Source organism: Pituophis catenifer, unplaced genomic scaffold (assembly GCF_029215685.1).
Source record: "Pituophis catenifer annectens isolate HBS135680 unplaced genomic scaffold, rPitCat1.0.hap2 SCAF_3, whole genome shotgun sequence".
In the NCBI taxonomy this organism is placed as follows: Eukaryota; Metazoa; Chordata; class Lepidosauria; order Squamata; family Colubridae; genus Pituophis; species Pituophis catenifer.
The window spans coordinates 8,813,215-8,885,303 of record NW_027256883.1 but is presented as its reverse complement, the minus strand read 5'-3'; the positions used below and the strand labels follow the sequence as shown (position 1 = coordinate 8,885,303).

Below are 72,089 nucleotides of genomic sequence, written 5' to 3'. Positions count from 1 at the left end.
TATTTATTTTATTTCTATACTGCCCTTCTCCCGGAGGACTCAGGGCGGTGTACAGCCTGATTAAAAGTACAAAGACAGACAGAAATTTAAAATAATTAAAATTATTAAATGATAGGCTCAATTTAAAACCCCAAATTTAAAATCCCATATTTTAAAACCCAATTAAAATCTTTACCTTGATAGTCCAGCCTGGCGGAACAACAAGGTTTTGAGGGCACAGCGAAATACACGGAGATCAGAGATTTTACGAATTTCTGGGGGCAGCTCATTCCAAAGGGCAGGGGCTCCACAGAGAAGACCCTCCCCCTGGGTGTTGCCAGCCAAGGATTAAGTGAAGTATGGCATATTTTTCCAAGTGTCTCATCACATGTCCAAAATATCCTAACTTTCGTTGTTTAATGGTTTCGTTGATTTCCCTTTGCTTTCCCAGGCGGCTTATCACGTCTTTATTTCTGATTTCATGAACCCAGCTTGTATGTAACAGCTGTCTGTAAATCCACATTTCAAATGCTCATTTTCAATGCCCTTTCGAATTCTCCAACTATGCTATAACTTTATCAACCTGCAGCATTTTCACTACCTAATTTCTTTAAAAAAAAAAAAAATCCTCCCATTGTAATGATGCAGGAGAATGGCCTTGAGTTGCTAAGAAATGATCAGATAACAGTGTGAGGAGCCCTCATCTGCTTAATGGTCAGAGAAAGAAATTTAGGAAGGACCTGATCCTAAATTGGTCGGTTGGTTATCTAACAAAATGAAATTCAATGGTGAAAAAAGCAAGGTTCTACATTTAGGGAAGAAAAAATAAATACACAGGTACCGTATATGTGGTAACTTCCTCAATAGTGGCGACTCTGAGAGGGATCTTGGAGTCGTAATAGACAACTATTTAAATATGAGCCAGCAGTGTGCAGCAGCTCCCAAAAAAGCCAACACAGTTCTGGGCTACATAAACAGAGGGATAGAATCAAGATCACGTGAAGTGTTAATACCAGTTTATAATGCCTTGGTAAGGCCACACTTGGAATACTGCATTCAGTTTTGGTTGCCACAATGTAAAAAAAGATGTGGAGACTCTAGAAAGAGTGCAGAGAAGCATAACGAAGACGATTAGGGGACTGGAGGCTAAAACATATGAAGAACGGTTGCAGGAACTGGGTATGTCTAGTTTAATGAAAAGAAGGACTAAGGGAGACAGGATAGCAGTGTTCCAATATCTCAGGGGCTGCCACAAAGAAGAGGGAGTCAAACTATTCTCTAAAGCACCTGAGGGCAGGACAAGAAGCAATGGGTGGAAACTAATCAAGGAGAGAAGCAACTTAGAGCTGAGGAGAAATTTCCTGACAGTTAGAACAATTAATCAGTGGAACAACTTGCCTCCAGAAGTTGTGAATGCTCCAACACTGGAAGTTTTTAAGGAGATGTTGGATAACCATTTGTCTGAAGTGGTGTAAGGTCTCCTGCCTAAGCAGGGGGTTGGGCTAGAAGATCTCCAAGGTCCCTTCCAACTCTGTTATTCTATTCTATTCTATTCTATTCTATTCTATTCTATTCTATTCTATTCTATTCTATTCTATTCTATTCTATTCTATTCAGATGAAATAATTATATTGTACTGTAAGTCTACATTACAGAAACGTAAAGGTCTGGAAATACAAATCTCCCACTGCCTCTTTTTTACAGCCTGATATTGGAATAATTCCAGGTTTAATGGAAGTGTGGGAAGAGGGGAAAGAAACAGGTGCCTGAAGACTGTCCACTTAAAGATTGCGCTGACACTCTTCTTTGAATCTTACAAATGAATATGTAGAAAGCCACGTTTTTCCACTCATGAGAATTCTGTGTGTGTGCGTGTGTGTGTGTGTGTAAGTTTTGAAGTAAGTTTTAAAATGTGTGCAGAAGAGTATAAACCACAGGCCTAGGAATGTGTTTGAGGCCACTGGCCTATAGCTGATCCTTGCTTACCCAGCTATGTGAGTGAACCTCATTGCAATGGCTTATTACTGTCAGTTGTGTTATTTAGTTGTGTTATGATAGTTGTTTATGTTCCAAATCATTAGCAAAATCAACCTCTGGGTCTCAAAGTAAGAATTGTTGTTTTGTGTTGCTGCCTTTTGTTTCTTTCATTGGGTTTTTTTCCACGACAATCTTTAGGATGTTCCTTTCCAACAAATGTTGCAATTTCATAGACACTTTGCTCAATTCTGACTGATTTTCTCCCACAGAGGGCCAGTGTGTGGTCTTCATTCTGCGTCTGTCTGCTTGTCATTTTCCTTGCTGCATATAGCATAGGACCAAGTAAGTGAATGAAATGCAAGTTTTGGGAAGAGATGGGGATGTGGGGGGGGGGAATCGTGATCAATGGGAAAGGACATTCCGTGACTTACATCTTTTTCTCTCTACCAAGATGTAATTTCAGTAATAATTTCACTGGAGTTGTTCCTTCAGTCATCACGAGCATCAGCTTTTGCAATTGCAGGATCCGTATACTGCCTAGCCAATATTTTCCTAACATTGCTGCAAGGCAAAATGAAGGTGAGTGACTCTGAAGCTTAGTGGAAATGGTGTGGTTTATTAAGCAGAGTTTATTAGGATAGGCTGAAGGTACAAAAGGATCTTGACAGACTTGAACACTGGGTGCTATCTAACACAATGAAATTCAATGGTGAAAAAAGTAAGGTTCTACATTTAGGCAAGAAAAACAAAGTGCAAAGGTACAGTATAGGTGGTACCTTGCTCAATAGTAGTAGCTGTGAGAGGGATCTTGGAGTCCTAATGGACAACCATTTAAATATGAGCCAGCAGTGTGCAGCAGCTGCCAAAAAAGCCAACACAGTTCTAGGCTGCATAAACAGAGGGATAGAATCAAGATCACGTGAAGTGTTAATACTGTCAGGTTTTGATGTCGTCTTAAATAAAATAAATTGCATTTCCAAACAAGTAATCTTTGAAGAAATCAACACTGACTTCCTGACCCAAAACCTTCCCTTTCCGTTCCCCAATTCTCGGCATCTCATTGGCCCTCTTCCAAATCACTCTCCCCATATCTAGTACTTCAGCTCCCAGGAATGTCCCCCCTCCCATCTCATCTCCTAGGGGACATTATCTTCAGGGAAAATAAGTAGGCTCTTCTCCTTCTTATGTCAGCACTAGAGTAAATGCAGGTTGAAGTGCTGACAAATACCACTTTATAATGCCTTGGTAAGGCCACACTTGGAATACTGCATCCAATTTTGGTCGCCACAATGTAAAAAAGATGTAACACTAGAGGGGAATGGGCATGTGTAGCAGAGGTGGGTTTCAGCAGGTTCTGACCAGTTCTGGAGAACCGGTAGCGGAAATTTTGAGTAGTTCGGAGAACCGGTAGTAAAAATTCTGACTGGCCCCGCCCCAGAGGTGAAATCTAAAATTTGTTACTACCGGTTCTGTGGCTTGGTGGGGGTGGGGGTAATGTGACTGGATGGGCGTGGCCAACTTTTTTTTTTTTTAACTTTTAAAAGCATTATTTTTACAGAAAAAAATGCTTTTGGAAGCCTCTGACGATCAGGCAACTCAGCTGGGATTGCCAGAGGCTTTTAAAGGCATTTTTTTTCTACAGCCTCTTCAGCCGAAGAGGTTGTAGAAAAAACGCTTTTAAAAGCCTCTGATGATTCCAGCTGAGCTGTGCAATCATCAGAGGCTTTTTAAAAAACTTTTAAAAGCATTATTTTGGCCGAAGAGGTTGTAGAAAAAATGCTTTTAAAAGTTAAAAAAAACAGCCTTTGATGATCGTGCTTCTCAGCTGGGCATGGGGGGGGGGGAGCACAGGGATTTTTGCTACCAGTTCTTCCAACCACTCGCTACTTATCAAGCGATCCGGTCCAAACCAGGAGCATTTCAGCCCTGCCCCACCCCCATCTATTCCCTGCCTCCCAAGTCCCAGCTGATCAGGTGGAAATGGGGATTTTGCAGTATCCTTCCCCCCGAGTGGGTGGTAATGGCATTTTTATAGTATCCTTCCCCTGCCATGCCCACCAAGCCATGCCCACCAAGCTATGTCACACCCACCAAGCTACGCCCACAGAACCGGTAGTAAAAAAATTTGAAACCCACCACTGATGTCTAGGTATGTCTCATCTGTGAAATTTATTATGGTGAACATGTAGTTCTTTTAGGAGACAGTTTTAATTAAATCTACTTATGTTTTCAGACCTTCTCCTTTGATGTGTGGATTGAGTCTGGGTAACTTATTTGGGGGTTCAAGGAAGTTTGAGTAAAATATTTTCCCCTCCTCCCATTTGCTATTTTTACTTGATTAACTTAGTTACTGCCAATTAAGTAGCGGAGACACTGCTTCTCACTGTGGATTCTGCTGATGTTTAAGGGAATGGAGAAATTATAAGGAACAAAATGTATTTTGACATAAAGCATCCCACAACCATTTCTCTCTCTCCCCCCCCCCAAATATCCTTTTATGTCTATAGAAGGAACTTGGATCGTACTCCTTACTCATCTTCAGTCCATTCTGTGTGGCACTCTTTATTTTCTTCTACCTGTATATCCCAGAGACCAAAAATCAGACTTTAAAGGATATCAGAAAAATGATGGCGAGACAGAAAAGCGGGAAGGTCCACGTCAAGACAGATGAGGCACGAAAGGAGCCTGGCATTATCTCCTGAACTAATTTTGTGCCCCTTGTGTTTATTTATGCATTTTCTTTGAAATCAGAATTAAAAACGGAATCTTGTTTTTCTTCAACTGTCCAGTGTGATTGATTTATGGAGTATTCCTTCTGGTTCAGAACCAGCAAGTTAGCTGAGATTTAGACTAATATTTTAGCAAAGTACTGTATTTGTCACTCCATAAGATGCACCTGAGGATAAGACACACTCCCGTTTTTGGCCTCCACGAATCCTGTTTTCGGCCTCTACACACACCATTTTCAGCCTCCACGAAAGTCCTGCATGGAGGCCAAAAACGGGGTGAGTGGATGCTGAAAATGGGGTGCACGGAGGCTGAAAATGGGACATGTGGAGGCCAAAAATGGGACACATGGAGGCCAAAAATGGGGTGCGTGGAGGCCAAAAACTGGGCATGCAGAGGCCAAAAACGGGACACACGGATGTCAAAAACTGCTGAAGGGTAGGGGTCGTCGGGTGGGTGAGGCTTCGGCAATATTCACTCCATAAGACATTTCTATCCACTTTTGGGAGACAAAAAAGTGTGTCTTACGGAGCGAAAAATATGGTATACCCTCCAATTTCCCCAGAATTGACTTCCATTGCAAATATGGCTTGCATTTTTTCTGTTTCTCATTCTCAGGGAACTGTTAGGTTTTCAGATTTAGGAGAGAGAGTCTTTGCACGTTCAAGACTTCTAGACTTTAACACTGGGCCCCATCCAACAACATACAATTCAGTGGTGAGAAAAGTTAAGTTTTACACTTAGGCAAGAAAAAAAAACCCAATGCACTGGTATAGAATAGGTGGAACCTGACCCAATAGCAGTAACTGAGGAGAATGTAGATGTCCTAATGGGAAACCGCTGAAATATGAGCCAGCAGCTGCCCAAAAAAGTTAATGCAGTCCTAGGCTGTGTCAACAGAGGGATAGTATGAATATCATGTGAAGTATTAATACTGATTTATATTGCTTTTTAAGTCCACGCTAGGAATATTGCATCCAGTTTTGGTAACCACGATGCCCCCCAAAAAACCCACCACATATTGAAGCTCTAGAAACTGCAGCTTCATCATACTGGCACAGCTGGCATCCTGCCACTCATGGCTGTGCCAATATGTCGAACCTCGTGGCAGTAATGATGTTCGTTCATGCAATGGTACAACAAGCCTTGTAGAGTCCTGCTCCAAGAGGCAGGCGGCGGGACATGTCAGGGCAGTGCCAGCCAGCTGCTCATCAGCAAGCCACTCTCCTGGCTGGATCTGGCCACAAGCAGCACTGGCATGGCCATTTCTGTTGTTTTCAAAGGCTTCTTGTGCTTACCCTACTTATGGGTTAACATTAGTTAACAATTATTAGTTAACAATTAGTGGCAGTGGCACGATAAGTCTCACAAAGACTCATTTCCGGCATCATCTGTGTTGCAATATTTTCAGGATCAGACTCAATAAAGATAATAAGAATTAGAGATTTAAATATATTTCTCTTTAATAATAATAGGCATTCTATATTCGCTGAATATTCAAGATAGAAGCAAAGAAAATGGTGAGGGTGGCTCCTTATATATACAAGGGGTGGAGCCAGGAATGGGAGTGGTAAATTATGAATACATTAAAATCCAAAGAATAAGTTAACCCCTGATGTCCCATATATACATTATTTACACAATAGAGAATAAGGCATTTACATCTGACAAATCCCCCTCTAAATGCCGGTTCGCTATACAACACCAATTACATTCAGATTCAGGACAATATAATACATACAATTTAGAAGTTAAATATTTGTGCTGTTTAGAAGGTAAAGGCTTCGTTAATATGTCAGCTAATTGTTCAGAAGTATCACAATGTATTGCTTTGATGAACCCATCTTGAGATAATTGTCTCACGTGCTTAAATTTTATATCAATATGCCTGGACCTTTGTCCAATGGCATCGGATCTGGATATTTCAATGGCTGCTTTATTATCTTCATGCACAACAAAAGGTAATGCAGGTTTTTTCCAAACATCTGAGATCAAGTCATTGAACCATACAAGGTTATTTGCAGCTTTGGATAAACAAACATATTCCGCTTCTGTGGTTGAAGTGGCTACCAGTTCTTGTTTACCAGTGTACCAGTAAACTGGACAATCATTCAATAGAAAAATATAACCAGAAGTACTCTTTCTGCATGATGTATCACCAGCCCAATCTGCATCCGCATAACAGGTAATTTTTGGTTCTTTGTCATTATTAGGTTCTAATACTAAACAAAAATCTAATGTACTTTTCAAATATCTTAGAATTCTTTTGACAGCTTCCCAATGATACATGGTTGGTTTGCTAACATATCTTGACAATAAATTGAGAGGTAATGCAATATCTGGTCTGGTCCAATTAGATATATAAAGGAGTGAGCCTATAACTGATCTGTAAAATGTATTATCTTTAAATTCAGGGGAAGACTCATCAGTGTTTCTAAGGAAATCAGTTTGCATAGGAGTGTCACAGGTTTTGGCATTGTTTAAATTACATTTGTTTAGAAGTTCAATGATCTTATCTTTCTGAGTAAGTTTGAATCCCCTTCTAGTTTTGTTAATTTGTACACCAAGGTATTTATTCACTTTACCTAGAGATTTCAACGAGAAATGTTCGTTTAACTTATTTACAAAGATTTCTCTGCTCTCTTTGTGTTTTCCTATATATAAAATATCATCCACATAAATTAATACAAATTCAATGTGATCATCACTCTTTTTTACAAAGAAACAGTTATCAGCAGTGGTAGCGTTGAAATCCATGGTCTTTAGTACTTTTACCAAGCAATCGTACCATCTCTTGCCAGATTGCTTTAATCCGTATAGACTCTTATTTAATAACCAAATTTCATTCTTATTAGTGTATTGACTATGTGGTGCTCTTACATATATTTCCTTATCTAGTTTTGCGTGTAAATACGCAGTCTGTATGTCATATTGAAATACGTCCAGATTGAGTGCAGATGCTACTACTAGAGCTGTTTTAACACTCTCTGTCCTCACCGTGGGGGAGTATGTGTCAGTATAGTCTTCTGGATATTTTTGTGCATAACCTTGTGCAACTAGTCTAGCCTTGTATAAAGTATTGCCTCCTTCTAGGTTCTTAATTTTATAAATCCACCTGGTACCTATAATTGTTTTATCTTTAGGTGCGATCGCAGGAGTGAATACATTTAATCCTTGCAAACTTTCCATCTCTTTTTTCATAGCTAGTTCCCATTTTTCTCTTTCTTCACGAGGGAGTTTTAATACTTCCTCATATGTATTAGGTGTTATTTGTTCTCCATTCATATGCATTATGTAATCTTTGTATTTACTTGGTATTTGATTTCTATTGTTTCTAATAGCTCTTTCAGGTTTGCTATGGTTGTCGTGCAAATATCTAGCTTCTTTTTTTGTTAATGTGTCTGTCTTTATTTTATGCTGACTATTTGTCCAAGTTTTGGTTTTGTTCTTATTTTTGTTAATGTTTTGATTTTCTATTGTCCCTTCCTCGCAAGATATCGCATCTTTGCATTTATTTGGAAATATTTCATTAAGGTGCAGTTTAGACCAATTGGCCTGCTCATGGAACACAGCTGTTCTGGAGACTATAAATTTGTTATTATTATCAATGAATCTGTACCCTTTGGTTCCAGTTTCATATCCCATAAATCTTAATCTTCTGGATACGTTTTCTCCCTTTCTCCTCAACTGCTTAGGTATGTGCACATCTGCAGTGACTCCAAATATGTGCATGTGTGCTAATTTAGGTTTCCTATTGTACATCACCTCATACGGTGTCTTATTCACAATACTGGACCAGGTTCTATTTTGAGTGTAATTTGAATAATGTAGGGCTTCTGACCAGAATTGTTTGCCTAAACCAGCATCCTCTAATGTGCATCTAATCATGGTTTGTAGTGTGGAATTCTTTCTCTCTGCAATCCCGTTTTGAAACGCAGAAAATGGATTGGACGTGAAATGTAGCATTCCCCTATCCTTTAACCATTGGGAGAATTCTTTAGACATGAATTCACATCCCCTATCTGTCATAATTTGTTTTATTTTGATATTATGTTGTGTTTCTATGCGTTTGTAGAATTCCTTAAATTTCTGAAAGGTTTCATCCTTGTGCTTTAATGTGTAAACAAAACCATAGCGACTATAATCATCCACTATTGTTAGAAAGTAACGTTTCCTATAGGTAATTGATGGAGTTAATGGACCAACTAAATCCATATGTACTAAGTCAAAAATATTGTTAGTTGATCTGTTAGATTTTTTTGGTCTGGGACTGGTTTTTAGTTTGGTGGATTTACATACTGAGCATTCCAAATAATTATCACAATTTTTTATTTTGACACCTTCTGCGTGTTCAGTCATTTTTTGAACTACAGGAAAGCTTGCATGTCCTAACTTCCTATGTAAGATGTGAGCACACTCATCATGAATTGGTTTGCCTATTTTTGGTTTCTTCTCATTGTGTGTATTTTTGTGATCATGAGGTATTTTACATTCATCATTGTCACTGTTACTAACATTTTCATCATCTGCTTCAATACAATCTTCCATATTTGAATCAATGTTATGTAACCATCTTTCTTTTGTTATCAGATAGGGTAGACCTCCTTTTATCATCACAGTGCCTATATTTGTTTTGTCCTTCTCTAAAGTTGCTTTCCCCTTTGAGAAAACTATATTGATGTCAGAATCTCTGCTTAGTTTTATAGCACTTAGTATGTTATGAGGTATTTCTGGGATTAATAATACCCCCTCTATTTTACCTAAACCAGGCAAGGTCACATTTCCTCTGCCTAATACTTGAACCTTTTCTTGATTAGCTACCTTTATCACAAACTTATCTTCTGTAAATGAAGATAATATACTTTTGTTGTTAGTGGTGTGATTGGTTGCACCAGAATCAATAAGCCAATTATTGTTCTCATTTTGTTGTGTTTTGGTGCTTTCTTGTTTGTTTAGTCCATTTAGTGACCCAGATTTTCTCTCTTTTGAATTTTCTCTACCCCCTCTACTTTCTCTGTAATTTGGTGGGCTTCTATATTTGTGTCTATCTGTGGAAGACTGTCTATAATTGTATTTGCTCCTATATTCTGGCCTATGTCTCTCCCTTGAGACTTTGGGACAGTCTCTTCTACTGTGTTCCCTGGATCCACAATTGTGGCATCTAAAGGCTTCATTATATTTTTCTTGGAAAGCTACTTTCCTAAAAGATTTGTGTTCTGTTTGATTACTGGAACGATTTTTTCTTGAATTGTCTTCTGCTATCAATTTGTTAGATAGACTTTCTATGGTTAAATATCCTAAATTAATAGTATCTAAGTGTGACATAAAGCTATCCCATGATGAATCAAGTGAATTGATAATAACACTTTTCATTGTTTGATCTGAAATCACTTCCCCCCTCAATTGCAGCTCAGCTCTTATTTTGTTTAGAGATATCAAATGCTCACTTATAGAAACCCCTGGTTTCACTCTAGAAGAAAAGAAATCCTTAGACATTCTTGTAGTTGTAGCTACGCTATCGCTGTGAAATAGATTAAACATGCATTGGATTATTTCTGACACAGTTAGGTTTGATTTGATGCTATGATACATTGCAGGAGACACGCTAGATATTATTATGAAAAATGCTCTATGATGTAAACAATCTATTTTTAAAGTCCAAGGTCTTCTTGGAGGACTAGTTATAAAGAATAGTAAATTTTCTTTCATAAAGACAACCTGAAGTTGTTGATACCACTCTTGTAAATTAATGCCATCAATTCTAAGTTTTGGGAAGTCACTGGGTAAGTTCCCCACATTATTTTGTCCATTACTTACAACCTGAGGCAGTCCGTGGTCTCGCAAGTGCAGGAAATTACAGAACGGCATGGGGATGCTCGCAACGAGTCTGCGCGGTTCTCTGGCCAGTTCAAGTCTTTCGGGGCCGTCTACGTAGCTTTGCACATGCGCGTTGCTCATTTCTTCCTTGGCGTCGTCGTGGAAGGTTCTCTCCATTTCAGCTCTCTCGTTCCGCTCCTCTTCAGATGAGTCGGTCTCTGGTTCGGTTTTAGGGGTTCTGGTGGTGGCGACAGCTCTTCTCTTTCTTTCGTGTGCGTTGGCACTTGATCCGGTCTGCGGTGTAGGACGGAATCGGCATGGCTCTCTGGGCTCAGGTGTCGTCGCCTTCGAAGTCAGGATGGGAGCGTGCAGGTCTCGAGTTGTCGGTTTGATCTCTTGCTTCTTCGTTGGTGCCTTGGAAATTTTCAATCTTGGCCCAAAAGCAGCAAAAAGCGTTTTCATTGCTGACTTTACTTGAGACTTTGTTAAATCGTCTTCACTTTCTGATTCTGGTTCTTCTGAAGAGTTTGAGTCTTCTTTTTCACTTTTGTCGTCTGATAGCGTTTTTCGCGCCAGAAATTTTGAACTGAGCGTTTTGATTGGCTCTGCTTCACTCTCTTTTGAAGTTCGTTGAAACCAAGATGGCTGCCATTCAAAATTTCGCGCGGGATCACATCTTTTCTTTTTCACAACGACTTTCTCAGTATTCATTTCACTCACAGTTTTTTGATCTTTGGGTTTTTCTTTAACGACGTTTTTCTCTCTCGCTGCTCCGTTGTTCTTCAGCATTTCTTGGAGGTTCGCGATGAGGCTTTCATCGTTCTTCTGGCTTTTTAGTATCTTCAATATCTCTGACCTGAGTTCGTTATTTTCTATTTCGATTTCTTCCTGGTCATTATTTTCATTTATCAGTTCTTCTTCTTCAGTGGTGTATTCTTCGGATTCTCTCGAAATCGCGTTAGTGGATTCGTTGATCATCTCTTGTTCAGTTTCTATTTCCTTGCTGTAGGCCCTGGTGTTGGGCCTATCTTTCTTAGACATTTTTAATTATTTATTGAGTCAATTAACCATCCTCTGCTACCAGCTTGTTGCAATATTTTCAGGATCAGACTCAATAAAGATAATAAGAATTAGAGATTTAAATATATTTCTCTTTAATAATAATAGGCATTCTATATTCGCTGAATATTCAAGATAGAAGCAAAGAAAATGGTGAGGGTGGCTCCTTATATATACAAGGGGTGGAGCCAGGAATGGGAGTGGTAAATTATGAATACATTAAAATCCAAAGAATAAGTTAACCCCTGATGTCCCATATATACATTATTTACACAATAGAGAATAAGGCATTTACATCTGACAATCTGCACTTTCACACAAGCAACCTGTTGCTCTTCGCACCGCACCACTACCTGCAACTGGGGCAACCAAAGGTGGGAATCTCCCTGGCACTCTTGGTGCTAGCTTGCCTGCCTCCCATCCATCCACCCATCCACCCATCCACCCATCCACCCACCCACCCATCCATCCATCCATCCATCATCCATCATCCATCATCCATCATCCATCATCCATCATCCATCATCCATCTATCATCAATCCATCCATCCATCCATCCATCCATCTATGCATGCATCCATCCATCCCCTCACCTATAAACTCCCTGCCCGCTCCTGCCTCTCCACCAGGCAACCCTCAGCAGCCCCAGATGCCCCGTGCATTGCCCTCCAGACTTGCTGCACTCGAGGAACAGCGCAAACCCAACGCCCTTCCCCTCACCCCCCACCCTTTTTCCTCCCAGGCATCGTTGTGGTGCGGGCCCAAAGCCTACTCCTGCCCGACTCCCTTTTCCACAGCACTCACTTTGTTCCTCGTACAACTTCCACCAATTTTCCCTGTCCACACCTGTGTCTTTATTGAGGGGGGGGGGTGGCAGGTGGGGAGGGGGAGAAGTGAGATGCATGTCTTACCTGACTTCCAGCTCTGTCACATTTCTTGCCATTGTATGCAGGGAAACAAGTTGTATGGTTAAAAAAAAAACTTCTCACGAGTCCATTTAGTCCGACTTCCTCGAACTCTCGAGAAGTTTTTTTTTTTTTTTACCATACAACTTGTTTCCCTGCACACAACAGGCAATGAAGCTGGAAGTCAGGTAAGATGGCAAGAGGAACCCCATCTTGCTCCACATGCCCCAATTGCAACAGCAGTCTGGCTGCTTCCCTTCCCCGCCGTCTCTTTATCAAGGAGGGTGGCAAGTGGAGCGGGGGAAAATCCCCCTATTGGCAATTCAATTCTCTCTGGCAATTCATCTAAACTATTTCAAGAAGATCTTGCTGTCATAATCTCTTTCCTGGACAAGCCATTTAAGGCTCCTTTCTACTTACAACTGTCAACAGTAATTCCCGGAATTTTGTCACTGCTCTTGTCTGATTGGCTCCTGAGCAAATGTTAGAATCCTCGCCTTTTGTTTCAAAGAAAATCCTAGGGTGTATCTGAACTTGTCTCCCAGTCAATAGCACAAGGAAGGGAGGTAAGTCTAGGTCTTTGGCCTATTCATTTTGGTGTGCTTCTCTGGAAGAGCAATTTAGAGGGTTGCCTTAAGATTAATTCCTTGGGCTTTAGGTCATTGTGTGTGTTATTTATTTACATGTCTATTGAGATCCTCAGTCATGCAGGTCATGGTTGTCCCAAAGGTGGTGATTATTTTTTTCAAGAGGCAACTGGACTTTCTGTTTTTTCTTTGAAGAGTTTTCTTGGATGAGAAGCAAAATGTCTTCAAAGAAAAACCAGAAAGTCCAGTTGCCTCTTGTAAAAACAGCAGCTTTGGGATTATTTATTTACAATATTTATAAAACCACGAGATTCAGCTTAGGCTATAATTAATAGATAAGATAAGATAAGATAAGATAAGATAAGATAAGATAAGATAAGATAAGATAAGATAGAAGAAGGGAAGGGAAGGGAAGGGAAGGGAAGGGAAGGGAAGGGAAGGGAAGGGAAGGGAAGAGAAGAGAAGAGAAGAGAAGAGAAGAGAAGAGAAGAGAAGAGAAGAGAAGAGAAGAGAAGAGAAGAGAAGAGAAGAGAAGAGAAGATAGGGCTCGCAACTTGGGTGTCCTCCTGGATGCACGGCTGTCTTTAGAAGAGCATATGACAGCTGTGGCCAGGGGGGCTTTTTATCAGGTTCTCTTGATCCGCCAGTTGTGTCACTTTCTGGATCGGGATGCCTTACGCACGGTCACTCATGCTCTCGTCACCTCCCGCCTGGACTACTGTAATGCTCTCTACATGGGGCTCCCCTTGAGGAGCACCCGGAGGCTCCAGCTGGTCCAGAATGCGGCCGCGCGGGTGGTTATGGGGGCGACTCGGTGCTCCCATGTAACACCTCTCCTGCGTGAGCTGCACTGGCTCCCGGTGGTCTTCCGGGTGCGCTTCAAGGTATTGGTTACCACCTTTAGAGCGCTCCATGGCTTAGGAACCGGGTATTTACGAGACCTCCTTCTGCCACCAATAGCCTCCCACCGACCAGTACGCTTCCACAGAGAGGGGCTCCTAAGGGTGCTGTCGATCAAACAATGTCGACTGGTGGCTCCCAGGGGGAGAGCCTTCTCTGTGGGGGCACTCACCCTCTGGAATGAGCTCCCCCCAGAGATATGGCAAATCCCGGATCTTCGCACCTTTCGTCGTTCCCTAAAGACCTTTTTATTCCAGCAAGCCGGGCTGGCCTAACTCTTTTAATTTGTTTTAATTCTTAAATTGTTAATTATCGGTTTTAATATAGGGGTGTTTTAATTTTGGGCCAAATTAAATTAATTGGATTTTAATACTGTTTTAAATTTTGTATTTCTTGTGTTTTATCTGTTGGCTGTTCACCCTCCCCGAGTCCTTCAGGAGAAGGGTGGTATATAAATATAAACAAATAAATAAATAGATAAGATAAGATGAGATGAGATGAGATGAGATGAGATGAGATGAGATGAGATGAGATGAGATGAGATGAGATGAGATAAGATAAGATAAGATAAGATAAGATAAGATAAGATAAGATAAGATAAGATAAGATAATGAATAAAATTAATAATAAAATAAAAATAACAGAGTAGAGCATAAGAACCAACATGGACAGCTAGGGGCCTGGAGAGTAAAACATATGAAGGACGGTTGCAGGAATTGGGTATGGCTAGTCTAGAGAAAACAAGGACTAGGGGTGACATGATAGCAGTATTCTAGTATTTGAGGGGCTGCCACAAAGAGAAGGGGGAGGGGTCAACTTATTTTCCAAAGCACTAGAAGTCAAGACAAGAAACAATGGATGGGAACTAATCAAGCAACCTAGAATTAAGGAGGAACTTCCTAACAGTGAGAACAATTAACCAGTTGTGGGAGCTTCATCACTGGAGGTTTTTAAGAATAGACTGGACAGCCACTTGTCTGAAATGGTCTAGGGTCTTCTGCTCGAGCAGGGGGTTGGACTAGAAGACCTCCAAGGTCTTTTCCAGCTCTATCCTGATTGATTGAAAGCTCACAACCATTCAATTATGGCCAAAGTGACAGTGGATACTTAACTGTCTTGGTACATTTGGGGAAGAATTACTTCAGAAGCAACAGCTTTTGACCTCCTCTCAGTTTCTGCCTTCAATAAAATATTCATGGGTAATCTGACTCTACCATGAATTAAAAGATTACCGGGAGATAAAAAAGGGAATTAATGAATTGATCAATTCCCTTAAAATGGCAGGGAATGACCAAACCCTCCAACACTTTGAAGTGGCAAAAGATGCAGTGTGTAGCTTTTAAAATATTTGAAGTGCATGCTGGAGAGCTAGTTTGATGTAGTGGTGAACGCAACAAGCTAGAAACTGGGAGATTGTAAGTTCTAGTGTGCCACAAAGTCAGCTGGGCAAATTTATTTGTTTGATTTGACTTTTTGTTCCACTTTTATTAGCAGTTGGCAGCAGTGCCTCAGATAGAAAGTCCATACAGAGAGTGGTAAGGACAGCCGAGAAGGTTATAGGAAGCTTGTTTCCTGTCATTCAGGATACTGCTTATAAGCGCTAGGTGCTTAGAGCTGAAAGCATTGTCAGAGACCCCGCACACCCTGTGGGGTGGGTTTGTTTCTGTTGCTCCCCTCTTGGGGGGAGATTTGGAAGTATTTGTAGCAGGACTTTTAGATTCTATAACAGCTTTGTTCCCTAGGCCATCTGTCTGGTAAAATTGCAAGATTCATTTCTCTCACCATGTACATGTATACATCCGAACTAGACTGTGTTCTAGTTCTCCGTGTCATATAATATATGTAGTTACATGCATAATTTTTTATTTGTTTGTTTGTTTGTTTATTCATCTTGTGATGTTTATGTTTGTATTAGAGGTGGTGACCCTTTGAGGGCTGCATGCAACGTAATTTCATTTCAATGCATGCCAATCAGTGTACATTCAAAGTGACAATGAAGTTATTCTTGTCAGGATGGCAATTAATCCCTTTGGGGTAATTGCACCTGATTAGAGACGGGACCGTGGCTTTTCCTTGGAGTATACTTTTTAAAGAAAATAAAACCCGAGATATATTCTAATAAAAAACATTTTATTATAAAGAAATAAAAACAGTCTTACTAGCTAATGATTACATCTTGGCAGCGTTCCTGTCTTACCTCTTGGCAGGCGAACAAAAAAAGTTAGAAGAAAGTGAAAGAATGTGGAAAAAAGAATGTGGACATGCGCAGTAGCTTAGTGATAAGAGTTTTCAGCTACCGTAAGTCTTAGAGTTCAAGCACAGCTGACAAATACAAAAAAAAAAACCGCAGTGACAATTCTGTCTCTTCTAAGTCTAATGACTTTATAGGTAACTCAAGGCAGTGAACATTTATCATACTCCTTCTATTTTTCCCCACAAGAAAAAACAACCTGTGAGGTGAGCTAAGAGAGAATGACTGGCCTAAAGTTACCCAGCTGGCATTGACAGAGGACTAGAACTCACAATCTCCTAGTTTCTAGGCCAAGATCTCTAGGCCAATCCTTCTCTCTCAGCACTGGGAAGTAGGCAATGGCAAACCACTTTTGAAAAACCTTGCCAAGAAAACTACAGGGAGTTGGCCAGGAGGTAGTGGCCAGGAGTGAAAAACTGACTCAAAAACATCCTAAATAAATATAAGGTGTACATGCAACCATTGCAACTGACGAGGCCACCCAGATTGGAGAATTTGCAGGTCAGTAATCCAGAGAGCAAAGAGCAGGTTAATCCTACTGTATAAGGATATTTCAAATGTCTCTCAAGGATCCTCTCATTTCCCAACAGGTGGTCCAGATTGCTCCCTACGAAAGACATGTCTGAAGTCACGACTGCTTGGAAGGTAGTTTGTCTAATCTGCTGGTTTATGATTATTAGCTATCTAGCTTGATGTTTAGATCCAAGACTTCTGAGTTGGTATATGACAAGATTATATAACATGGGATATTAACATTAATAGATGCAGAATGTTTCATATAACCTGAAATAGGCAATTCCTGGGATGGCAGCATTACGAGCACCACACTTTGAAAAGGGGTGGAATAAAATGCAAGGCCCACCTGCAGATGTGTAATCCCTGACGGTGGCTACCTTTCACATCTCTAAGATACCATGTTACAAAACTTAGGGTTTTACAAAGTTAGGGAAGACAGAATATTGGATTTCTATGGAACAAAGCGTAATCTGAAGGGCAGGCAGGGAAAAAGAAGAAAAGGGAAGGAAAGGAAGGGGGGAGGGAAAAAGGGAAGGAGGGTAGAGGAAGGGAGGGAGAGAGGAAGGGAGGGGAAGGAAAGAAGGGAGGGAAGAGGAAGGAAGGGAGGGAGGAATGAAGGAGGGAGGGAGGGAAGAGGAAGAAAGAAGGGAGGGAAGAGGAAGGAAAGAAGGGAGGGAAGAGGAAATGAGGGAGGGAGGAATGAAGGAGGGAGGGAGGGAAGAGGAAGGAAAGAAAGGAGGGAAGAGGAAGGAAAGAAGGGAAGGAGGAGGAAGAGAAGAAGGGAGGGAAGAGGAAGGAAAGAAGGGAGGGAAGAGGAAGGGAGGGAGGGAAGGAAGAGGAAGGGAAGAAGAGAGGGAAGAGGAAGGAAGGAAGGAAGGTTTAGTTAATTTAAAATGCATCATTAAAAAAAAGCAAAAACAAAATTAGTCTTAAGAACTAATCAATAGCTCTGTCCACCATCCTTCTGTCATGCCACTTTCAGATTGTCTGTCTGTTTGTCTGTCCACCTGTCCATCTCTCTGCCTTGTGTAATTGACTCTTATAACTCTGTAGCTACCTTAACTGACATCACAAGAGCTGCTAATTTCCCTTCCCCCCCTTAGGACGTATCAAAGTACTTTGTTTGCAGTGTGCTGGCCTGCTATGCGATCTCTTTGCATTTTGGGTTCTACAGCTGGATTCTTTATTCTCCCGAAGTGGTAAGAAAAGCGTCGTGAAAAGCCGATATGGTCTTAAAGAAGGTGTTGTTGTTTAAGCCAACGGTCACCAATTGGTGGTCCGTGGACCACTGGTGGTCCGTGAGAAAATTTGGGTGGTCTTTTTTTATATTGCATTAAATCAGGGGTCCTCAAACTATGGCCCCTGGGACAGATACATGCAATGTATGTTGTGTTGCTGCAGAGAGTCTCCCCCTTTGGGGTCTTTGTGTGGGCTGGAGGGGGGCAGAAATTCCGACTTGGGGTCTGCTTCAGCCTCCTGGTGTGGGGCTTTGGGCGAAGGCTGGAGGGAAGTGCCACTGGTGGCGAAGAGCCAGAGGGCCTTGTTCCAGTGGGATTGCATCATGGCCTGGAACTAGCTAACTATCAGCCTGCTGAGCCTCCAGGTGCCAGTATCTGGTCTTGCGCTCCTGTAGGTCTTCCCTCTGCTTGGAAAGCCTATGCTCATAGTCCTCAGTGAGGTGCTTCTGCTGAGCCTCCTTCTCAGTCAGATCCAATTTGGACTGAGCTGTTTTGCCAACTCTTTCTCATGGTGGCTGCTTAGCTCCAACAACTGCTTCCTTTTGGCGCCCTAAGGAGCCTGGGCGGGGAGGCAAGGAGTGGCTGGCAGGAGAGGGGTGAGTAGAGGCTGGTGTAACACCCCTCGATCTGAGTGACATCGAGTTGGCCATGCCCACCCAGCTGCTCATTAGGCAGATCATATTAGTGGTCCATGGGATTTAAAATTATGAATGTAGTGGTCCCTGAGGTCTGAAAGGTTGGGGACCCCTGGTTTAAGCAACACATCTCTCCCTTGATTAGAGATCAACTCTTCTTCTCTTAAATGAGCCCATTACTCTGCTTTCTCAAGAAATTTCTTTGTCATGGATGCGGGTTCCATGGGGGTCGGTGTCACATTGTTCATGTTAAACTTGATCTACCCAAATATGGGACAGAGCATGCTGCTTCTGCTTTCACCTTTCAACCCCAATTCAGGAGCCTTCACAGGCAGTCACTTTCACAACAAATTATTTTTGTGTTAAATTTAAATTACCAACAAAGAAATAAAGGGAGACTAGTATAGATCTATTTCAAGCTATTTAGCAAGTAGAGCCCCTGACTTAGATGTTAATACATCTACCTAAGATGCAAGCAGCCCACGTTCGAATCCCAGAAGGGTATGGCTAGCTGATGAGAGCAAAATAGCTTGAAATAGATTTATATTGTTGTTGTTGCTAGTTCCAAAGTCATTTCTAACCCATTGCAACCCCATGGACAACGTTCCTCCAGGCCTTCCTGTCCTCTACCATCCTCTAGCGTCCATTTAAGCTCACACCGACTGCTTCAGTGACTCCATCCAGCCACCTCCTTCTCTGTCGTCCCTTTCTTCTTTTGCCCTCAGTCTTTCCCAGCATTAAGCTCTTCTCCAGTGAGTCTTTCCTTCTCATTAGATGGCCAAAGTATTTGAGCTTCATCTTCAGGATCTGGCCTTCTAAAGATCAGTCAGGGTTGATCTCCTCTAGGACTGACCGGTTTGATCCGCCTTGCAGCCCAAGGGACTTGCAGGAGTCTTCTTCAGCAGATCTATACTAGTCTCCCTTTAATTCTTTGTCTGTAAATTTAAATCCAACACAAAGTTGTTGAGCTATGAATGGGGAGCAACAGGTTAAAACTGAACTCTGGAAAGTTGGCCTGGCTGTGGGTTCAAGGCTACTTGGGTCTTGGAGAATGGTCATGGATTGGCTGCACTGCTCCAGACACAGCTGGCGCATAATCTGATGGTTGTCCCGAACTTCTAACTCCTGCTTATGCAGTAGGTGGCAGTTGTGGAGGTTTTGCACATATGTGAGTTCTACACCCATTGCATCCATTCCTGGACAGCTGCATTGACTGCCAATTTGCTTCTGGGTGCAATTCAAGGTGCTGGCTATCACCTTTTAATTGCCACATGGCTTGGAGACAGGTTATTTGAAGAATTGTCTCTCTACAGTCGCATCTACCCAGCCCACCCAAGCGGAAAGGCAGGAAATGTTGTGGGTCCCATCTATTAGAAAAGTACATTTAGGGAGTCCAAGAAAAAGGGCCTTTTCTGTGGTGGCTCCCTCTCTATGGAATATTATCTCCCCAGAGATAAGACCCTCACTTTGATACTTTTCAGAAAGGAAGTGGTTTTCTTAGTGGGCCTGAAGGCCCCAGATTGATACAGAGTTGATCAGAGCTGATCAAGAGCCGAGGTGATGCAGTGGTTAGAATGCAGTACTGCAGGCTATTTCTGCTCACTGCCGGCTGCCTGCAATTTGGCAGTTCGAATCTCACCAGGCTCAAGATTGACTCAGCCTCACATCCTTCCGAGGTTAATTTTGTAAATTTGTTTAATAAATTAACAATAAGTCATATCCACTTCCCTCCTTTCCCCCATATAAAATGCTATTAAGTCCAAAGCAGGGGTGAAATCCAACAGGTTCTGACACGTTCTGGAGAACCGGTAGTGGAAATTTTGAGTAGTTTGGAGAACCAGCAAATACCACCTCAGGCTGGCCCCAGAATGGGGTGGGAATGGAGATTTTGCTATATCCTTCCCTCAGGAATGGTGTGGGAATGGGGATTTTGCAGTATCCTTCCCCTGGAGTGGGGTAGGAATGGAGATTTTGCAGTATCCTTCCCCTGGAGTGGGGTAGGAATGGAGATTTTGAAGTATCCTTTCCCTGCCATGCCCCCAAGCCACACCCACAGAACCAGTAGTAAAAAAATTTGGATTTCACCACTGCTCCAAAGTTGCTTTTTCCAAAAGACAACTCGACTTTTTTTTTTTTTTTTTTTGCTTGAAGATATTTTGCTTCTCATCCAAGAACCTTCTTCAGAACTGAACTTTGTCAGAACTGAAGAAGCTTTTTGGATGAGAAGCAAAACGTATGTAAGGAAAAAGCACCTTTGGGACAACCATGACCTGTATGACAATGAATCTCCATAACCCCTATTAAGCCTAAGAAGGTGGCCTTGTTGTGTAATTTTAAGGATCAGACTCAATAAATGATTCAAGAATAAAGTATTCAAACATAACACTATTTATTTACAGTAGGCATTCTATATTCTCTGAGTAATCGTAGATAGAAGCAAGGCGAGGTGCATACAACTCCTTTTATATTCACAAGGCGGAGTAAAAGATGGGAGTGGTTACATATGAATATATTAAGAGAGGAAGAATAAATTAACCCCTAATACCCCGAGTATATACAGTTCCCCTATTGGAGAATAAGGCATTTACTTGTGACAGGCCTGGCCTTCCAAACATAGATTGTTTGTTTGTTTGTTTGTCATGTTGTTTGAATGCAGAAAATTTGTTTTGGGCTGATTTTCCCTCCACATTTCTTCCTTTCCATTAAGCTCTAGTAGAAGACTACAAACCCTTTTGAATTCATGTGAAGCTGTCCCTCAACTACAAATAATAAACCATGCCTAGTTTAAGATTAGCTATGCTATTAAACATGTTAATATCTACAAAAAAACAAAACAAAACAAAACTTGGAAACATAAGGCCAACCTACATTTTATCCCCTGGAGGGCAGACAGCTCTTTTTACTTTTATTTAACTTTATTTTGAATTTATATACCGCCCTACTCCCGAAGGACTCAGGGCGGTGAACAGCCAAAAGATAAAACACACATAATACAAAATTTAAAAACAATGTAAAAACACATTAAATAATTTGGCCCAAACAATTTAAAACACCCCTATTATTTTTAAAACAAATTTAAAATTAACAATTAAAAGGCGGTTCGGCCAGGCCAGCCTGTTGAAATAAAAAGGTTTTAAGGGCACGACGGAAAGTGCGTAAGTCCGGGATCCTCCGTATCTCCGGGGGGAGCTCGTTCTAGAGGGCAGGTGCCCCCACAGAGAAGGCTCTCTCCCTGGGGGCCACCAGTCGACACTGTTTGGCCGACGGCACCCGGAGGAGCCCCTCTCTATGGGAGCGTACTGGCCGGTGAGAGGCTACTGGTGGCAGAAGGCGGTCTCATAAGTACCCGGGTCCTAAGCCATGGAGCGCTCTAAAGGTGGTAACCAAGACCTTGAAGTGCACCCAGAAGACCACTGGGAGCCAGTGCAGCTCGCGCGGGAGAGGTGTTACATGGGAACGCCACATCGCTCCCATAACCACCTGCACGGCCACATTCTGGACCAGTTGGAGCCTCCAGGTGCTCCTCAAGGGGAGCCCCATGTAGAGAGCATTACAGTAGTCCAGGCGGGAAGTGACGAGGGCATGAGTGACTGTGTGTAAGGCATCCCGATCCAGAAAGGGACACAACTGGCAAATCAGGCGGACCTGATAAAAAGTCCTCCCGGCCACGGCCGTCTTTATCCCATGGAGGGCAGACAGCTCTTCCTTTACCAGTTCTGAATTTCAATCCCATGTTGAATTCTGGAGTCAAGTTGATGACATGGATCAGACTAATTTAAGTTACTGATGGAAGGCAATATTTGCACCTCAGGGTTGAATTGTGAAGTCCTTGTTGCTCTCTGAGCTTGGTTGTTTTCTTGTAGACATTTCATTACCCACCTAGATAATACCATCAATACTAGAAGGGAGTTGCTTTAGCTGTCATTTTATATACTAGTGGCTTGCCTTGCCAGTGGTCCTGGTAGTTTTTTCATTAGGCTGTCTTTTATTGTTTACTTGTTTGTCTGAGTTGGTAGTTCCTTGGTCCTGAGAACAGCCATCAACAGGCACATAGAGATAAACAAAATCTACACACCATTGAAAAGAGAGGATCAAAAAGCCAAAAAGAAAACAAAAGGACTAAAACACCTCTTTACCAGCACCCAATACCCAGATGAGCAGAGATTAACACCAAGATCAACACTACACCAACAATCAAGAAGTACACAATACCCTAATCAAGAAACTACCAACTCAGACCAATAATAAAGCTAATAGTAAACAACAGTGTAATCAAGGAATTACAAATTACCTAGTTTGCTAATGAAACATCTGCAATAAAACAACCAGACTCAGAGAGCATCAAGGACCCCATAATTTGAGTTGGTTTTGAAAATCATTTTAGTCATATGGATGTGTACCTCTCCTCTTTCCATTGGGCCATTAATTCTAGGGTCTACAGCAGGGGTGTAAAATTCAAGGCCGGGGGGCTGAATTTGGCCCACAGGGTGCTTAGATCTGGCCCACGGGGTCACCCTGGAAACAGCAAAGGACTGGCCCATGGCTCCTCTGCCAGTGAAAATGGAGCTCGGGAGGGCCACACACGGTCCTCACGAGCTCCGTTTTTGCTGACAGAGGGTGGCAGGAGGCCATCACAGCTGAAAATGAAGCTTATGAAGAGTGCATGAAGTTCTCCCAAGCTTCATTTTCACTGGCGGAAGATTTCAGGAGGCTGTTGCAGCTGAAAACAGAGCTCGTAAGGGTCACAGGCAGTACTCCTGAGCTCTGTTTTCGCTCGCAGAGTGTTGCAGGAGGACATCGCAGCCGAAAATGGAGCTTGGGAGCCCATTTTCTCTGGCAGAGCACTCAGGCCCCATAGGGATCTCTGACATGTGATATCAAGCTGGACACACCCACCCTGGTCATACCCAATCCAGCCCCACAAGGTCAAATACAACCCTGATGAAATTCAATGAAATTGAATTTGATAACCCTGGTCTGCAGTTATCCAGATGTTTCATTGCCCTCAAGACTTAACTTGAGGTGTTTCTTGTTTATATGAAGGTCAGTTTCTGGTGACTTCCTTAATGCTTCCCGGGTAGGGTTGAGAATTATCCTAAACATTTTGCCTTTGCATTCTTCTGGGATATTTTTCAACTTTCTCATCTAGTTTACAGTCCCAGTTTGTCCAGGATGAATCTGACTCCATGTTAACCTTACCGAGACAAGTAATGTTAGGAAAAATTCTAACAACCAATCTGTGTCCTTCTTTCCTTAGCTCGTTTATTTCTTTTTTAATGTGTCGGATCCAGAGGAGTTGCCTGACCAGTCTACTCAGCTGTTCTTCTTGGAACTTGCCATTGACGTATTCCCACTTGGAGCCTTAATAGGATCACTTTCGTCTGGCTATATAGGAGACAGATTTGGCAGGCAAGTGGACATCACTCTTAATACGGGGATACCCATTCTAGAATTTGTGGTATAATCCAATCAGAGAAAAATGCACTTGCTTTCAAAGTTTTATCTTCTTTGCAACCAGCAATGAATAATTTGAAGAAGAAAAAAATTGCAGGAACAAAGTAACATATCATCATGGGGAGGAAGATCTATTACCCTGTTTCCCCCAAAATAAGTTATGCCCTGATAATAAGCCCAATAGGGCTTTTGAGGGCATGGCAATAAGGCCAAGCGCTTATTTCAGGGTTCAAAAAAATATAAGACAGGGTCTTATTTTGGGGAAAATATGGTAAAAAGACCCATTAACTATGACTATTGTGATGCACTTTACATGGGGTTGCCCTTGGAAAGCATCCAGTAAATCCAGTTGGTTCAAAATGCAGCTTCCCGCACAGTTTTGCCCATACTTAGGTGTGCACATGTGTCATCTCTCCTGCGGGAGCCACATTGGTTGCCAATTTGCTTCTAGGTGCAATTCAAGGTGTGCTGGTTGTCACCCTTAAAGCCCTTTCATGGCTTGAGGCTGGGTAATCTGAGGGACCTTCTCTTGCTAGTCGCATCCTCCTGATCCACTAGATCGGGGAAGCAAAGAGTGTTGCGGGTCCCGTCTCCTAAAGAAGTACATCTAGCGGAACCCAGAAGAAGGGCCTTGTCAGTGGTGCAGGGGTGAATTGCTCCCGGTTCGGATCGGATCGCCTGATCCGGTAGCGATGGTGGCTGGTGGTTCGGAGAACTGGTAGCAAAAATCCCTGCCCCCCCCCCAAGCCCAGCTGAGCTGCGCCATCATCAGAGGCTGTTTTTTTAACTTTTAAAAGCATTTTTTCTACAACCTCTTCGGCTGAAAAAATGCTTTTAAAAGTAAAAAAAAAAAAAAAAAGCCTCTGATGATCGCGTGGCTCAGCTGGGATCGTCAGAGCCTTTTAAAAGCAGTTTTTTCTGTAACCTCTTCTGCCAAAGAGGTTGTAGGAAGAAATGCTTTTAAAAGCCTCTGACAATCCCAGCTGAGTTGCCTGATCATCAGAGGCTTTTAAAAGCATTTTTTACAACCTCTTCAGCCGACCCAGGGCGTAACACACAACCCCCCCCAAGTCCATTTTTGCTGACAGAGGGCTGCAGGGAGCCATCCCAGCTGAAAATGGGGCCCGGGGGGCTGCAACTACCCCAATCACACCCACCCCAGCCATGCCCACCTGGGCCCCCAAGGTCCAAGACAACCCTGATGAGACCCTCAATGAAATGCAGTTTGACGCCCCTGCATTAGAGAATCATGTCATTTGGTCAATCTGGTGTTCTGTTGTAGGAATAGGCTCTCGTGAATAAAAGAAACCAACTACTGATGATCTATTCTTTAGGAATAATTTTGACCATTAGCAAACAAAGTCACAAAAGGGTAGGCAGGGGGAGGAGAAAGAAAGAGGGAGGGAAAGAGAGAGTGGAGGAGAGGGATGTTTCTAATTGCTATGAAAGTGTTTGAGCAGAGCTTGCTGGGATCTGAGAAGCTAAAGGTATCTGATTGAAATTTATAAAACTTGGAAACAACTTGAGTAAATTCTGTCTGTCTCATAACTAGTAGATCCAAAACAAATTCTTCCGAATGATAAGGATTAGGAATCCGCTGATTGAAGCAGACAGATATGTTTTCAAGCTCATGAAGAAGGTGGAAAGCAGACGTGGATGCTTAAGACACGGATGGCTCTACCCTGGAGGCATCTATGTCTTGTGCAATGCTTATTTCAAATCATTTTCAAAACATGCAGATTCCCAGTAAGCTCACTGCAGTTCTTTTGATTTACATTAATTTTATTTTTCACCTTGTTACCCATGTTTTTCATTTTTTTCATTTTTTTTTTTTTTAGGAAAGGCTCTTTGGTGGTAACTAATTTTTTGTCCATAACCTCGGTCATCTTTTTGGCTTGTGACACAGAGTTATATGTTTACGAATTCACCATTTGTGCACATTTGCTCACTGGGGTATGTTTAGGTGAGTAGAGTCACGATTGTTTTGGCTTTGTGTATTCTTTAAAGAAAACCAGTCAGGCCTGAAATGCTTTATGCCTTTCCGGTAATTCGATCAGAGACTCCGAGTAACAATCCAAGGCACACATATGCATCCATATGGTAGAGAGCAACTAAAATGATTAAGAAAAGATAGAGTAGAATAGAATTCTTTATTGGCCAAGTGTGATTGGACACGCAAGGAATTTGTCTTTGGTGCATATGCTCTCAGTGTACATAAGGAGAATAAAATACATTCATCAAGAATAAAAAGATACAACACTTAGTGATAGTTATGGTTGCTAATAGGCTATCAAATCGTATTAGGAAACAAATAAAAACAATATAATTGAAAGATACAAGCAACATGGTTATAGTCATAAGTGGGAAGAGATAGATACTAGGAAGGAAGAGAAGAATAATAGTAATAAAATCTTAGTAAATTATTTGACAGTGTTGTGGGAATTAGTTGTTAAGCAGAATGATGGCATGTGGGAAAAAATTGTCCTTGTGTCTTGTTGTTCTGGTGTGCAGTGCTCTATAGCATCATTTTGAGGGCAGAAGTTGAAACTATTTATGTCCAGGGTGTGAGGGGTCTGTAGATATTTTCACAGCCCTCTTTTTGACTTGTGCAGTTGGTAGCCATTGTTTTTTCTGCAGTTCTAATTATCCTATGAAGTCTGTGTCTGTCTTGTTGGGTTGCAGAACCAAACCGGACAGTTATAGAGGTGCAGATGACAGACTCAATAATTCCTCTGTAGAACTGGATTAGCAGCTCCTTGGGCAGTTTGAGCTTTCTGAGTTGGCACAGAAAGAACATTCTTTGTTGTGCTTTTTTGATGACGTTTTTGATATTAGGTGTCCATTTTAAGTCTTGAGATATGGTAGAGCCTAGAAACTTGAAGATCTCTACTGTTGATATTGTGTTATCTAGTATTGTAAGAGGTGGTAGTATAGGAGGTTTTCTTCTTAAATCCACCACCATTTCTACGATTTTGAGTGTATTTAGTTCAAGATTGTTCTGGCTGCACCACAAGGCTAGTTGTTCAACCTCCCATCTGTATACAGATTCATTGTTGTCTTGAATGAGACCGATCACTGTTGTATCATCTGCAAACTTCAGTATTTTAGCAGAGGGATCTTTTGAGATCCAGTCATTGGTGTATAGAGGGAAGAGAAGTGGAGAGAGCACACAACCCTGGAGGGCTCCTGTGCTAATTGTGCAGGTATCTGATGTGATTTTGCCTAGCTTCACCTGCTAGTTCCTGTCTGTTAGGAAGCTTGTGATCCATTTACAAGTGGGATCAGGTACAACTAGCTGATTTAGTTTCGTTAGAAGAATATCTGGAATGATGGTATTGAATGCTGAGCTGAAGTCTACAAAGAGGCCCCTTGCATAGGTCTTTGGAGATTCAATGTGTTGTAGGATGTAGTGCAGAGTCATATTAATAGCATCATCTGTCGATCTATTTGTTCGGTAGGCAAATTGCAAGGGGATCCATGATGTTTCTCAGGTGGCCTGGAGATTAAAAAATATGAAGAATAGTTGCAGGATTTGGGTATGGGTAGTCTGGAGAAAAGAAGGGCTAAGTGGGGACATGACAGTAGTGGTTCAATAAGTGTTTTTTCCAGTGAGACCGGTCTATCAGGGCAGCCTGATCTACCCAATTATGGGATGGAGCATACTGCTTCCGCTTTCGCCTTTCAGCTCCAATCCAAGAGCCAACACAAAAATTATTTTTGTGTTGAATTTATGTTTACCGACAACGAAATAAAGGGAGACTAGTATAGATCTATTTCAAGCTATTTAGCTCTCATCAGTTAGCTCATGGCTGTCAAACTTGGTTTCTTTGTGGGTCAGATCAGTGTTCCAAGGTGAGGGGAGGAGTCAGCAGGCACATCCGTGCATAGGAGTTGGTGGGCACGCAGGCCCCATCCCCACCATCCCAGCTGCCTCCTGTGCACAGGCGCACCTGCCATGATAAAATGGGCCAGGTGGAAACTTCCTGGAGGGCTAGGATGAGGAGGAGGAGGCGGTGGCTCAGAGGTGAGCTATGGACAAGGCAATGCTGGCCCGCCACCACCTGTGCATATGCGTGGACTGGGCCAAAGCGACACAGGCCAGCCCTGTATAATTTCCAGGACTGCTGTGTTGGCTGAATTCGACCACATCATGCCAAGTCCGTAGTAAATAAAGCCCTCCTCGTACAAGATCTTATTGAGGAAGAGGGCGCGGACCTGGCTTACATTACGGAGACCTGGTTGGGGCAGGAGGGAGGAGTTCCTCTCTCTGATTTATGCCCCCCAGGCTTTCGTGTACTGCACCAGCCATGACACCAGGGAAGGGGCGGGGTGGTGGTGGCGGTGGTGGTTAGAGAAAGTCTTAGTCCTAGGGAGGTCACTGTCCCTCAGATAGGCAGGTGTGAGTCTCTCCTATTGAAGTGGGACCCTGGAGTTCATCCGGGTTTGTTGGTCACGTACCTATCTCCCAGCTACGTGGCTACTGCCCTGCCCGCACTGCTCGATGTCTTGGCCGAACTGGCAGTTGAACTCCCCAACCTTCTGGTTGTGGGAGATTTCAATCTGCCATCGATCGGTGAGACATCTGAGCCAGTTCGGGAGTTCATGGCCTCCATGACGGCCATGGACCCCACTCAGGTGGTTCAGGGCCCAACGCATAGGGGAGGGCACACACTTGACCTGGTTTTTCTCTCTGGGCAGTGGATAAATGGCCAAGGTAGGGGGGATTTTCCATTGTCCCCCTGTCATGGACCGACCATTCCCTCGTTAGACTGGACTTTCAACCTGCCAACCCTCGCAGCTGGGAGGTGGAATCAGTAAAATGGTTCCGCCCCAGGTGCCTGGTGGACCCTGAGAGGTTCCTGATGGAGCTTGATACATTCCCCGCTTCCCAATCCCGCGACTTGGCCGAGGCGCTGGTGGCATCCTGGGAGCGGGCGGCTGCCGACGCCTTGGACAGAATCGCACCTTTGCGGCCTCTGACCCGACGCAGATCCCGGGTGGCTCCTTGGTTCTCCATGGAGCTCTGGGAAATGAAGCATCGGAAAAGACACCTAGAGGAGTGTTGGAGGTCCTCCCGGTCTGAATCTGATCGAACACAGTTAAGAACCCATATTAGGTCTTATATTGTGGTGATGGAAGCGGCGAGGCGAGATCACTTCACCGCTCTCATTGCATCTGAAGAAAACCACCCAGCGGCCCTGATTAGAGTGACCCACTCCCTCCTTAATTGCTCTTGTGACAAACTATTTTTGTATTAAATTTATGTTTACTGACAAAGAAATAAAGGGAGACTAGTATAGATCTATTTCAAACTATTTAGCTCTCCTCAGCTAGCCATGCCCTTCTGGGATTCGAACCCAGACAATGATCTACCCTATACATTGTATAGGGCAGAATGACATTTTGGAAAGTTCCATGTAAAATGGCTTGGGGTGAAGAGCAATGATCGTATCTGCATGGTTTCTTTCAGAAGACATATTATACGAGAGTCTTTGTTATTAAATTGGGAGAAGATCAAAAAATATCATTACTTAAAAATTCCAGTTCAATCTTCTATTGAAGCATTCTCACACTCAATAACATTTAGAAAGGAACAAATTGTTAGATATGGTGAAATACTGAATGAAAAGGGTGAACTTAAATCGAAGCAAGAATTAGAAGAACAAGAGATAGAAATGGATTGGTTTTCATATATGCAAATACAGTCTAGATATGATGAAGATTCTAAGACTGAGGGTTTTTACAGTAATTTGACGAATTTAGATAAAATTTTAACAGGCTCTGATGACTATGTTATTAAAAATTTATATGGTTATCTATTAGAAGTAAAAGAAGAAGTTAAACAATGATTGCATGGGGGAAAAATTTTGCTCATGGGATTGATTTAGAGAAATGGCAGAAATTGTGGTTGCAGAATTATAAAATGACAATGTCAACAGCATATAAGGAGAATTTGTATAAGATGTTTTACAGGTGGCATCTACCCCTGACGAGAATAGCCAGAATGTTCAAGAACAAATTGGAGAATTATTGGAAGTGTCATCAGATTCCGGGTTCATACTACCATATGTGGTGGACATGTGCAGAAGCTAAAAGATATTGGACTAAAATCCACACATGGTTGGAAAAAATGATAAAGAAACATATTGATTTTAAACCAGAGATATTTTTATTAGGGATTTTACCGGAAACATATAACAGAGAACTGAGATACTTAATTGTGAATGTCTTAACAGCGGCTAAAATTTTATTTGCTAAAAACTGGAAAGGAGAAAAGATACCTACTGATGATGATGTTATTAAGAAAATTTTGGAATGTGCTGAAATGAGTAAATTGACATTTGAAATTAGAGAACAGGAAGATAAACAATATTACCTGATATGGGATTTATTTTATCAATGGCTAGATAATAAAGCATGGAAATGAAATATGAAATGGATGTAATAATAAAATATATAAAGCGGGGTTTTTTTATGGGAGATAAGCCATTGTTAAATAATTGGTAAATGAGAATAATAATACAAAGGGATATAATAAATTGTCAAATAAGAGAATTTTGGATATGGGATTAAGCACAAAAGATTTGTAACCAATCGATACACTTTCTGTAATTGTATCTGCATGGTTTCTAATGCTCTCTTAATTTTCTTCTCTACATTGTGTCCCATATACATTTGAATTACCTTTTAACTTATATTCTAACCAGGTGTAAACCTCTGCATTATGTATGTATACCTCTTTGAGATTTCTCCCAGATGCATAAGGGGAGGTGTCGTCATGCTATCAGATTCCTTTGTAAAACTGGGCAACGTGATTGCTCAGATTCTCACCTTTCCTTCAAACATAGGACACAAGAATGGTATGTGTTTTTAAGAATGCCCTTTTTATGTCCCTATAAATTATAAACATTAAAACTAACGAAGAAAAATATATAGCAATACTACCAATCAGACAAAATATTTGTAATTCAGGGGATTCCTTGGTGTTCTTTGAGCTTCTTGGTTTTCCTGCAGACATTTCATTACCCAATTAGCTAACATCATTGGTGCTAATGATTAACATAGATCCACAATGGCGAACCTATGGCACGCATGCCACAGGTGCCACACGGAGCCAATTCGGCGGGCACATGAGCCGTCGCCCTAGATCAGCTCCACCGCGCAGGCACACGTGCCTCCCGCCAGCCACCTGATTTTCAGGTCTCTCCCACGGATGCGGGAGACGCGCACGCATGCCCATACTGCCCCTCCCCTCCCAGGAGTCTACACACAGTCCATTTTGGATGCCAGGGAAGTACAGGGCTCGTGCGAAAGCTCTGAGAGGGAGAAAAACGGGCTTACTGAAAGTCCGGAAATGGGCCATTTCGGGCCTCCGGAGAGTCTCTGTAGGGCCGGGGGAGATAGTTTTCGCCTTCTTGGAGGCTCCAGGAAAACCTCAGGAGCCTCCAGGTGGCAAAAAAACGGGCCTACCAGAAGTTCGGAAATGGGCCGTTTCTGGCATTCGGAGGCTTCAGGGAGGCCTGGTAGGCCCAAAAGGGGGTGCAGCTGGGTCACACGTACATGCATGGGGTGAGGGGGAGGTTAGGGGAGTGCAGCTGGGGAGAGTTGCACGCACCTGCACAGGGGGGACGGGGCAGCGTGGGGGGGATTGTGTGTTCATGTGCAGGGGGGCAGGGTGTGTATGTGGGGCATTGCATTATGGGTGTGGGCACACACATGCATAATATTGTGTACACACATCCACTTTTGGCACCCGAGGAAAAAAGGTTCACCATCATGAAGAAAACCTCCAAGCTCAGAGAGCACCAAGGACCCCATAGAGATAATAATTCAGAGGAATCGTCATTGTTTTCTGACTGTAATGAGATTCAAAGAATCTAGTGAATATTACCAGTAGCTCCATTTTCCCTGGCAGAGGCACCATGGGCCAGTCATTTGCTGTTTCCAGGATGGTCCCGTGGGGCAGATCTAAGCACCCTCTGGGCCGGATCTGGGCCCTGGGTCTTGAGTTTGACACCCCTGATTTAGAGTATCCCACTATTTTAACCATGAGCATAGTGGCAGGCAGCCTATTAAAAATACGTGCTTTCTTGTATTTGAAAAAGGTGAACATACAGTATGTAGACACATGCTTGCAAAATCCATCTTGATTTAAAACAGTTCACAGGTAATTCAGTGTTATTGTTGTGTCCTCTTGTGCAGGCTGGTATCTAATGGTAATTCTGGCTGCAATAATTCCTTTGGCTCTGACCTTCCTACTACCCAGAATCCCTGAAAGTCCTAGTTACCTACTGATCCAAAAGGAAGATGAAGAGGCAGCAAGGAATGGTAAAATTACTCTAAAGTGTACTGTACAGAAGTTGTTTGCCCTGACAGGACTTTCCCATCTTTTTTCACCACATTATACAAAGTGGTCAGCACTATTATTGTTTTAAATAACATTGGAATTTGTTATATGTGAACGTCAGTGAAGCGCGTGGATCTAAATTGATCTGAGGGCTATTATTTTTCTCAAAGGAATTATGTGGTATTGTGATCAATAGCAGTGACTGTGAGAGGGATCTTGGAGTCCCAGTGGACAATCACTTAAAAACAGCAGAGAAGAGCAAGAAAGATGATTAGGGGACTGGAGGCTAAAACATATAAAGAATGGTTGCTGGAACTGGATATGTCCAGTCTTATAAAAAGAAGGACTAGGGATGACATTTTAGCAGTTTTCCAATATCTCAGAGGCCGCCACAGAGAAGAGGGAGTCAAACTATTCTCCAAAGCATCTGAGAGTAGGACAAGAAGCAATGGGTGGAAACTAATCAAGGAGGGAAGCAACTTAGAACTAAGGAGAAATTTCCTGACAGTTAGAACAATTTATCAGTGGAACAACTTGCCTCCAGAAATTGTGAATGCTCCAACACCAGAAGTTTTAAAGAAGGTGTTGGATAAGCATTTGTCTGAAGTGGTGTAGGGTTTCTTGCCTAAGCAGGGGGTTGGACTAGAAGACCTCAATGGTCCCTTCCGACTCTGTTATTCTATAATTTGGGGAACTGTAATTCGATGGCAATGGAGGACAGAAAGGGAAATTCTAGTGTTTGTGCTTAGAAAACAGAGTTTGGGGACATCATGGTATGCCCATGTAACATCACTGGTTTGGGAGCTGCACTCAGTAGGTTTCTGGGTGCAATTAATGGTACTGATTATCACTGATGAAGTCATACTTGGCACAGGAGTAGGATACTTGAGGGATTCCCTGCCTCCTTTGGTTTCTCCCCACCCAGTGGTGAGTTCCTCCCGGTTTCACCGAGCCGGTAGCGGTGACAATATGAATTAGGGTTGCCAGGTGTCCACTATTTGAGCGGACAGTCCACTTTTTTCACATTATGTTCACTATTTTTTTTCACAAAATAGTGGACATTTTTTTTATTCAAAAGCTTTATGATGAAATGGTACGTAATCTAAAGCTGTACAGTCTAAGAGAATAAGGACAGGAGAATCGCGTTTTGTCTTTTTTTTCATAAGTTAGAATGAGACAAAGATCGAATGCTCATTGCAATAATCATATTTTACACAACAGCGCAAAAAATGCATTAAAGCAGTTATCTTTTGATATCAAAAATGTAGTGCTGAATTTTTGCCGAATTTTCGAATTCTGCGAAGAAACGAGAAGAGTTGAAATCATTTTTTGAGTTTTGCGAGTCAGAATTCCATGAAGTTTTGCGCCATGTTCCAACACGTTGGTTAAGTTTGTTTAAAGTGGTCGAAAGACTTCTTTTAAACTGGATACCTCTAAAATCATATTTTATTTCTCTTGGATCTGATGAGTGCCATAAGGTTATCTGGAACCTTATTTCAGATCAGGAAAATGAACTCGCAAAGGACGATGAACCAACAATTTCAGAATTGTATTTATATTTCACGCACTTCTTCACGTCAATAATGCAAGACACCCTACTGAAGCTGGAAAGTAAGAAAATTCTTGCATGTGATCTTCACATTATCATGTGTAAGCTGCGTGATTCTTTGCAAAAAAAATACGATGAGCAGTTTTTGGAATGAAAGTTTTATTTGCCTTACGTAAAAAACATTTGCCTGAGAATGCCGTGCAAAAATTCAAGAAAGAAGCCATCAACGTGTATCAAAGAGCCATTGCGTACCTAGAAAAGTGTATAATTTCACCGATTCAGTATATGAGACGCTAAATTGTTTCAATCTAATTGATCGCAATAATCCTCCAACTTTAGAAGAAATGACAAACATCTGGTTATTATCACCATGGCGAGAAGAACTTCCACCCAATACTCTCTTCGATGAAATTTCTACCTTAGAAGAAGTTTATGTTCATCTGCAGGGCGATTCATCCCTTGATAAGTGGACATACTTTTTCAAGAAAGAGCCAGCTCCGAGTTTACTGAAACTGTTCCAGTATTGTGCATCAATTCCGGTATCAAATGCAAACGTTGAAAGAATTTTCAGCATCATGGGAAATTTGTGGACTGATGAACGTAACCGACTGCTTGTATCAGTTCGAAGTGAACTTTGTATATTTTTTAATATTTCTCAACGTTGTACTGAAATTAAAGAATTATTCCTTAAACACAAAGAATTGATCAAAGTTGCGCAGTCAAATAAAAAATATACATGACAGCAAAGTAAAATGTAATTTAATATTTTACATATTATTATAATATATTTGCTGTTTTGAATTTTAAGTAAAGTTTTGAAGTGATTATTTTAATACGTGTTAAAATGTTTGTAAGAAAATATATAATTTAATTGTAATTTTTTTTTTTACTACTTAACACCCCCCCCCCGCTTGCCCGCTATTTTTTGGAAGCAGACCTGGCAACCCTAATATGAATTCAAAAAGGTATACAATAGACAACTACCGTATTTTTCAGAATATAAGATAAACCACTCCAGGGGAAGGAAACTAAAATCTCCATTCCCAACCCACTCCAGGGGAAGGTTAAATTGCAAAATCCCAATTTTTTTTTTATTTTTTTAATTTGATTTATATGCCGCCCTTCTCCGAAGACTCAGGGCGGCTTACAATGTGCTCAGCAATTTCCTCCCAATCATCTGGGACTTGGAAGGCAGAGAATAGATTGGGGCGGGGCCAATCAGAATTTTTACTATCGGTTCTCTGAACTACTCAAAATTTCCGGTACTGGTTCTCCAGAATTGGTCAGAACCTGTTGCAACCCACCTCTGAAATGGATGAATTTGGGCCAATCACCAGGAGACTGTGAGTTCTAATCCTGCTTTAGCCATGAAAGTTATCTGGGTGACTTTGGACTAATCACCAGGAGACAGCGAGTTCTAGTCCCACCTTAGGTATGACAACTGACTGGGTGACTTTGATCCAGTCAGTCTTTCTCAGCCCAATCCACCTCACAGGGTTGTTGTTGTGGAGAAAATAGGAGAAAGAAGTTGTGCTGGATATGTTTGCTACCTCAAGCAATAAAACTGAGATAGAAATAATCACTTCTCCAGTGATTATGGGAATGATTGAGGGAAAAAGAAGAAGGGGACGACAGAGAATGAGGTGGCTGGATGGAGTCACTGAAGCAGTTGGCGTGAGCTTCAATGGACTCCGGGGAATGGTAGAGAACAGGAAGGCCTGGAGGAACATTGTCCATGGGGTCACGATGGGTCGGACACGACTTTGCAACTAACAACAACAAATAAAATAAATAAATAAAATTTGATGTAATGCACCTAATGCTCTTTCGACCAATTCCATTGCAAGAAAATATATTCTAAGGTAGGTAATAGACTTCGTCATTTCAGGTTCCCTATTCTATCCCTAAAAATGGTGGCTGAATGATATCTCTTATTTAATTTGAACAAAAAAAAAAAAAAACAGTATTAAAACCTATCGGTTCCTTCTCCTGGAGATGTCTACAAACTTGTCTTCAATCTTGGTCTTGATGAGCAAGAAGGGGTTAGGAGCTGAAAGTCATTCCTTCACTTCCATTTCAGAGTTTGTTTTCTTCTTTTCTTCCCACTCAGTCTTGTGCAGGTTAAGGGTGACTGGAGACGTGGAACAAGAAATTGAAGAACTTCAGCAAGAGAACCTTTCAGAGAAGGAAGAGAAGAAAACAGATATAATTCATTTGGGCAAAATCTCAAATGTCACATGGAGCCATTTTTGTATGGTTGTCATAATGGCCGGGACACAGCTTTCTGGCTTTCATGAAGTAAGTCAGACACATATATCAAAAGTAGCTGAATACCCGTGCTCCACTACGAAACTATGTGATCAGGCTTGATAAATTGACAGTTACAGCTTGAAAATTAATGAGTAATTATAATCGGCCTCCCCTCTCCCCTTCTCTCCCTCAGCCTTGCCCCACAGAAGCCTCCCCTATCCTATCCCATTCTCTCCCTCAGCCTTGCCCCACAGAAGCCTCCTCTATCCTATCCCATTCTCTCCCTCAGCCTTGCCTCACAGAAGCCTCCTCTATTCTATCCTATCCCATTCTCTCCCTCAGCCTTGCCCCACAGAAGCCTCCTCTATCCTATCCCATTCTCTCCCTCAGCCTTGCCCCACAGAAGCCTCCTTTATCCTATTCCCATTCTCTCCCTCAGCCTTGCCCCACAGAAGCCTCCCCTATCCTATCCCATTCTCTCCCTCAGCCTTGCCCCACAGAAGCCTCCTCTATCCTATCCCATTCTCTCCCTCAGGCTTCCCCACAGAAGCCTCCCCTATCCTATCTCATTCTCTCCCTCAGCCTTGCCCCACAGAAGCCTCCTCTATCCTTTCCCATTCTCTCCCTCAGCCATGCCCCACAGAAGCCTCCCCTATCCTATCCCATTCTCTCCCTCAGCCTTGCCCCACAGAAGCCTCCCCTATCCTATCCCATTCTCTCCCTCAGCCTTGCCCCACAGAAGCCTCCCCTATCCTATCCCATTCTCTCCCTCAGCCTTGCCCCACAGAAGCCTCCCCTATCCTATCCCATTCTCTCCCTCAGCCTTGCCCCACAGAAGCCTCCTCTATCCTATCCCATTCTCTCCCTCAGCCTTGCCCCACAGAAGCCTCCCTTATCCTATCCCATTCTTTCCCTCAGCCTTGCCCCACAGAAGCCTCCTCTATCCTATCCCATTCTCTCCCTCAGCCTTGCCCCACAGAAGCCTCCTCTATCCTATCCCATTCTTTCCCTCAGCCTTGCCCCACAGAAGCCTCCTCTATCCTTTCCCATTTTCTCCCTCAGCCTTGCCCCACAGAAGCCTCCCCTATCCTATCCCATTCTCTCCCTCAGCCTTGCCCCACAGAAGCCTCCCTTATCCTATCCCATTCTCTCCCTCAGCCTTGCCCCACAGAAGCCTCCCCTATCCTATCCCATTCTCTCCCTCAGCCTTGCCCCACAGAAGCCTCCCCTATCCTATCCCATTCTCTCCCTCAGCCTTGCCCCACAGAAGCCTCCCCTATCCTATCCCATTCTCTCCCTCAGCCTTGCCCCACAGAAGCCTCCCCTATCCTATCCCATTCTTTCCCTCAGCCTTGCCCCACAGAAGCCTCCCCTATCCTATCCCATTCTTTCCCTCAGCCTTGCCCCACAGAAGCCTCCTCTATCCTATCCCATTCTCTCCCTCAGCCTTGCCCCACAGAAGCCTCCCCTATCCTATCCCATTCTTTCCCTCAGCCTTGCCCCACAGAAGCCTCCTCTATCCTTTCCCATTTTCTCCCTCAGCCTTGCCCCACAGAAGCCTCCCCTATCCTATCCCATTCTCTCCCTCAGCCTTGCCCCACAGAAGCCTCCCCTATCCTATCCCATTCTCTCCCTCAGCCTTGCCCCACAGAAGCCTCCTCTATCCTATCCCATTCTCTCCCTCAGCCTTGCCCCACAGAAGCCTCCCCTATCCTATCCCATTCTCTCCCTCAGCCTTGCCCCACAGAAGCCTCCTCTATCCTATCCCATTCTCTCCCTCAGCCTTGCCCCACAGAAGCCTCCTCTATCCTTTCCCATTCTCTCCCTCAGCCATGCCCCACAGAAGCCTCCCCTATCCTATCCCATTCTCTCCCTCAGCCTTGCCCCACAGAAGCCTCCCCTATCCTATCCCATTCTCTCCCTCAGCCTTGCCCCACAGAAGCCTCCCCTATCCTATCCCATTCTCTCCCTCAGCCTTGCCCCACAGAAGCCTCCCCTATCCTATCCCATTCTCTCCCTCAGCCTTGCCCCACAGAAGCCTCCTCTATCCTATCCCATTCTTTCCCTCAGCCTTGCCCCACAGAAGCCTCCTCTATCCTATCCCATTCTCTCCCTCAGCCTTGCCCCACAGAAGCCTCCTCTATCCTATCCCATTCTTTCCCTCAGCCTTGCCCCACAGAAGCCTCCTCTATCCTTTCCCATTTTCTCCCTCAGCCTTGCCCCACAGAAGCCTCCTCTATCCTATCCCATTCTCTCCCTCAGCCTTGCCCCACAGAAGCCTCCTCTATCCTATCCCATTCTTTCCCTCAGCCTTGCCCCACAGAAGCCTCCCCTATCCTATCCCATTCTCTCCCTCAGCCTTGCCCCACAGAAGCCTCCCCTATCCTATCCCATTCTCTCCCTCAGCCTTGCCCCACAGAAGCCTCCCCTATCCTATCCCATTCTTTCCCTCAGCCTTGCCCCACAGAAGCCTCCCCTATCCTATCCCATTCTTTCCCTCAGCCTTGCCCCACAGAAGCCTCCTCTATCCTATCCCATTCTCTCCCTCAGCCTTGCCCCACAGAAGCCTCCCCTATCCTATCCCATTCTTTCCCTCAGCCTTGCCCCACAGAAGCCTCCTCTATCCTTTCCCATTTTCTCCCTCAGCCTTGCCCCACAGAAGCCTCCCCTATCCTATCCCATTCTCTCCCTCAGCCTTGCCCCACAGAAGCCTCCCCTATCCTATCCCATTCTCTCCCTCAGCCTTGCCACAGTAGCCTCTCCTATCCTTAGACACATTTTTTTTTTCTTTTTAATTTATATGCCGCCCTTCTCCGGAGACTCAGGGCGGCTTACAATGTGTTAAGCAATAGCCTTCATACTTTTGTATATTTATAAAAAGTCAGCTTATTGCCCCCACAATCTGGGTCCTCATTTCACCTCAAGGCTGAGTCAACCTTGAGCCTGGTGAGATTTGAATTTGCAGTAATTGCAAGCAGCAGATGTTAATCTGTTAATAACAGTGCTTTAGTCCACTGTACTACAGGCTCTGTACATTTATCTAAGTATAGGTTTCTGGGTACCTTCCAGATACAGTACAGGGTAATCCTCAAAAATGAAAATGGAGAGTAGAATTTCCATTGCTAAGTGATGTGGTCATAAAGTGAAGGTGTGCAAGGAACACCAGTTGGGAATGAAGTTCCAAAGATTGGTCATAACCATCATTCAATGCCATCATAACTTCAAACGATCGCTGAATGAATGGCTGTGAGTCGAGCACTAGCATCTCTACACTCTTACTTTAATTAGCACAAGAAAAGGATTTTTCAGAACCAGGGATTTTTTAATTTTATTTTTATGACTTTCGAGTCCTTTAATTTGGAGTAGAATTGGGGTGACTGACTGGACATGAGCTTGGAATACTTTGAATACCGCATCCAGTTTTGGTCACCACAATATAAAAAAGTTATAGAAAAAAGTGCAGAGAAGCGCAAGAAAGATGATTAGGAGATTGGAGGATAAAACATATGAAGAATGGTTGCGGGAATAGAGTATGGTTAGTTTAACAAAAAGAAGGACTAGGGATGACATGATAACAGTGTTCCCATAATTGAGAGGCTGCCACAAAGTACAGAGTTTGTGGGGGCAATAAGCTGACTTTGTATAAATATACAAAAGTATGAAGGCTATTGCTTAACGCATTGTAGGCCGCCCTGAGTCTCCGGAGAAGGGCGGCATATAAATCAAATTTTTTTTTAAAAAAAAGGATCCTTCCAACTCTGCTACATGATATGATTATTGTGATCATTTGATTGTTTTTATGAATTAAGGGGAAAATCTTCCCTGTTAAAGATGTTAATATGATGCTGAAGTATCTACCTAAGCTTTGGCATCTGATTGTAATCAGGAATTATGATTGCACTGAGTATGGAGAGTGGATAAAAGGATGGCACTGAGATATTGGAAATGTGAGTTTATTCCAGATGCTAAGAAATGGTGATCAGAAATAGGTGATCTACCTGTTCTGGAAAAAGCAATCATTTCTACTAACCAAAGAGTGCAGCAATATATGTTACTATGTCAGAGGTGTTACAGTTTTACAATTGTAATTTTATTTTGCAATACAATTTTACATTGATTCTATTATAGCAGTGGATTGATTAGTAAACCAGCGATTATTAATAAATATAATATATAAGATTTCTTTTCTTTTTTCTTAGTTTGGGGTTGTCAGGTTTTTTATTCCTTCAGGTTCAAATATGTTTATTAACTTATCAAAAATATAAAACATGGTCATACAAAGAAACATGAAGATAATGGGGAAATAAAGGAGAAAAAGGGGAAGAGAAAAAGAGAAGGGAAAAAGAAAAGCATTAACTTCTGATTCATTTTGGTGCAGTAGAATAAGGTAGTAACATCAAACCTCAGAAGGGACATGGTGGCTCAGTGGCTAAGATGCTGAGCTTGTCGATCAAAAGGTTGGCAGTTCAGTGGTTTGAATCCCTAGTGTCGTGTATCGGGGTGAACTCCCGTTACTTGTCCCAGCTTCTGCCAACCTAGCAGTTCAAAAGCACATAAAAAATGCAAGTAGAAAAATACAGACCACCTTTGGTGGGAAGGTAGCAGCGTTCCATGCGCTTTTAGTCATGTTGGCCACTTGATCATGGAGATGTCTTCGGACAGCGCTGGCTCTTTGGCTCAGAAACGGAGATGAGCACCACCCCCTAAAGTCGGGAACGAGTGGCACATATGTGCGAGGGGAACCTTTACCTTTATCAAACTGTTGTGGCCCCGCCCTCCGAGCCTATCTCATCGGAGGAAGAAGGCTCCAAACATGAAGAAGAGGAGTCGGCCAGGCCTCCCTCTCCAGGCCCCTCCTCTCTGGTACTGCCTCAAGTTCCGGCCGAGGAAGAGGAGACTAGCCAGGAGCCAGGTGTCTCCGATGAGAGCGAGGGAGGTGATCTGTCGTTCCTGGATCCACGCCAACGAAGGCATGGTAAACGGTTGCAGCAGTTAAGGAGGCGTGCCAGGGATTATAACTGAGTCACTGGACCACACCCCAGAGACTATATAAGAGAGTGTGGTGGCCATTTAAGACTCTGTGACGGACAAAAACTAACTCTGGCTAGTCACTTGAACAACGCTTAAAGCTGCCGAAGGTTTCTTGTTTGGAACTGGACTATTTGCAAAATGTGTGTATTTCTGTTTATCTGGTGAAGGGATATTAAGTAAAAAGCACTTGGCAGTCGGTGCTCGTATTGCTGCCAAGTTTTTGACAACAAACTGTGCGTGCCAAGTGCTTCCTTTAACCCTCGGCTGGCTGTGTATGTGTGTGTGTGTATGTGTGTGTGTGTGTGTGGAGACGGGGACAGAACACAAACCTCAACTTTTTACTTTTATATAATAGTATATACTAGCCATTTTTATAACAACAAACCTATCTAATCAGAAAAATCGAAAATCATTTCATTTTTTTCTCACCTCAAGCACAAAGTCCAAAAGTGGTTTCCAAATAGACACAAAATTAATTGTTTTTTTTTTCCCCTTTAATCAGTGCAGTCAATTTAGCCATCTCTGCTAACTCCATCACCTTTTGCAGACATTTGTCCATTGTGGGAATCCAAAGATCCTTCCATTTTTTGTGCATTAAGCATTCTTGTTCCCATCTTTTTTAAATCTGTCGTTTTTTTAGTTCCTATTGTTATTAAATTTTTTGGAGGGGAGAAGAAAGCCATTTCACTGTTGAAGACATGTTCTGGGAAGATGTCATGATTCAGTCCACAAATTTGGGGAAATAAATCTAAAACATCTACCTGATACCTTTAGATGTGTAGCCTGATAGTCCTAGAAATCAGAATGGAAGTTCTTTCTCTGTGCTTGTGGGTTGGCTTCCAAACATTTCATTACCAGGCTAGGTAACAGCTTCAGTGGAGTTTAGGGAATGTCGGTGTTGGTGTTTTTCTGCTTATAAGGGCTTCGTGTGATCAGTAGCCCCGATGATGGAAGGGACATATCAGGTGAAGATCTTATGATGGATCTTGTCATGGGTCTGGGAGTCATTCATATAATAGCTTCCCACATCTGAAGAATTCTAGGATATGGAAGACTGGTTTCAGACAAACAATATTTTCTAGGAAATAAAGATACTCAAAGGGCAGCTGACTCTCCCATTTCAATTTGTTTATCAGATTCTCAAAATATTCATATTAGAAGTAGACAAGTGATAGCATTGAAGACATTTCTGAACTAAATGGCTTGGGCCATTTCCTGAGACTCTAGCTCATGACTCGGCTGATGACCTGGTGGCTGCCTGGGATAGGGCGGCTGCCGGGGCTTTGGACCAGGTCGTGCCTTTGCGGCCTCTGACCCGGCACTGAACTCACTTAGCTCCTTGGTTCTCTGAGGAGCTAAGCGCGAGCTGCATTGGCTTCCAGTGGACTTCCGGGTGCGCTTCAAGGTGTTGGTGATCACCTTTAAAGCGCTCCATGGCTTGGGGCCAGGGTACTTACGGGACCGCCTTCTGCCACCAATAGCCTCCCACCGGCCAGTTCGCTCCCATAGAGAGGGCCTCCTCAGGGTGCCGTTGGCCAGTCAATGCCGGCTGGCGACCCCCAGGAGGAGAGCCTTCTCTGTGGCAGCACCTGACCTCTGGAACGACCTACCCCCAGAGATACGCACGATACCAGACCTCAGGACTTTTCGTCGGGCCCTAAAAACTTACTTTTTTCAGTTAGCCGGTCTGTCTTGATTTTAGGGTTGGTTTTTAAAATTTTGATACTGATTTTAAATTGACAAATTTTAAATTATGGGCCAAATTTATTAATTATTTTAAATCTGTTTTTAATTGTAATGTTATGTATAAATGTTTTCATTTTGGCTGTTCACCGCCCTGAGTCCGAAAGGAGAAGGGTGGTATAGAAGTTTGAATAATAAAAATAAATAAATAAATACAATTCCCAGCACCCCTTACCATAGTCTATGCTTCCTTGGAGGCTAGAAGTTACAGTTTGGAAACATCTTGAAGCCTCAGTAGCTTCTTCCATTCAGCTAAAACTGTTTAATTGCTCTTGTCTGCTTTCAGTTTTATTATCATAATTATGAAATTTTGCGGAGTACAGAATTGACTTACAAAACCATGTGGCTTCTGAAAATAGGCATAAGCTTCCTTCTCTGCTTCACATCTATGCTAGCGGTAAGTTTTTGTTTTTCTTCCATTCCTCTTAACTTCTAATTTGAGAATGGATACTCTCTATCCTCTGGATTGCATCTGGACCCCAAAAATTATTGTCGCACCTGATGAGATTCTACTGCTGGCATTCAGCGATAAGCTATCAAAATATTCTGTTGTTGTTTTTTTTCTCTTTGCAAAATAGAAGTTTTGCAAAGAACCTTTACATATTTAAAAATAATGCTCCAAAAATTTTGAAACCAAATATTGTAATTTTCCTTGGTAGCAAAATAATGCTCAGCTTTATATGGAAAGAGAGATGCCAGATGTTCGGGATGGTTTTTCAAAAGAGACAGTATTATTAATGCACATGGGATAATTAGAAAAGGCCAAAAATGATTTTAAAAAAGTAGTCAATATATGTTTCATCGATTAAAGGCATTTGATTGTGTTAGCTGTGTCAGTCTGTGGAACATCTAATTGTCCTCATGATAAATTTATATACAGGACAGGTAGCCGTAGTCTAGATATAATATGATGAGACACACAGGTTTAACGCTGTCTGTCTCATCATATTATCCTGGAACAGCAGAAAAGGGAAATAGAGCATCTATGTAACATATTCCAAGAAAACGGATACCCACGCAACTTTATCAAACTCTCAACAGTTCCAAGAAGGCTCCACACCAATTTGAACCACTCAGGTGATCTTGATGACACAGATAAACCTCCAAGTGACCTTAATGATCTGTTAAAAGAATACAAATGACCAGCTGTCTGCAAGGCAGGGGTGAAATGCTCCCGGTTCAGACCGAATCGCCCGATCCGGTAGCGATGGTGGCAGGTGGTTCGGAGAACCGGTAGCAAAAATCCCTGCCCTCCCACATGCCCAGCTGAGCCGCGCAATCATGAGACGCTTTTTTTTTTTTTTTTACTTTTAAAAGCATTTTTTCTTTGGCCAAAAAAATTGCTTTTAAAAGTAAAAAAAAAAAAAAAGCCTCTCATGATCATGCGGCTCAGCTGGGATCGTCAGAGCCTTTTAAAAGCATTTTTTCTACAATCTCTTTGGCCGAAGGACTTGTAGAAAAAATGCTTTTAAAAGGCTCTGACGATCCCAGCTGAGTTGCCTGATCGTCAGAGGCTTTTTTTTCTTTTAAAGCAAAAAAAAAATGCTTTTAAAAGAAAACAAAAGCCTCTGACGATCAGGCAACTCAGTTGGGATTGTCAGAGCCTTTTAAAAGCATTTTTTTTACAACCTCTTCAGCCGAAGAGTTTGCAGAAAAAATGCTTGTAAAAGGAAAAAAAAAAAAAGTTAGCCACGCTCACCCATTCACATTACCCCCTCCCCCACTTCAAGCCATGCCCACAGAACTGGTAGTAACAAATTTTACATTTCACCACTGCTGCAAGGAGTATAAATCCTTCCGTTTCCCACCATCCAATCAGAGCTGAAGAAGCTTCTTGGATGAGAAGCGAAACGTCTTCAGAGAAAAACCAGAAAGTCCAGTTGCGTCTTGAAAAAAAACCCTTTGGGACAATGAATAGGACACTTCAATCCAGAAGTGGATGCAATTGAAAGACAAGTAGATTTGTGTAGGGGTACACCTGGTTAATCCTTCTGGCTGTTACTTGCTCTTTGGAACCTTCTATTATAGTTTGCCTTTGTGTTAACCTATCACCTCTTCATGCTTCCTGATCTTTAATATTTTTCAGGCATATCTTGTTGACCACTTGGGCCGAAGGATTCTTTTTCTCAGTGGCCTTGCAATTTGTACTGTTAGTCTCATTTTGATGGTTGTGGTGCTTGAAATATTGCGATATCAGGTAAAGAAGCCAAGATGGAGGGAAAAAAAAAAAAAGCCAAGAATGATACAAACTCCAAATGTCACAGTTGGCTGTCAAAATTTCAGAGCCCTTAAAGAAAAGTTACGGACAGGAACAACAGTTTCTGAAAATGCCTGAACTTAGTTTCAAAATGTACCAGAACTGTTTGTAATCCTGCTGAGCTGTTGCTAATTGTGAAACATGATTTTGCAAAGCATTTGCGGGTACTTACGGGACCGCCTTCTGATACTGACAGCCTCCCACCGGCCAGTACGCTCCCACAGGGCGGGGCTCTTCAGGGTGCCGTTGGTCAGACAATGCTGACTGGCGACCCCCCGGGGAAGAGCCTTCTCAGTGGGGGCTCCTGCCCTCTGGAACAAGCTGCCCCCGGAGGTACGGAGGATCTTGGACTTGCGTACCTTCCGCCGTGCCCTGAAGACTTTGTTATTCCAGCAAGCCGGGCTAGCCTAATTTTAACGGTTTTAAAGTTTAAATTGGATTTTAATGGGATCTTTTTAATTATGGGCCAAAGTATTTAATCAGGTTTTAAATTGTTTTTAATTTTTATATTTATGTATTTGATCTTGGCTGTTCACCGCCCTGAGTCTTTTGGGAGAAGAGCGGTATATAAATATAATAAATAAATAAATAAATAAATAAATAAATAAATAAATAAATAAATAAATAAATAAATAAATTTGGACATAGAAGGTTGAAACTGTGAAAAATATGGGACTGAAAGTGGCAGATGGATAGAGGCTTCAGATCAGGGGTGAAATCCAGCAGGTTCTGACAGGTTCTGGAGAACCCGGTAGTGGAAATTTTAAGTAGTTTGGAGAACCGCCTCCAAATACCACCTCTGGCTGGCCCTAGAGTGGGGTGGAAATGGAGATTTTGCAATATCCTTCTCCCAGGAGTGGGGATGGAATTGGGATTTTGCAGTATCCTTCCCCTGCCATGCCCAAACCACACCACACCCACCAAGCCATGCCCACAGAACCGGTAGTACAAAAATTTGTATTTCTCCACTGCTTCAGATGTACATATATGTATTTAGCAGGGGTGGGTTCTAATTTTTTTTACTACCGGTTCTGTGGGCGTGGCTTATTTTGCGGGTGTGGCTGTATATCTCCACCCCAGTCCACCCCAACGATGCCCTTGATGTGATGTCTCGCTGCCTGGAGGCTGTGCGGGTCTGGATGGGGAGGAACAGGCTCAGACTCAACCCTTCCAAGACCGAGTGGCTGTGACTTCCGGCGTCCCGATATAGTCAGCAGGTGCCATCGCTGACTATTGGGGGTGAATCTTTGCCCCCCACAGAGAGGGCTCGCAAGCTGGGCGTCCTCCTGGATGCACGGCTGTCTTTAGAAGAGCATATGACGGCTGTGGCCAGGGGGGCCTTTTATCAGGTTCGCCTGATTTGCCAGTTGCAGCCCTTTCTGGACCGGGACGCCTTGCGCACGGTCACTCATGCCCTTGTCACCTCCCAGCTGGACTATTGTAATGCTCTCTACATGGGGCTCCCCTTGAAGAGCACTCAGAGGCTCCAACTGGTCCAGAATGCAGCCGCATGGGTGGTTATGGGCACAACTCATTGTGCCCACGTGACACCCCTCCTACGCAAGCTGCACTGGCTCCCAGTGGTCTTCCGGGTGCGATTCAAGGTGTTGGTCACCACCTTTAAAGCGCTCCATGGCATAGGACCCGGGTACCTTCGAGACCGACTTCTGCCACCGGCCAGTTCGCTCTCACAGAGAGGGTCTCCTCAGGGTGCCATCGGCCAAATTATGTCGGCTGGCGACACCCAGGGGGAGGGCCTTCTCTGTGGGAGCCCCAGCCCTGTGGAATGAACTGCCCCCGGAAATGCGTAAGATCTCCGACCTCCGGGTATTTCGCTGTGCACTCAAGACCCTGTTGTTCCGCCAGGCCGGGCTATCCACATAATAATTTTAAATTGGGTGTTTTAAATTTCTGGGGTTTTATATTGAGCCAAATTATTTAATAATTTTAAATTATTTTAATTGATGTTTGTCTGTGCTTTTAATAGGCTGTACACCGCCCTGAGTCCTTCGGGAGAAGGGCGGTATAGAAATAAAATTATTATTATTATTATTATTATTATTATTATTATTATTATTATTATTATTATTATTATTATTATTATTATTATTATTATTATTATTATTGATGATCATGTGACAATTCTTTAGGATTTAGCAGAGGTACTGATCTACCAGGCTTTTAACTACTTGCAGAGCTATACCAATCTACTCATTTGTTTTTGGAGGCACCGGTCTACTCATTTGTTTTTAGAGGCACCGGTCTACCACCACACTGCCTTTTAACGCTGATCAGCTCTAGCTTTGATCTTTGAAGACCCACAGCAAGAGTTTAAACAGATTTTTTCCTTCTAGCCGATCAGCTGGGACTTGGGAGGCAGCAATAGATTGGGGCCAAATAAAAGGTAAGAATAGCATGGGTGGGGGGTGAAGGGGCCACCTCCCAAACAAAGAGAACTGGTTTGGTAACGTCATATTGTCACCGCTACCAGCTCTGCCAAACTGGACTGAACCGGGAGGAACCCACCACTGGTATTTAGAAAGTAGTGGTCAGTAAAAAAGAACAAGGAAGTTAATTGTGAAATGTGTGCAGAAGAGTATAAACCACAGGCCTAGGAATGTGTTTGAGGCCACTGGCCTATAGCTGATCCTTGCTCGCCCAGCTATGTGAGTGAACCTCCTTGCAATGGGTTATTACTGTCAGTTGTGTTATGATTGTTGTTTATGTTCCAAGTTGTTAGAAAAATAAACCTCTGGATCTCAAAGTAAGAATTTTGTGTTTTGTGTTGCTGCCTTTTGTTCCTTTCATTGGATTTTTCCATGACAATCTTTAGGATGTTCCTTTCCAACAAACGTTGCAATTTCATAGACGCTTTGCTCAATTCTGATCGATTTTCTCCCACAGAAAACCAGTTTGTTGAATTATTTCTGCGTCAGTCTGCTTGTCATTTTCATTGCTGCATTTTGCATGGGACCAAGTAAGTGAATGAAATGCAAGTTTTGGGAACAGATGGGGATGTGGGGGGGGGGGAGGATCCTGATCAATGGGAAAGGACATTCCGTGACTTACATCTTTTTCTCTCTACCAAGATATAATTTCAGTAATAATTTCACTGGAATTGTTCCTTCAGTCATCACGAGCATCAGCTTTTGCAATTGCAGGATTTGAATACTGCGCAGCCAATATTTTCCTAACATTGATGCATGGTAAAATGAAGGTGAGTGACTCTGAAGCTTAGTGGAAATGCTGTGGTTTATTGAACAGAATTTATTATGATAGGCTTAAGATACAGAAGCAGAGGTGAAATGCTACCGGTTCAGACCAGTTCTCCCAAACCGGTAGTAAAAAATGCTACCGGTTTGGGCGAATCGGTATTTCCAACGAATAGCTGGGCGATGATCAGCTGTGACGCACAATTTATATTAGGTAGAATCATCGGCTTTCCTGCTTTCTAGCTAATCTAAATCGCATGGCACAGTGGATTCCCCCCCCCCTTGCTGTTCTACTTACCTTTGCAGACTCAGAAAACTTCAAAATCTTTTTTAGTGCTGCGTGGGCACGCCTCAGGAGCACATGGGCGCATAGCACACATGCACGCATGAAGCGCACACAGTAGCCAACTCACAGAACCTCACAGAGGATTTCACTGGTATACAGAAGGATCTTGAAAGACTTGAACATTGGGCGCTATCTAACAAAATGAAATTCAATCGTGAAAAAAGTAAGGTTCTACATTTAGGCAAGAAAAACAAAATGCACAGGTATGGTATATGTGGTACCTTGCTCAATAGTAGTAACTGTGAGAGGGATCTTGGAGACCTAGTGGACAACCATTTAAATATGAGCCAGCAGTGTGCAGCAGCTGCCAAAAAAGCCAACACAGTCCTAGTCTGCATAAACAGAGGGATAAAATCAAGATCACGTGAAGTGTTAATACCACTTTATAAGGCCTTGGTAAGGACACACTTGGAATACTGCATTCAGTTTTGGTCGCCACGATGTAAAAAAGATGTTGAGACTCTAGAAAGAGTGCAGAGAAGAGCAATAAAGATGATTAGGGGGCTGGAGGCTAAAACATATAAAGAACGGTTGCTGGAACTGGGTATGTCTAGTCTGATGAAAAGAAGGACTAGGGGTGACATGATAGCAGTGTTCCAGTATCTCAGGGGCTGCCACAAAGAAAAGGGAGACAAGCTATTCTCCAAAGCACCTGAGGGCAGGACAAGAAGCAATGGGTGGAAACTAATCAAGGAGAGAAGCAACTTAGAACTAAGGAGAAATTTCCTGATAGTTAGAACAATTAATCAGTGGAACAACTTGCCTCCAGTAGTTGTAAATGCTCCAAGACTGAAATTTTTTAAAAAGAGATTGGACAGCCATTTGTCTGAAGTAGTGTAGGTTTTCCTGCCTAAGCTTAGGCAGGAAACCCTACACCACTTCAGACAAATGGTTACCCAACATCTTCTTAAAAACTTCCAGTGTTGGACTTCCAGATGGCAGAGGGTGTGTTAAAATCCAAGTCGTACCCCATTTTATGTTCATTGAGTTTACAATCATGTACAACTGGGAAAATGTTGCAACCCTAGACCAGGCCAAATCCAAAAATGCCAGGGAATTTCTAGAAGCCTGGCACTCTGACAAATCAGCCATCAATAGACACATAGACATTAACAACATCTACAGACTATGCAAAAGAGACAGTCAACCAGCCCCAAAGGTGGAAAAAAAAAATACTCCAGTGCTTCTCTTCCAATAATCAGCACTCAGGTCAACATAGATGAACTATGATTAACTATGTTAATGAGTAACAATTAACACAGAGCACCAAGGACCCTGCATTACAACCTTGAACAGAACAAGTGGGGTGGGCTTAGGTTATAATGCTAAATCGTAGAATCATAGAATTCTTCATTGGCCAAGTGTGATTGGACACACAAAGAATAAGCTCCCAGTGTACATATAAACAGCAAGTAAGAGGTCATAGATCATAGCAAACCACAATTCATAAGGAGTCAACAGGAGAATATAGTAGGACAGATGAGAGGATGAGAAAAGATGAGAAATGAGATAGTACTGTGGGAATTAAGTGTTCAGCAGTCATGGCACATCTTTGTATCTAGTGGTTTGGGCATGCAATGCCCTATAGTGGCATCCCAAATCCTCTATCTTGAGGGGAAAAAAACCATAGTCAAGATGAGCCTTGACTATGACGTAGAGCCTCGGTGGTGCAGCGGACTAAAGTGCTGTTAAGTGCTAGCATTTAGCTGCCAGCTGCCTGCAATTAGTGCAAGTTCGAATCTCACCAGGCTCAAGGTTGACTCAGCCTTCCATCCTTTCGAGGTAGGTAAATTGAGGACCCGGATTGTGGGGGTAATAAGCCAAATTTGTATAGAACAGCACCGCTTGGGAGATGGGGAGGCAAAAGCCCTAATAAGCAGGTATATAGAAAAAAGTATGTAAGCTATTGCTATAATGCATTGTAAGCCGCCCTGAGTCCACGGAGAAGGGCGGCATATAAATTGGACTAATAACAATAACAACAACAACAACAACAACAACAACAACAACAACAACAATAATAATAATAATAATAATAATAATAATAATAATAATAATAATAACAGTTCCTAGGTCCTTGGTTAGGACTCGAGCTGCTGAGCTATTAACCAGCCTCAAAGGCTGTGAATCTCATTAAAGATTAACCAATAATAATAATATTCATGTTGTTTGATTGAAATTCTACACCTTCTGTATAACATCAGCATTCTGCATATGTACAAAGGCTGCTATCTGGATCAGAGGTGGTATTCATCAGGTTCTGACCAGTTCTGGAGAACCGGTAGCGGAAATTTTGAGTAGTTCGGAGAACTGGTAAATACCACCTCTGACTGGCCCCGCCCCCATCTATTCTCTGCCTCCCGAGTCCCAGCTGATCGGGAAGAAATGGGGATTTTCCAGTAATCTTCCCCTGCCATGCCCACCAAGCCATGCTACCAAGCCATGCCACTCCCACCAAGCCACGCCCACAGAACCGGTAGTAAAAAAATTTGAATCCCACCACTGATCCGGATCATGTATAGGGTAACTACACTTGCTCTGGATTACCCCTCCCCCCTTCACACACACACATACACTTCCTGGAACAGCTATCTCAGTTTTTTTCTTGATAGATTAGCTTCTGTTATGAATGAGCATTAGAGGGCTAGGGAAAGAACTATTTATTTCAAAAGCAGTTGGTGGTGGCCTGGGCAAAAAAAAAAACAGCTTAATGATGGAATATGCAAAGGGGCAAATCATACTGACTGTTTTGATTTAACGTAGTTCTTGTTTTGATCCCGATACACTTTTCATTCCGTTCAATCTTTTTGTTCCATGAGTGGTCCTTGGTGCACTGATGATGTTACCTAGTTTGGGTAATGCAAGATATATTTTATTTATTTTATTTTATTTTATTTATTTTGTCGAGTACATATTAGAAAATATATATATAAGCATAAATTGAATACATAAAATGAATACAATTAAAGAGAACATCAGGACAGGGACAGTAGGCACGCTGGTGTTCCTATGCACGCCCCTTACAGACCTCTTAGGAATGGGGTGAGGTCAACAGTAGACAGTTTTAGGTTAAAATTTTTTGGGGGTTGCATTCCAGGCATTGACCACTCTGTTGCTGAAGTCATATTTTCTGCTATCGAGTTTGGAGTGGTTCACTTTAAGTTTGTATCTGTTGTGTGTTTGTGTATTGCTGTGGTTGAAGCTGAAGTAGTCATTGATAGGTAGGACATTGTTGCAGATGATTTTATGAGCTATGCTTAGGTCATACCGAAGGCGCCGTAGTTCTAAATTTTCTAAATCCAGTTTATCTATTATCTATCTATTTCAAGCCTGGTGGCATAAGGTATTTTGTTGCGAGCAGAGGAGTGGAGGACTCTTCTTGTGAAAGAAGAAAATATAAGAAAACCACCAAGTTCAGAGAGCACCGAGGACCTCTCATTTCAACCTTCAGTTACAAATATTCTCATTTATTGGTACAGAGTGATGCAGTGGCCTAGAGGTAGAGCTCTCATCTCACAATCAGGAGGCTGTGAGTTTGATCCTAGGTAGAGGCAGATATTTCTCTCTCTGGGCACAATGGGAATATATCTGCTGAACAAAACTCCGCATCGGTGACAGGAAGGGCATTTGGCCAGTAAACACTCTGCTAGCTCCATTCAGTTGCCCAGACTGCACCCCGTAAGGGATTTAGGGGTTGTTAAAAGATGATGATGATTCTCATTTATTGGTACCTCTTGTTTCACTTCAGCCTTCCACTCAGTGTTTTCCCTGGTTCAAAAGATGAGCTATTATTTGCTATCTAGAAGCAAGTGATACACTACTAGCTTCTAAGAAAGAAACTGTTGTTAAGATTTTGCATTGATGAAATTTACTAGGAATGGAAGCAGCTTGTATGTAGCCTTTGGAGGAGCACAGTGTGGGGAAGTGTCCCCAATATTTGCAATAAACAAATAAACTTCTATATGGGCACTCTCAGAAGAATAATTTGGGGTTCCAACTTGAGCCGGGGTTATGCAAGAACCATTCAAAATGAAATCCCGACAGCTGTGAGGAAAGGCAATTTTATTTATTCCCAAGAGCAAAGAGATTTGCCTGTGGGGTTAGCTACAGAGAAAACAAAGTACAAAAGGACTGTTTTATAGGAGAACTTGTCATTAATAATTGTAGATGTGTAAATGCTGATTCTAGTGTGTAACACTTGAGGGGAATGGGCATGTGTAGGTACGTGTCATATGCAGGGGTGAAATCTACTTACCTTCCCAACTGGTTTTGAAATGCAAGTGTCGTGAGGATCCACTGCACATGCGCAAACCCTTCTCCGCATGCACAGAGGGTAAAAAACAGGTTATTTCCTGGTTAAAAAGAGAAAATAACGATGACCGGGCGGCTGGGCAGAGCCTTGCACCACCATCGCTACTGGTTCTCTGAACCACTGTGTGCCATCGCTACCGGTTCAGGCGAACCGGTCTGAACCGGGAGCATTTCACCCCTGATCACGTGTCATCTGTGAAGTTTATTCCGGTGAATACGTAGTTGTTCTAGGAGACCATTTTAAGTAAATCTACTTGTGTTTACAGATTTTCTCCTTTGATGTGTGGATTGAGTCTGAGTAATTTATTTGGGGGTTCAAGGAAGTTTGAGTAAAAGATCCCCCCACCACCACATTTGCTATTCTTACTTGATTAATTTACTGACTGTCAATTAAGTAGCGGAGACACTGCTTCTCACTATGGATTCTGTTAATGTTTAAGGGAAGATGGAAAAATTATAAGGGATAAAATGTATTTTGATATAAAGCATCCCACAACCGTTTCTCTCTTTCCCTTTTCACAAAAAAATCATTTTACGTCTTGAGAAGGAACTTGGATCATACTCCTTACTCTTCTTCAGTCCATTCTGTGTGGCAGTCTTTATTTTCTTCTACCTGTATATCCCAGAGACCAAAAATCAGACTTTAAAGGATATCAGAAAAGTGATGGAGAAACAGAAAAGCGGGAAAGTCCAAGTCAATATAGATAAGGCAAGAAAGAATCTTGGCATTATCTTCTGAACTAATTTTGTGCCCCTTGTGTTTATTTATGTATTTTCTTTGAAATCAGAATTAAAAACGGAATCTTGTTTTTCTTCAACTGTCCAGTGTGATTGATTTATGGAGTATTCCTTCTGGTTCAGAACCAGCAAGTTAGCTGAGATTTAGACTAATATTTTAACAAAGTACTGTATTTGTCACTCCATAAGATGCACCTGACGATAAGACACACTCCCGTTTTCGGCCTCCACGAATCCCGTTTTTGGCCTCCATATGCCCCATTTTCAGCCTCCATGAAAGTCCTGCATGGAGGCCAAAAATGGGGTGAGTGGATGCTGAAAATGGGGTGCACGGAGGCTGAAAATGGGATATGTGGAGGCCAAAAATGGGACACATGGAGGCCGAAAATGGGGTGCGTGGAGGCCAAAAACTGGGCATGCAGAGGCCAAAAACGGGACACACGGATGTCAAAAACTGCTGAAGGGTAGGGGTCGTCGGGTGGGTGAGGCTTCGGCAATATTCACTCCATAAGACATTTCTATCCACTTTTGGGAGACAAAAAAGTGTGTCTTACGGAGCGAAAAATATGGTATACCCTCCAATTTCCCCAGAATTGACTTCCATTGCAAATATGGCTTGCATTTTTTCTGTTTCTCATTCTCAGGAAACTGTTAGGTTTTCAGATTTAGGAGAGAGAGTCTTTGCACGTTCAAGACTTCTAGACTTTAACACTGGGCCCCATCCAACAACATACAATTCAGTGAAAAGTTAGGTTTTACACTTAGGCAAGAAAAAAACCCCAATGCACTGGTATAAAATAGATGGAACCTGACTCAATAGCAGTAACTGAGGAGAATGTAGATGTCCTAATGGGCAACCACTGAAATATGAGCCAGCAGCTCAGGGGTGAAATGCTCCCGGTTCGGACCGGATCACCTGATCCGGTAGCGATGGAGGTGGGTGGGTCGGAGAACTGGTAGCAAAAATCCCTGCCCTCACCCCCATGAAAAAATGCTTTTAAAAGTAAAAAAAAAAAAAAAAAAAAAGCCTCTGATGATCACACGGCTCAGCTGGGATCATCAAAGGCTTTTAAAAGAAAAAAAACTTTTTTTCTTTTAAATGCCTCTGATGATCCAAGCTGAGTTGCCTGATCGGCAGAGACTTTTTTTTTCTTTTAAATGCTTCTAACGATCAGGCTACTCAGCTTGGATTGTCAGAGGCATTTAAAAGAAAAAAATTCTCTGCCGATCAGGCAACTCAGCTGAGATTGTCAGAGCATTTAAAAGGAAAAAAACCCCTTTTTTTCTTTTAAATGCCTCTGATGATCCGAGCTGAGTTGCCTGATCGTTAGAGGCATTTAAAAGAAAAAAAAGTCTCTGCCGATCAAGCTGAGTTGCTTGATCGTCAGAGGCATTTAAAAGAAAAAAAGCCTCTGCTGATCAGGCAACTCAGCTGGGATCGTCAGAGCTTTTTGAAAGCATTTTTTTACAACCTCTTCGCCGAAGAGGTTGTAGAAAAAATGGTTTTAAAAGTAAAAAAAAAAAAAAATTGGCCACGCCCACCCAGTCACATTACCCCACCACCACCAAGCCATGCCCACAGAACCAGTAGTAACAAATTTTAGATTTCACCACTGCAGCAGCTGCCCAAAAAAGTTAATGCAGTCCTAAGCTACGTCAACAGAGGGATAGTATGAATATCATGTGAAGCATTGGTACTGATTTACATTGCTTTTTAAGTCCACGCTTGGAATATTGCATCCAGTTTTGGTAACCACAATGCCAAAAAAACCAACAAAAACACCACATATTGAAGCTCTAGAAAGACTGCAGAGAAAGATGCTTAGGGGACTTGAGGGTAAAAAAAAAACACAACACACGGTTGCAGGAACTGGGTATGTATAAGCTAAGAAAGAGAAGGACTAGGGGTGACGTGACTTCTCACTGTGAGTAAAGTGTTCATTAAAAATAAATCGTGTAAACTGTCATTGCTATTCTCCAAGTTTTGGAACCCCAGAGAAATTTTCAAACTTCCTAGTGTTTCTAGGCATTCACATTGTACAAATATCTAGTTGTTCTCACATGAATATATTGGTTCGAATATATATCAGAGCTGAAGAAGCTTCTTGGGTGAGAAGTGAAAAGTCTTCAAAAATAAACCAGAAAGTCCATTTGCCTCTTGAAAAAGCATTTTTGGGACTATTGGTTCGAATACAATCAAAAGTTGCTTGATTATGCCTACATTGGGCTACCACATTTTTTTATATGTATCCTCTCTCTCTCTCTCTCTCTCTCTCTCCCTCCCTCCCTCCCTCCCTCCCTCTCTCTCTCTCTCTCTCTCTCTCTCTCTCTCTCTCTCTCTCTCTCTCTCTCTCTCTCTCTCTCCTCCTATCTATTATCTATTATCTATCTATCTATCTATCTATCTATCTATCTATCTATCTATCTATCTATCATATATCACAGTGGTGGGATTCACGTAATTTAACAACTGGTTCTCTGCCCTAATGATTTCTTCCAACAACCAGTTTGCCAAACTGCTTAGATAGTTAACAACCGGTTCTACCGAAGTGGTGCGAACTGGCTGAATCCCACCACTGATCTATCATCTATCTATCATCTATCTATCTATCTATCTATCTGTCTATCTATCTATCTATCTATCTATCTATCTATCTATCTATCTATCTATCTTTCATCCATCATCTATGTATCATCTATGTATTATCTATCTATCTATCTATCTATCTATCTATCATCTATCTATCTATCTATCTGTCTATCTATCTATCTATCATCTATGTATCATCTATGTATTATCTATCTATCTATCTATCTATCTATCTGTCTATCTATCTATCTATCTATCTATCTATCTATCTATCTATCTTTCATCCATCATCTATGTATCATCTATGTATTATCTATCTATCTATCTATCTATCTATCTATCATCTATCTATCTATCTATCTGTCTATCTATCTATCTATCATCTATGTATCATCTATGTATTATCTATCTATCTATCTATCTATCTATCTATCTATCTATCTATCTATCATCTACCTATCATCTATCTATCTATCTATCTATCTATCTATCATCTACCTATCATCTATCTATCTATCTATCTATCTATCTATCTATCATCTATCCATCCATCCATCCATCATCCATCCATCCATCCATCCATCTATCATCTATCTAACTATCTATCTATCTATCATCTATCTATCTATCTATCTATCTATCTATCTATCTATCATCTATCCATCCATCCATCCATCCATCTATCATCCATCCATCCATCCATCCATCCATCCATCTATCTATCTAGCATCTATCTATCTTTGGCCTGACTCAAAAGATCTTTGCAAGTTATAACATCAGAACTCTAATAAGTTCTTTCATTGTCTTTCAAAGTAGCCAGCTGCTTAGAGATTGGACAACCGTTTGTTTGAAATGGTATACAGTTTCCTGCCATCTCTTTTACATTATTCTGTTAGATGAAGAAAAGAGGATGCCAGGAAAACAGAGAGGGTCTGTGTGTGAGAGAGAGAAGGTCTACAAAAAGAGAGCTCTCTTTTGCTTGGCCTCAGAAATGTGTGGGTTTTGGTTCACTCATCTATTCCCTCTCTACCATTGGCCCTGAATTACAAAAAAAAAAAAAAAAAAAAAAAAGTCCATCATGACATCAAAAGATTTTCAGAGCCCTCTCTAATGATTTACTGAGTACCTTTCTAAACTGTTTCTCCTGTGCTGCTGAAACCATAACAACTCAGGTAGCAATTATGTTTTAACTAACATTAAGCCGTAAGGAACACAAAAAGCCTTTGAAAACAATGGAAACGGCCCATACCTCAGAGAAAACCACACATCCCTTGATGAAAAGTCTCTGGAAAAAAACGTGGTTGAGAAAGAACTTCAACCAAAATGTCCTCAGATCATTATTCATTTTTTTATCCCACTTTTATCATTTTTTATAAATAACTGAAGGCAAGGAATAAGTAGTCGTTGACCTACGACCACGATTGAGCCCAATATTTCTATTGCTAAGCGAGATGTCGGTTAAGTGAATTTTGTTCCATTTTAATCCTTTTCTTGCTGCCGTTGTTAAGTGAATCACTGCAGGTGTTAAGTTAGAAACATGGCTATTAAGTGAATCTGGCTTCCCCACGGACTTTGCTTGTCAGAAAGTTGCAAAAGGGGTTTGACATGAATTACCACCCCACCCCACCTAGGACACTGTAGCTGTCATAAATATGAGTTAGTTGTCTGGATTTTGATCACATGACCATGGGGAGGCTGAAATGGTCATAGATGTGAAAAGTTGTCCCTTTTTTCCCAGTGCTGTTGTAACTACAAATTGTCACTAAATGAACTGTTGTAAGTTGAGGACTACCTCAACTCTTTCCTCCTCCGATTTTCCCCACAAAAAGCAGCCCTCTAAAAATAGGTTAGGATGAAAGAGAATGACCGGCCCCAAAATCTCCAGCCAATTTTTAATCCCATGGCTGGCAGGACTGGAACCCACCATCTCCTGGTTTTAAGCCAACATCTTAACGACAACACCAAACTGGCTCTATTTTTATTTTCGGTTTTTGCACCTATTTTTTATCCGTGAAATATTGGCGGATGTTTGAAACCAACAGTTTGACAGCACTTCCAGATAATTTCCAGATGTTTGAAAAGCAAAGGCAACGAAAGCCATCAGAGAAGATAAGGTGACAATATCCACCCTGCTTTTGAGATGACGGAATTAAAATTTGATGCGAAAGTGACCTAACAGAGGCCAACGAGTGAGTTTATGCACAACTAGGTGGATTTTTCTTCTTTTCTCTAATTCCTACTTTGTTTCCTTCACCGCCAGAAATGAACACGTTCAGATGTTTTGAAACTATCATCCTAAACTATTTTCTTGACAGAGATTATCAATCCTTTCCACTTCCAACAGTCAACAGATTCTCCTGGAATAGTCTGATGTCCTTCACCTGATTGGTTCCTGAGGGGCTGTTAGAGTTTGAATTTGAAATATTGTTTCAAACCAAAGACCATTTTGCTTGGTCTAGATTCTAATTCTAGAATCCTTCCTCACCCACAGCTAAGAGAAAGTCCGTGTTTTCTTTGCTTATTCGTGTCATGGGAGATTGATTCAGGTGGAATGATTCTACAGCTTCCCCTTTTATGGCAGTTTGTAGATAGCTTGGATAAATCAGTTCCTGGATTCCTTCAGCTTCTGCTCTTCAAGAAATTCCAGGGATAATAAATTAGTAAATTCCCCTCCAAATAGTCACCAACGGTCAAGGGATCATAAAAATCCCTCTAGTTTTTCAATTATCAAAACGTATCACAATGTCCTTTCTCGTACACACATCCATGTGTATGAGTATGGGTGCATAAATAGGTGTGGGTTCAAAGTAAGATTTATGCGAAACTTGTGTGGTCCAATAATCCTCCCAACTCTGTTGGACATGATGGATTTGCTTGGTTGTATTTTATAGTGCTCCAGAGTCAATATATTTCTGAATTTCTGATTGAAAGGATTGCTCCTTCCTGGGCTTATCTATTTCATCCCGTTTGACATATATATGTCATTCTTTAAAAAGATAGTAGAATAGATACTAGATAACCAACTGTCAAGCTTGTTCTCATTGTACCACAAGTGATCCTGAGGTACTCCCCATTAGTGGACATAAACATGGAAGAATCCAAGAAAAGTGTCCAAATAATGACTAAAGAAGTCAGGGAACAGGAAGTCCTGGAGACATCTCCAAAACGTGTGAGTTTGTACAAACTTAACTATATGATGACAATCAAAGCTGCTAACATTGTTTATGGGGTTTAAGAGCAAACTGATAGGTAAGCCTAAAGTTTCAAGGCTTTGTGTGATATTTTAATTAAACTTTGGTAGAGTTACTAAAGATAGTATATGTGTATGGAGATTCTCAGTCATCCAGGTCATGGTTGTCCCAAAGGTGCTTTTTCAAGAAGCAACTGGACTCTTTTGGTTTTTCTTTGAAGCTGTTTCACTTTTTATCCAAGAAACTTCTTTGACTCTGTTTTTCTTGGAAGACGTTTCGGTTCTCATCTGAGAAGTGAAAGGTCTTCAAAGAAAAACAAGAAAGACCAGTTGCCTCTTGAAAAAGCACCTTTGGAATAAAGATAATATATATAATTTCTAGGATGGTTGACAGGATCCATGATGTAAAAATCAGCGAATGCAAAAAAACACCTATGAAAAAAAAAATCAAACACTTTAAACCCAGCTCTTTTAGAAACTGGTGAGGTGGTAAAAAGGTCTTTTATTTTGGCATTGATTTTTCAGGAGAAAAGATACCAAGCTTGGAATATTGCATTCAGTTTTGGTCGCCACGATGTAAAAAAGTTGTGGAGACTCTAGAAAGAGTGCAGAGAAGAGCAACAAAGACGATTAGGGGACTGGAGGCTAAAACTTATGAAGAACTGTTGCAGGAACTGGATATGTCTAATTTAATGAAAAGAAGGACTAGGGGAGACATGATAGCAGTCTTCCAATATCTCAGGGGTTGCCACAAAGAAGAAGGAGTCAAACTCTCTCTTGGTAGTACAGTGGTTTAAGGCACACTGTTATTAAGCTGGTTATTAAGACCAGCTGCCTGCAATTACTGCAGGTTCGAATCTCGCCAAGGCTCAAGGTTGACTCAGCCTTCCATCCTTTCTAAGGTAGGTAAATTGAGGACCCAGTTTGTGGGGGCAATAAGCTGACTTTGTATAAATATACAAAAGGATGAAGGCTATTGCTGAGCACATTGTAAGCTGCCCTGAGTCTCCGGAGAAGGGCGGCATATAAATCAAATTAAAAAAAAAAAACCTATTCTTCAAAGGACCTGAGGGTAGGACAAGAAGCAATGGATGGAAACTAATCAAGGAGAGAAGCAACTTAGAACTAAGGAGAAATTTCCTGACAGTTAGAACAATTAATCAGTGGAACAACTTGCCTGCAGAAGTTGTGAATGCTCCAACACTGGAAGTTTTTAAGAAGATGTTGGATAACCATTTGTCTGAAGTGGTGTAGGATATCCTTCCTAAGCAGGGGGTTGGACTAGAAGATCTTCAAGGTCCCTTCCAACTCTGTTATTCTATTCTATTCTATTCTATTCTATTCTATTCTATTCTATTCTATTCTATTCTATTCTATTCTATTCTATTCTATTCTATTCTGTTGTCTGTTGTGGGGAAATTCCATGAATAGAGCATCACAGTGAAGAAGGGCATTTAATGTAGCAATGTGAAGGGGACCTCTGTCCTACATGTTATAGCATTACAGATAGTTCTTGCCTTGTGCCATTTGTTTAGCAACTGTCAAAGTTACAGTATTGAAAAAAAAAGTGATTTACAACCTGTTCTCGCAATTACAACCATTACGGCATCAAAAATCCAAGTGTTTGGCAACCAGCATGTATTAACCATGGTTGCAGAATCCTGGGGTCATGTGATCACCATTTGTGACCTTCCCAACTGGCTTCCGACAAACAAAATCAATGGAGCAAGCCAGATTGAGCCACAGTGGCGCAGTGGTTAGAGTGCAGTACTGCAGGCGACCTCTGCTGCATGCCAGCTGCCTGCAATTTGGCAGTTCGAATCTCACCAGGCTCAAGGTTGACTCAGCCTTCCATCCTTCCCAGGTTGGTAAAATGAGGACCCAGATTGTTGGGGGCAATAGACTGACTCTGCAAACTGCTAAGAGAGGGCTGTAAAGCACTGTGAAGCAGTATATAAGTCTAAGGGCCATTGCTATTTACTTAACAATCATGTGGTTCACTTAATAATTGCAGTGATTTGCTTATCATCTATGGCAAAAAAAAAAAAAGGTCAAAAAATCAGGCACAATTGCCTTGCTTTGCAAGAGGAATTCTGGTCCCAATTGTAGTCAGAAGTCAAGGAGTACCTGTGCTGATGGTCATATCGTCACTGCTACCGGCCTGGCTGAACCGGGCCAAACCGGGAGGAACCCACCACTGATACACACATATAAAAGTTGGGTATATACAGAAGGAATAGGACTTCAGTCACTTCTCATAGATATCACCTTGATTTTTTGGGAGGGAAGGGGCAAGTTGGTGGGTGAATCATTGGCATCCTTGTTCCCCATTTTTCTATGTAATAAGCCAACTCTTTCTCATGATGGCTGCTTAGCTCCAACAACTGCTTCCTGTTGGGGCCCTAAGGAGCAGGCGAGGAGTGCCTGGGAGGGGAGGGGTGAGTAGAGGCTGGCAAGGTGCCCCTCGATGTGAGTGACATCGAGTTGGTCATGCCCACCCTGTCACATGACCATCTAGCCATGCCCACCCAGCCAGTCATTAGGCAGATCATATTAGTAGTCCATGGGATTTAAAATTATGAATTTAGTGGTCCCTGAGGTATGAAAGGTTGGTGACCCCTGTTCTAGTCCAACCCCCTGCTCAAGCAGGAGACCCTATACCAGTGATGGTGAATCTTTTCAGCACCGAGTGCCAAAAAGGGAGTGCACATGCACCGAAAAGGGAGCACTGTGCATGCATACATGCATGTCCTGTGTGCGTGTGCTCATCAGGGCCACAACCAGGAAGAGGAGCTGCCCAGGGGGCATGCACAGGCCTGATAAAGTACTTCCGGTTTCTGGCGTACACATGCGCATTGGCCAGTAAGTCTTCCGGTTACTGCCTCAGATGCGCACGCACTGATCAGCTGGCTGGCGCACATGCTCATGCTGGAAAATGGAAGACCAGCTTTTCCGGTTTCCAGCATTGCCACATGCACAAAGGCCAGATGATCATAGCTTGTGCATACACGCCAGAAACCTGGAAGAGGAACGGGTGATGCCACGTGTGCCAGGCAACATGGCTCCATGTGCCACTTTGGGCACACGTTCCATAGGTTTGCCATCACAGCCCTATACTATTTCAGACAATAGCAATAGCACTTAGACTTACCAGTATATTCCACTTTACAGTACTTTACCGCCCTCTCTAAGTGGTTTTACAGAGTCAGCATATTGCCTCCAACAATTTGGGTCCTCATTTTACACACCTCGGAAGGACGGAAGGCTGAGTCAACCTTGAGCCTGGTGAGATTTGAACTGCCAAATTGCAGGCAGCCGGCATTCAGCAGATGTGGCCCGCAATACTGCACTCTAACCACTGTGCCACCGTGGCTCATGGCTGCCCAGTCTCTTTTTAAAAGCCTCCAGTGATAGAGCACCCACAGGTTCTGAAGGCAAGCCATTCCATTGGTTCATTCTTCTCTCTGTCAAGAAATTTCCCCTTAATTCTGGGATGGTTCTCTCCTTTATAACTTTCCATCCATTGCTTCTTGACCTGCCTTCAGCTGCTTTGGAGAATAGCTTGACTTCCTCTTCTTTGTGGCAGCCCCTTGGATATTGGAACACTGCTGTCATGTCTTCCCTAGTCCTTCTTTTCACTAGACTAGCCATACCCAATTTCTGCAACCGTTCATCATATGTTTTAGCCTCCAGGAATCACTGTTCTCCTGCACAGGTCCAACATCACCCTTAAGAACTGTTTCTAGGCCCAAGAGGTCTGGTGTTCAGCTCACTGGGGTGAGAGAGTGCAGAAACAATGCATCAAGGAAAGGAAGGGTTTTTGAATTGTAGTGGTGCACAATCCATTTTAAAGCTTTTTCGATTTCATTGTGGGCCATTTCAGGGTTGTTGTTGTGGCCCGTCAGTGGACTGTGCAAATTGTAGGTGATTCCAACAACGAGCAGACTGGTATGGTGCTGTGCCAGCAGCCTGTGCAGCTGGCGCTCGAGTCGGACAGCGAGGAGACTGGAGAAGATGTGGTGCCAGAGGCAGGGATTCAGCCATGGCCATCAGAACCTCCAGAAGCTCCTTTAAGTGAAGAGGACAAAGAGGAGGAGCCTCTTCTCAATGTACGGGTGCGCAGAGCTGCCAAAAGGCAGGAGTGGCTCCTCAGGAGGAGGTCTCCTTGCGAGTAAGGCTTGGGACTAATTGGCCACTCCCTTAGCCTATTTAAGAAGGAACGCTGCTTGCAACAAGCTATAGAGAACAACTTTAGTTCACTCTTTTTCATGTCTGCAAAACTGCTCCTGGGCTTTCTGCCAACTTTAGTAAGACTGTGATTACCTTATCTTAGAATTCCGGTAGGCTGTTAAGACAGTTCATTAACAGCCTTTGAATGATAAAGACTAAGTTATTTTGAGTAAATAAGCTTTGTATAGAGTTTGTGTATGCTGTGTTCTTTGGGGTCCATAGCTGGGGCAGAACAGTTGTGTTTGACCCCAGGGTGCTGGGGTGGGCATGACCAGGGTGGGTGTGTCCAGCTCAATGTCACTTGTGCCAGGTGTGCCTGTGGTGGCCCAAGTGCTCTGCCAGTGAAAATGGGCTCCCAAGCTTTGTTTTCAGCTGTGATGTCCTCCTGCAACTCTTTGCCAGCAAAAACATAGCTCGGGAGGGCTGCAAGCAGCCCTCACGAGCTCCATTTTCGGCTACAACAGCCTCTTGCAACCTTCTGCGAGGGAAAACGGAGCTTGGGAGGGCCATGTGCAGCCCTCCCAAGCTCCATTTTCACTGGCAGAGGCAGCACAGGCCAGTCTTTTTATGATGACCCGGGGTGTGACACAAAGGCAACACAGCCAGAAAACTTATATGAGTCCCTTTATTATCACCAACAGTGTCCCCAATGTCCCTTTCAACTCTCCGGCCTGGAGAGAGCTCTTCCACCAACCTGTAATAGTTTTTGGCTGACAATACTTCAGTCCCAAATGTTGTAAACAGAAAACTTTCAACTAAAAATCCAACACGGCAAGATAAGGTAATGAGTCCCGCAGGGCAGCAAGATAAGGAGTTCCAGAAGTGAAGTAGCACGGCAGTAAATCAAACCAGTTGGGAGGATGCCAGGAACTCAGATAAGCACCAGATGAACTCAGTGTTTGTTCCCGTCAACCGGCCCTCCCATTTGCCTCTACTTTTAAACTCCATCAGCAGCTGTGCCTTGTAAAGAGGATTGGATCTCTTTCCTCCATTGTAAGCCACGCAACCCACGTTGCTCTCTTCTCCATTCCTCCCTGCGCTGCCTAGGATGAGGAGGGGGGGTGGGCCTTGGTCTTCATGTGAACCCCCTCTCCCTTGTTCTACTTCTCCCCAGCTCTGCCCAGCCTGACTTTGCACTTCTCCAGTTTCTTCCACAGCCAACGGATCCACTCTCTCACTCTCTGTCAGCTGTTCCTCTTCCTCTTCAGAAGCAGACTCCGACAGGGGCATGACACTGTTTCCATGGTGGCCTCGCCACCTAAGATCTAAGCCGGCTCCGGCTCCTGGGACCTTGAGTTTGACACCCCTGACCTAAATACAGACATCCCAAAGGTCCATTTTCAAAAGGCAACTGACACTTGTTTTTCCTTGAAGACATTTTGCTTCTCATCCAAGAAGCTTCTTCAGTTCGCTTGGATGAGAAGCGAAACATCTTCAAGGAAGGGGGTATGACTCGCCATCGCCAACTCAACACGGACGACTTGCCATTGCCAACTCAACATGGACGACTTGCCATAACCAACTTGCTGTTGACAAGTTGCCACAGTTAACTTGCCATGAGACAATTCCCCCTGGCCAACTCACTGTGGGACAAGAGTTACACTAATATGGAAGACATGGAGTAAAAGAACACCAAAGGAAGGACAAAATGAAAAGTGAAAGACAAAAATTAAAATATTATTTTGAATGATGAAATTGAATTGTTGAATTGTCCCGGCAATGAGTTGACCATGGCAAGTTGGCCATGGCGAATTGTCCCATTCCATCAAGGAAAAACAAAGCACCTTTGGGACAACCATGACCTTGAAGACTGAGAATCTCCATAGACAACTAGATACAGATGTTTTTGTGGGTTCATGTTGTGGTTCCATAATTATGAAAGTGCATAGGATTACGCTAACTTTATTTAGTTTAAAAAAAATGCTTCTAAATAGCATACGTCCATTATGTGAAGATCTCAACAGCAAAACTACATCACTCTGCTTTTCAGACCAGACTTTATTGGTGTTACAATTTTTGTGATTTTTTTATAACGGTAAACATAGACAGTTCACTTTTAATAATAATTAAAAAAATGTCAGTTCAACTAACAGTGTGCTATTATTCCCCCCCCCCAGGAACTGACGAAGTCACTTATTTGGGTTTCTTTTGCATCCAGCATCCTAAGTGTGCATTATGGTTACTTTATCTGGATAGTTTATTCACCTGGTGTGGTAAGAACTTCCTTTAATGCAAATAGCTTTCTAATCTAAGGTGTATGCATAAGATTCAATCCCTCAAGTAATTATGTCTGTCTGTCTGTGTCTCTATATATATCTATCATTATCTATCTATCTATCTATCTATCTATCTATCTATCTATCTATCTCTATCTCTATCTCTATCTCTATCTCTATCTCTATCTCTATCTCTATCTCTATCTCTATCTATCATCTATCTATCTATCTATCTATCTATCTATCTCTCTATCTCTCTATCATCTCTCTATCTCTCTATCTATCTATCTCTATCTCTCATCTATCTATCTATCTATCTATCTATCTATCTATCTATCTATCTATCTTCTCTATCTCTATCTATCATCTATCTATCTATCTATCTCTATCTCTATCACTATCACTATCTCTATCTATCTTCTCTATCTCTATCTATCATCTATCTATCTATCTCTATCACTATCACTATCACTATCACTATCACTATCACTATCACTATCACTATCACTATCACTATCACTATCTCTCTCTATCTCTCTCATATCTCTCTCTCTCTCTCTCTCTCTCTCTCTCTCTCTCTCTCTCTATCTATCTATCTATCTATCTATCTCTCTATCTCTATCTCTATCTCTATCTATCATCTATCTATCTATCTATCTATCTATCTATCTATCTATCTATCTATCTCTATCTCTATCTCTATCTCTATCTATCATCTATCTATCTATCTATCTATCTATCTATCTATCTCTATCACTATCTCTATCTCTATCTCTCATCTATCTATCTATCTATCTATCTCTATCTATCTCTATCTCTATCTCTATCTCTATCTCTATCTCTATCTCTATCTCCTATCTATCTATCTATCTATCTATCTATCTATCTATCTATCTATCTCTATCTCTATCTCTATCTCTATCTCTATCTCTATCTCTCATCTATCTATCTATCTATCATCTATCTATCTATCTATCTATCTATCTATCTATCATCTATCTATCTATCTATCTATCTTTCTATCTACACACACACACACACACACACACACACACACACACACACACAGACACGCCCGGGAGGGAAAGTGGTCATGAATATGTTTGAAGTTGGAATGAGGGATTATCTTTATTTTTATGCATTTTTATTAAATAAAAAAGGAATAATAGTCATATAAGATAGATAATGTAAGAATACATATTCCACAATTTTTTTTGCCTGTATTCTATACTGCCAATGGGGCTTTTTTTTTTTTCTTCCAATGAATGTCACTCTTGAGTTAGCAAATTGTAATGTTCTTTTATCAATTAAGTAAATCACAATGGCTTACAAATAAGCCATCTGTAAGCCCATTTCTAGGGACACGGTGGCTCAGTGGCTAAGATGCTGAGCTTGTCGATCAGAAGGTCAGCAGTTCAGCGGTTCAAATCCCTAGCACCATGTAATGGAGTGAGCTCCTGTTACTTGTCCTAGCTTCTGCCAACCTGGCAGTTCGAAAGCACGTAAAAAATTCAAGTAGAAAAATAGGGACCACTTTGGTGGGAAGGTCACTCCAAATGCCTTCGGCATTTAGTCATGCCGGCTACATGACCACGGAGACATCTTCGGACAGCGCTGGCTCTTCAGCTTTGAAACTTAGATGAGTAGCGCCCCCTAGAGCTGGAAATGACTAGCACGCATGTGCGGGGGAACCTTTACCTTTAAGATCATTTAGAACATTTATCCAGAGGTATCACTGCCCTCCAAAATTCATTTGGTCCCCAATTTGTGTTTTTGATCCCATGTGCATGCTTTGTGTTTCTCTTCTAGCTGTTGCAAAAATTTTTTAACACCACTTCTTTCGAACAATCTTCAAGAAAGTATGAAGTACTTGAGTTGGCAATCAATATTGCTATAATCCCACTCGGAGGTATATTTGCCTCAGTGATGGCTGGATTTTTGGCTGATATCCTCGGCAGGTAAGCTGTTTTCATGGTTTATTTGGTAATATATACTGTATGTGCCATTTACCTATCCATAAATCGCTACATCCAGTTAACACAGTAAAATAATAATAATAATAATAATAATAATAATAATAATAATAATAATAATAATAATAATAATAATAATAATCACAAAGTACCGGGACTTACAAATTGAAGTTGAGCGACTGTGGAAAAAGAAATTGTGTGTTGTCCCGATTGTAATTGGAGCCCTCGGAGCAATACCCAAAGGGCTACCCCGCTATTTAGAAATTCTAAATTTGCCGGACTTGAACATTTTGACTCTACAAAAAGCCACCTTACTCGGAACAGCTTACATCCTCCAACGATACCTTAACAGTTCCTAGGTCCTTGGTTAGGACTCGAGCTGCTGAGCAATTAACCAGCCTCAAAGGCTGTGAATCTCACTAAAGATTAACCAATAAATAATAATAATAATAATAATAATAATAATAACAACAACAACAACAACAACAACAACAACAACAACAATAATGGAAATGATGGAAACATGGAAAAAATAGAAGGAATAGAACTGGGAAATGGAAACATAGTAAAAGCATTAGCAAAGGATGATGGTTACAAATACCTAGGCATATTGGAAGCAGATAACATTTTGAATGGAAAAGTCAAAGAGTCAACGCAAAAGGAATACATCAGGAAGGTCCGCAAAATATTTAAATCAAAGCTGAATGCTGGAAACATAATTAGAGGCATTAATACATGGGCAGTTCCAGTGATACGCTACTCAGATGGAATCATCAACTGGACTTTGGCTGAACTGGAAAACTTGGACTGGAAAATGCGCAAACTTTTCAATATGTACCACGCTTTACATCCATGAAGTGACATCGACAGGTTGTACCTACCAAGAAAAATAGGGGGCAGAGGACTATTCAAATCCATCAAACTGTAGAAGAAGAAAAACAAAGTTTGAATGATTATGTGAACCAAAGTACAGAAAAATTTCTGCAGGCTGTGTAAACAAAGAACATTATAAAAACAACAGAAACAAAGGCAGAATATAAGGAAAAACAGCTGGATGACAGTTTAAATAGATGGAAAACCAAAGCTTTGCATGGACAGCACTTGAAAAACATTGAAGGAAAATGTGATGACAACTTTACATGGGCATGGCTTAAGATGGGAACCATCAAGAAAGAAACGGAAGGTTTAATACTTGCTGCTCAAGAACAAGCACTACAAACTAATGCCATGAAAGCAAAGATGCAAAAATCCACCGACAATCCAAACTGCCGACTTTGCAACAACAAAGTCGAAACTGTTTCACATTTAATATGTGAATGCAGCAAAATCGCGCAAACTGATTACGAAGCTAGACCCGACCGAGTTGCTAAATTAATCCACTGGTCATTATGTAAAAAATACAACTTATCTGTATCCAAAAAGTCATGGGAACATCAAGTGGAAAAAGTTATAGAAAATGAGAAGGTGAAGATCTTGTGGGACTTTCGAATACAGACGGATCGTCATTTGGAACACAACACGCCAGGTATCACAGTTGTCGAAAACCAAAATGTACAATTTATTGACATCGCAGTACCAGGAGATGTCAGAGTCGAAGAAAAAGAACGGGAAAAAAAAATCACAAAATATTGTCCCCTGGCCATTGAAACTATGCGATTATGGATGAAACATGTAACAGTGATACCCATTGTCATCAGGGCACTTGGTACCATGTCCAAGAATTTTATAAGATACATCAACAAATTGCAGCTTCCTGCAATAACACCAGTGGAACTGCAAAAAAACTGCACTACTTGGAACATTGTACATCTTAAGAAGGTACTTGGTTGATACCTAGGACGCTAGCAACAAACCATATCAACCATTAACACCAGTCAATGGTATTTGTGATGCATTTTTGAATGTTCAGTTGACTGAGTTTCATGTTTAATGAATAAAGATAACAACAACAATAACAACAACAACAACAACAACGATGTTATTGACAATCCTTCTGTATTCAAAAGCCCCACAAGATCTACACTATCTTATTTTCAATAACTTTTTCCACTTTGTGCTCCAATGACTTTTCAGATACAGGTATGTCAGGTCATTATGTAAAAAATATGACGTACCTGTATCCTGTATTAGAGCCTGGGGAGGGCAAAAAAATGGGCCTACCGGGCCCAGCAGACCATCAAGTGCCAAAAGCGGGGTCATCCAGGGGGGTCGCCCATGCATGCACGGGGACGGGGCACATTGAATTATGGGTGTGGGTACGTATGCGCTCGACCCCCCCATGCTCCCCCCCTGCTTTTGGTACACGATGGCAAAAAAGTTAGCCATCACTGGTCTATGCCATTAGACCCAATCTTTGTAATCAATCTATCCCTAATGCTGACTATGAATGCTAGTAGCTTTATGGTAGAAAGCCAGAGGATGGCAAGATATGCAGTGGTCACATCATGGGAAGTTGTAGAAGTCAACCCATTACCAGTAAGCATTTCTACTCAACTAGCTGAATAGGTCACTCTAACTAGAGCCTTACAGCTGGCTGTGAGACAAACATTAATAGCAAATACTCCTTTGGAGTCTTGCAAGCCCATGGAGAATAGAATAGAATAGAATAGAATAGAATAGAATAGAATAGAATAGAATAGAATAGAATAGAATAGAATAGAATTTTTTATTGGCCAAGTGTGATTTATTTATTTTATTTTATTTTATTTTATTTTATTTTATTTTATTTTATTTTATTTTATTTTATTTTATTTTATTTTATTTTATTTTATTTTATTTTATTTTATTTTATTTTATTTTATTTTTTATTTTATTTTATTTTATTTTATTTATCATATTTCTATGCCGCCCACTCTCCGAGGACTCTGGGCGGCTTACACCAATAGACAGTATACTAAATAGCATATTGCCCCCAACAATCTGGGTCCTCATTTTACCCACCTCGGAAGGATGGAAGGCTGAATCAACCTTGAGCCGGTGAAATTTGATCCGCTGATCTGCTGACCTAGCAGTCAGCTGAAGTAGCTGCAGTACTGCACCCTAACCACTGCGCCACCTCGGCTGTGTGTGATTGGACACACAAGGAATTTGTCTTTGGTGCATATGCCGTATGGAAGGAAATGCCGTATGGAAGGAAATAGAATCAACCGTTAAATATAACCCACAAAATTTAAAATTATTGGAGGCTGTTTGGGAGCCTGGATAGCTCTGCAGACTAAAGCACTGTAATTTAACACCAGCTGTCTGCAATTAAAGTAAGTTCGAATCTTGCCAGGCTCAAGGTTGACTCAGCCTTCCATCCTTTCTAAGGTAGGTAAATTGAGGACCCAGTTTGTGGGGGCAATAAGCTGACTTTGTATAAAATATACTATATTTTGTATATTTTATATTTTGTATAAAATAAAGTATGAAGGCTATTGCTTAACGCATTGTAAGCCGCCCTGAGTCTCCGGAGAAGGAGCTGCTAAGGAAGCCTCCCTATGACACTTAGAATGAACAGCCTACCTAATTACTCCATACCCACTTCTCCACTCTCTTATACACCCAAGGATAGGACATGAGCCACATCAATTGGAGGCAGGGAGAGGAATGATGGGTGGTGGAAGGTAGAGGGCAGACCTATTCTACCAAATACATTCTAGCACACACTGGGGATCAAAAGCACTGGTAGACTTTGTGACGTGTTGTGTTGTAGTCATAGGTCTCTATTCCACTGACTCCCAAGCTGTAGCAGCTTGTCTAATCTGTGTCAGAAATAATCCAAAAGTAGCCAGGCACCCACCCCTAGGAGTCCAACTTAAAGGCAACTACCCAGGGACAATTTCGGAAATAGACTTCACTGAATTACCTAGAAAGCAAGATTTAAAGTATATTTTGGTACACATATCAGGGGTGGGTTCTACTTACCTTTACTACCGGTTCGCAGTGGGATCGGTGCGCGTGCCTTGCTTCGCTCGCAAACACATTGCTTCTGCGCATGCACAGATTGCCAATGATGACATCCAGGGTGGTGGGTGGAGCCTCCCGCTGGTTTTACTACCGGTTCTTGCGAACCGGTCTGA

The 72,089-nt window shown here is 42.1% G+C and overlaps 2 protein-coding genes across 2 annotated transcripts in view; both read left to right on the top strand.

The window, feature by feature from the left end:
* The window catches only part of LOC139314350 (solute carrier family 2, facilitated glucose transporter member 5-like), a 22,985-nt gene extending 18,327 nt beyond the window's left edge, over positions 1-4,658 (top strand). Inside the window, exons 10-12 of the mRNA XM_070939947.1 lie at positions 2,226-2,298; positions 2,408-2,535; positions 4,464-4,658. Coding sequence (XP_070796048.1) covers positions 2,226-2,298; positions 2,408-2,535; positions 4,464-4,658 — 396 coding nt within the window. The remainder of the gene's footprint in view (positions 1-2,225; positions 2,299-2,407; positions 2,536-4,463) is intronic.
* Positions 4,659-16,820: 12,162 nt separating this feature from the next.
* Positions 16,821-53,830, top strand: LOC139314172 (solute carrier family 2, facilitated glucose transporter member 5-like). Its single transcript, XM_070939723.1, has 12 exons — positions 16,821-16,847; positions 17,822-17,917; positions 23,849-24,000; positions 25,884-26,008; positions 30,753-30,905; positions 32,248-32,373; positions 36,052-36,239; positions 43,252-43,362; positions 45,052-45,162; positions 48,127-48,199; positions 48,312-48,439; positions 53,636-53,830. Exons 1-12 carry the CDS (start codon positions 16,821-16,823, stop codon positions 53,828-53,830), a joined length of 1,485 nt encoding a protein of 494 aa, XP_070795824.1.
* The last annotated feature ends 18,259 nt before the right edge of the window (positions 53,831-72,089 follow it).

Bases quoted from the DNA above. Each gene is read 5' to 3' on its own strand.
- LOC139314172 (XM_070939723.1), top strand. From the start codon at position 16,821: ATGTCTGAAGTCACGACTGCTTGGAAG. The intron at 24,001-25,883 runs GCAAGTGGACAT...TTTTTTTTTTAG, and splicing joins ATAGGAGACAGATTTGGCAG to GAAAGGCTCTTTGGTGGTAA. The intron at 45,163-48,126 runs GTAAAGAAGCCA...TTTCTCCCACAG, and splicing joins TTGAAATATTGCGATATCAG to AAAACCAGTTTGTTGAATTA.